This window comes from Primulina huaijiensis, chromosome 15 (genome assembly GCF_012295235.1).
Source record: "Primulina huaijiensis isolate GDHJ02 chromosome 15, ASM1229523v2, whole genome shotgun sequence".
Taxonomy (NCBI): Eukaryota; Viridiplantae; Streptophyta; class Magnoliopsida; order Lamiales; family Gesneriaceae; genus Primulina; species Primulina huaijiensis.
Genome location: NC_133320.1, coordinates 21,538,893 through 21,605,792, shown reverse-complemented (window position 1 = coordinate 21,605,792; position 66,900 = coordinate 21,538,893). Strand labels below are relative to the sequence as shown.

General features: G+C 34.3%; 7 protein-coding genes, 1 long non-coding RNA gene and 4 pseudogenes across 27 annotated transcripts; 8 read left to right on the top strand and 4 right to left on the bottom strand.

The window, feature by feature from the left end:
• Nucleotides 1-6,460: 6,460 nt before the first annotated feature.
• Nucleotides 6,461-8,247, top strand: LOC140959794 (cytochrome b561 and DOMON domain-containing protein At4g17280-like; annotated as a pseudogene).
• Nucleotides 8,248-8,280: 33 nt separating this feature from the next.
• On the bottom strand, nucleotides 8,281-11,577 carry LOC140959795 (inositol-phosphate phosphatase-like). 2 transcript variants are annotated; one of them, XM_073417808.1, is made up of 12 exons: nucleotides 11,409-11,577; nucleotides 11,218-11,273; nucleotides 11,013-11,063; nucleotides 10,126-10,206; nucleotides 9,920-10,023; nucleotides 9,760-9,844; nucleotides 9,371-9,425; nucleotides 9,248-9,291; nucleotides 9,032-9,100; nucleotides 8,842-8,942; nucleotides 8,716-8,772; nucleotides 8,281-8,627 (listed from the first exon to the last, which is right to left on the bottom strand). In XM_073417808.1, the coding sequence occupies exons 1-12, from the start codon at nucleotides 11,530-11,532 to the stop codon at nucleotides 8,531-8,533; spliced, it is 924 nt and encodes a 307-aa protein (XP_073273909.1). In that variant the 5' UTR covers nucleotides 11,533-11,577; the 3' UTR covers nucleotides 8,281-8,530. The 2 variants fall into 2 exon arrangements, with proteins under 2 accessions (XP_073273909.1, XP_073273910.1); XM_073417809.1 differs by lacking the exon at nucleotides 11,013-11,063.
• Nucleotides 11,578-17,177: 5,600 nt separating this feature from the next.
• On the top strand, nucleotides 17,178-17,713 carry LOC140959406 (disease resistance protein At4g27190-like). Its single transcript, XM_073417246.1, has 2 exons — nucleotides 17,178-17,298; nucleotides 17,382-17,713. The coding sequence occupies exons 1-2, from the start codon at nucleotides 17,178-17,180 to the stop codon at nucleotides 17,711-17,713; spliced, it is 453 nt and encodes a 150-aa protein (XP_073273347.1).
• A 1,837-nt stretch (nucleotides 17,714-19,550) lies between these two features.
• On the bottom strand, nucleotides 19,551-20,846 carry LOC140960514 (uncharacterized). Of its 2 annotated transcripts, XR_012172180.1 has the most exons (4): nucleotides 20,723-20,846; nucleotides 20,353-20,645; nucleotides 20,182-20,283; nucleotides 19,552-20,080 (listed from the first exon to the last, which is right to left on the bottom strand). It is a non-coding gene; the product is annotated as an uncharacterized lncRNA (long non-coding RNA). The 2 variants fall into 2 exon arrangements; XR_012172179.1 differs by having other exon boundaries at nucleotides 19,551-20,080; nucleotides 20,182-20,645.
• Nucleotides 20,847-28,301: 7,455 nt separating this feature from the next.
• Nucleotides 28,302-31,679, top strand: LOC140959042 (F-box protein CPR1-like). 11 transcript variants are annotated; one of them, XR_012171882.1, is made up of 4 exons: nucleotides 28,302-29,556; nucleotides 30,123-30,242; nucleotides 30,813-30,839; nucleotides 31,169-31,679. XR_012171882.1 is itself a non-coding variant. In XM_073416758.1 (2 exons), the coding sequence occupies exons 1-2, from the start codon at nucleotides 28,430-28,432 to the stop codon at nucleotides 30,160-30,162; spliced, it is 1,167 nt and encodes a 388-aa protein (XP_073272859.1). In that variant the 5' UTR covers nucleotides 28,302-28,429; the 3' UTR covers nucleotides 30,163-31,679. The 11 variants fall into 11 exon arrangements, 1 of the variants encoding a protein (XP_073272859.1); XR_012171876.1 differs by having other exon boundaries at nucleotides 30,123-30,300; XR_012171880.1 differs by having other exon boundaries at nucleotides 30,123-30,300; nucleotides 30,813-30,932.
• Nucleotides 31,680-32,539: 860 nt separating this feature from the next.
• LOC140960218 (floral homeotic protein APETALA 2-like) lies at nucleotides 32,540-34,395 on the top strand. 7 transcript variants are annotated; one of them, XR_012172125.1, is made up of 8 exons: nucleotides 32,540-32,965; nucleotides 33,064-33,151; nucleotides 33,246-33,391; nucleotides 33,507-33,551; nucleotides 33,647-33,750; nucleotides 33,876-33,986; nucleotides 34,091-34,150; nucleotides 34,225-34,391. XR_012172125.1 is itself a non-coding variant. In XM_073418391.1 (7 exons), the coding sequence occupies exons 3-6, from the start codon at nucleotides 33,246-33,248 to the stop codon at nucleotides 33,983-33,985; spliced, it is 405 nt and encodes a 134-aa protein (XP_073274492.1). In that variant the 5' UTR covers nucleotides 32,540-32,965; nucleotides 33,064-33,151; the 3' UTR covers nucleotide 33,986; nucleotides 34,091-34,395. The 7 variants fall into 7 exon arrangements, 3 of the variants coding, with proteins under 3 accessions (XP_073274492.1, XP_073274493.1, XP_073274491.1); XR_012172127.1 differs by lacking the exon at nucleotides 33,876-33,986; XR_012172126.1 differs by having other exon boundaries at nucleotides 33,876-34,150.
• A 2,983-nt stretch (nucleotides 34,396-37,378) lies between these two features.
• LOC140959814 (serine/threonine/tyrosine-protein kinase HT1-like) lies at nucleotides 37,379-39,291 on the bottom strand (annotated as a pseudogene).
• An 8,628-nt stretch (nucleotides 39,292-47,919) lies between these two features.
• Nucleotides 47,920-51,754, bottom strand: LOC140960097 (tropinone reductase-like 3). Of its 2 annotated transcripts, XM_073418228.1 has the most exons (6): nucleotides 51,445-51,751; nucleotides 50,339-50,455; nucleotides 49,069-49,203; nucleotides 48,572-48,697; nucleotides 48,393-48,494; nucleotides 47,920-48,299 (listed from the first exon to the last, which is right to left on the bottom strand). In XM_073418228.1, the coding sequence occupies exons 1-6, from the start codon at nucleotides 51,574-51,576 to the stop codon at nucleotides 48,150-48,152; spliced, it is 762 nt and encodes a 253-aa protein (XP_073274329.1). In that variant the 5' UTR covers nucleotides 51,577-51,751; the 3' UTR covers nucleotides 47,920-48,149. The 2 variants fall into 2 exon arrangements, with proteins under 2 accessions (XP_073274329.1, XP_073274330.1); XM_073418229.1 differs by lacking the exon at nucleotides 50,339-50,455 and having other exon boundaries at nucleotides 51,445-51,754.
• A 1,968-nt stretch (nucleotides 51,755-53,722) lies between these two features.
• LOC140960559 (light-induced protein, chloroplastic) lies at nucleotides 53,723-55,532 on the top strand. Its single transcript, XM_073418864.1, has 3 exons — nucleotides 53,723-54,236; nucleotides 54,600-54,798; nucleotides 54,960-55,532. Exons 1-3 carry the CDS (start codon nucleotides 53,797-53,799, stop codon nucleotides 55,272-55,274), a joined length of 954 nt encoding a protein of 317 aa, XP_073274965.1. The 5' UTR covers nucleotides 53,723-53,796; the 3' UTR covers nucleotides 55,275-55,532.
• A 368-nt stretch (nucleotides 55,533-55,900) lies between these two features.
• LOC140959472 (uncharacterized) lies at nucleotides 55,901-61,231 on the top strand. Its single transcript, XM_073417301.1, has 14 exons — nucleotides 55,901-56,136; nucleotides 56,584-56,723; nucleotides 56,812-56,979; nucleotides 57,096-57,223; nucleotides 57,332-57,482; nucleotides 57,624-57,877; nucleotides 58,211-58,335; nucleotides 58,702-58,745; nucleotides 58,982-59,113; nucleotides 59,209-59,286; nucleotides 60,237-60,319; nucleotides 60,399-60,521; nucleotides 60,774-60,834; nucleotides 60,924-61,231. The coding sequence occupies exons 1-14, from the start codon at nucleotides 56,022-56,024 to the stop codon at nucleotides 61,083-61,085; spliced, it is 1,764 nt and encodes a 587-aa protein (XP_073273402.1). The 5' UTR covers nucleotides 55,901-56,021; the 3' UTR covers nucleotides 61,086-61,231.
• Nucleotides 61,232-63,057: 1,826 nt separating this feature from the next.
• LOC140959405 (uncharacterized) lies at nucleotides 63,058-65,425 on the top strand (annotated as a pseudogene).
• A 1,291-nt stretch (nucleotides 65,426-66,716) lies between these two features.
• LOC140960549 (calcium permeable stress-gated cation channel 1-like) overlaps nucleotides 66,717-66,900 on the top strand; it is a 7,672-nt pseudogene continuing 7,488 nt past the window's right edge.

Here is a 66,900-nt window from a genome sequence, read left to right as displayed (position 1 = left end):
AAAAAAAAAAAAAAAAAAAAAAAAAAAAAAAAAAAAAAACTTTAATAATAGTTACTAATGTAATCAAAACAATATTAAAACACCAATTATTGATGAGACAAGCAAATTGACATCAAATAATAGATCGTGCTTAACCCCGTCTTGGTCCCCATTTCTACAATTTGATGGCAACAATGCTTTGGGTGAAAAATATAGAGCTATAAATATTAAGGTAAAAATTTGTGTGAGACGGTCTCACGAGTCGTATTTTGTGAGACGGATCTCTTATTTGGGTCATCCATGAAAAAATATTACTTTTTATGCTAAAAGTATTACTTTTTACTGTGAATATCGTTAAGGTTTACCCGTCTCACAGATAAAAATTCGTGAGATCGTCTCACAAACGACCTACTCAAATATTTAATGGTACACGACACCAAAACGGAAAAAAGGGGAGAAAAGAAAAGAAAAGAACAGAAAGAAAGAATAGACATCTCACAAACATAATTTTGTAATTTTCTTTGGATTTATTTTCCTTTTTGATGCATTGATAATGAAAGGATGAGAAAAAAGAGGCAAGGCCATGTATTTTTAAGGAAATTTGCATTTTTTTTTGTGTGTGTGAGTGTGTGTTTTTTTCTAAAAAAAAAAAATTTGGTATCACAAAATATGACCCGTGAGACCGTCTCACACAGATTTTGTCATCCATCATAACGCTACAACTAACAACTTTTATTTTGTTTTGTTTCATTTTATGAACTTTCATGTTATGTAATTATGCTAATTATTTAACCCATTTATTATTATTATTTAAAAAAAACTATCATTTGTATGATTTCTCATGCGAAAAAAACAATCTGATACGATCTTATGCTAAAAATATTATTTTTATTGTAAATATAGACAAAGTTATCATGTCTCACAAATAAAGATCCACGAGACCATATTACAAGTCACCTGTTAATTTTCAGATGAGTGATTTGATTTTAAAATGAGATTAAATCAAAATTATCTTATGTTACAGTAACTGGCATTCTTGGTTTTTGTGCCTTTTTAAAATTTAAAAAGAAAGATAAAGAGCATAATTAAAGTTATAAAGCAACTCCAAATAAGAAAAATTATCGTTCAAATATTCATTATTGATAAACATCTAAATCAAAACATAAATCATATAAAGTATATTTTACTACAATTGTTCAATCTCCAAATTTCACATTCAATATATTTTTCAAAAATCAAATTAAATATTTCAAGCAATAATTATAGCATTCCAACTAATTGTATGATATTTTTCGTAAAATAAGAAAAAAGAAAGAGGTGCAATTGTTAAATAAATAATTGGATACAATATTGGGCTTTAATATATGGGAATCTGTATTTTTTTACATATTCAAGTCCAATTAGTTTTTAATTGTTCTATACAGGCCCAATTGAATTTCAGTAGATATTTAGGGATCATCAAAAAGTTTCGGCGCGAATAAAAAATATTTTCATAATCAGATCGGTGATGGAACCAATTTATCTTATAAAAACGGTTTAATCGTGGACCATTCAGTTGGATGTTCAGACTGGAAAAACTATTATATTATAATATAATAAATAATGTATTTTAAATTCCAAAAATCTTAAATATATATATATATATATATAAATAATAAAAAAAATTTAAAATATAAATAATCATATATATAAGAGTAAAAAATGTAAAATATAAGAAATATGTTTTCTAAAGAAATAAAAGAAAGTAATTAAATTCCATAAATATTTTTAAAAAAGTTTGAAAAAATAAAAACAGTGATGAACCGTCGGTTCAGTTTTTAACTAGTTAATCGGTTCTTGACCGATTCTGGCTGTTTATAAAGTAGATCCAGGCTGAACCAGTGGCCGGTTCGCTGTCCAATTTTAAAAACACTAGTGAATAGGTTCCAGATAATGCTTGTAGACTTGAATACATAAAATGATTTTAAAAATCAAACGATAAGAAAGCCCAATAGATATCAGGCCCAATAAGTAAGTACACTAAAAAACCAAGCCCAAGCTCAAGACCAAGACCATCTACCAAAATTTATTTATTTGACAATTTTCCTTTTTTGTAAAAGAAAATTGGAAAGCTAAGAAACAAGCTTAGTTCTTAGGAAAATGAAAATAAAACCATTATATTGAACAACCAAGCAAACAATACCACTATGAGCTTAACAATTTCTGCCTATATCTTCAAAAAATTAATCCACATTTATTCATATCTGATACGATCCGGGTGAAATGGACGAGCCGGGTAAGGAGCTCCAACGGATCTGCTATCAATATAATGAAGGGAATAAGAGTAAGGAGATATATCTCCGCAATATGGCTTCAGTTGTAACCTGCACACAAGGAGATGAACTCGTGAATGGGCGCCAGAGGGGAGTCCGGCGTGGCCACTCCGATGCTTAAGTCAGTGAAAGACTCAACAAAAGACCAATGTAACCAAGTGATGGTTGTGATATTGGTGTAAGAGTGTAGACAATAAAATGAATCTAAATGTAAAGGGAGAACCTGGTATTTATAGTAGGAGAAGTAACGATGACATCGTTCTTCGTGCTACCTATTAATTATAGTAGGGCGGCTACATTCTGACATGTCAAATCATACACTAGTCACATCCCGTCTGTCTGACTTTGTCAACCACTTGGATTAGTGTCAGAGATAGGACGTTCGCCCACATCCAATTCTGCTAGTGTACTCGAGTGCGGTGCTCATATCGACGTGGCCCGGTTAGAATGCCTATCGGGGGCTTATATAAGAGCCCGGACGTCTGATTGCCCGGGGAGTAGAGCCCGGGCTTGCACCTGCTCGGTTTCAGAAGAATCCATCCTGCAGATTGACCCTGATTTGGGAATCCATATGATATCCTGGGTCATCCACGACCCGGGCTCTTACAGGGGTATCAATATCCAATACCCAAATATTTATATATTTTTTTAAAAAAAAAAACCCTCAAAGGAAATCATAACTTTTTACATTTTACACATGTATGTATACTTTATAAAACATACACTGCTCTAAGAATTTGAGGAAGAATCTTCCAATTTTGGTTCACTAAAGTACTACCGAATAAGCCTTTTAGCCTGCCAAAAATGAAGACAGACACGGTTAGAAAGACAGCACAATGCTGCAACTACGCACATCTTTTCCTAAGAAAATTTCATCATATTACGATTACCATGGACTAATAACATGCGAATCATTGGAGAGGTAATATCCGTAGGCTAGCATCTCAATAACCAGAGTACGAAGCACATCAAACGACGGTTGTAGTCTATCGATTTCGCCGTAAGTTGACTATATTTTCAGGGAAAAATTGAATCTTTATCTCGAAATTGAATTGTAACTATTGAATGTTTTAAAAAACTAACCTTATTCTTAGCTTTGGAGGTTCCGGTAAGAGACAGAGTCAGCAGAGGAGGGGGGATACCCCACTACCTTGAAACAAATCATATGTTTTCAACACTGTATCTGAAAAATTCGGTTGGTCCGTCCAACTTATCCAAAACAACGCAAGATTTATCAGGAATCGAATCAGTGGGATCACTCTGAAAAATCTTGGACCTAACAGTGCGCATGGAACGGCCCATAGAGCGGCTGATCCTGGCTGAGGTCGGCGGCGGCGTGTAGAAATAGGAAGAGCCCTGTCGGGAGCAGGAAGAAACAATCTTGCAGCCGGGGTATGAGCGTGAACCCTCGAAACCATGGTGATCGATCAGTGCAGAAAACACTTGTTCAGACAAGATAAACGATGAAAATTCAGGTTTCTTCAATGACGGGGCGGACAGAGGAGCGAGAGGTGAGTGGAGTTTGAGTTTTGTATGGGTTAGGATTTGGTTGGTTTGTAAGTGCGTTTGCGTGTGGGGGGATGGCCATGGAAAGTTGATTCTGTTGCTACTCACAGCTGGGATGCTTCTCAGTGGCGCTCGCGTTTTGAGCGTAGTATACACCATAATGTGCGTATGACGACGATATGCGTAGTATCATATATATCGTTGAACTTAGAGCATTTGACTTATTGGGTTTGTTCTTTTTGAATGAGAAATTGGACAAGCAAGACTTAGATAGGTGGATAGAAAGTGAGAAATGTACAAACATAAGAAAATAATCATAGCATTGATGAGCTTATATTGAGTTACATTTTGTAAAATTTCAAGAAAGATTAGTCTTTTGCTATTTTTTATTTTCGAAAATTCTATTATGGATTAAAAAAATTCTATCTTTCGTCATATCATCATTTTGTAAGTAATACATTATTTTTTAACGTCATATCAACATTTTGATCAAAAAATAAAATTGAAAAAAAAATTATAAATTCATTGACTAAAATTATAAATTGATCGATAATAAAAACACGTTGGTTACAGATTTTTCCAAAATAAATTGGGAATGCATACATATAAAATTTTATTTAAATGCCTTCCATTACAAAGTCATTGTCACGTGCTCTTTTTCTAAAATAAAATAATATTTATAATATTGTAAAAGTGACTTCTTTAAAATTGAATTGTGGCGATTTCTTTTATCTGGACAATGACTTGCATTCAATTTGAATTTGTTTTTAATGTTAGAATCACTTGTGAAAGTTTGTAAGAAGAGGGGTTGGATTTAATTTGACAAAAAAATAATATGAAACTTAATGTACACACATAATACGAAATAGTTATATAATATTCGATATGAATTGGAATATAATACAATTATTCGCTCCATCTATGTGCTAGTCGAATCTATGTTAAAACTTGAATAACATTTTTCATATGTTTTAATACAATATGTTCAATTGTTTTTTTCAAATACAACATATTCAATTGATCATTTAATAAATATCACATATTTTTATTTTGAATTATAAGAGGTACAAAAACTCTTGTGAGACGGTCTCACAGGTCGTATTTTGTGAGACGAGTCTCTTATTTGGGTCATCCATGAAAAATCATTATTTTTTATACCAAGAGTATTATTTTTTATTGTGAATATCGGTAGAATTGACCCGTCTCACAGATAAAAATTCGTGAAATCGTCTCACAAGAAACCTAATGTATAAGACGAATGTTACTCTAGTCATAAAACAGATTGACCCTTAGTAGACCCATCATATAATTGGAACATATGGTGAAATCGATTTCCTAAGTTTAGGTATTGAGTTTTATTTACTAAATCCATTTATCTCATGCCAACAAGCCCAATTTTTCAACTTTTGTTGAAGTTGGCATTGAAAGTGATAATTGTACTAACTCAATAAAGGTTACGGCTTTGTATTATTTTAAAAATAAATATTTTTTATGATAAATTTTTCAAAAACCAAAATCAAAGATTAGTTTTTCTGATGTAGTAGTTGGTTTGACCAATGTTGGATTTCGCCAAACATAACCACATCCAACTTATCTAATCCATCTTAAAAAAGGATTTGTTAATTTCCATGAATAGATGACTATGGATTGGAAATTTTTTTTTTAAAAAAAAAACAATAAAAAGTTCACATGTAATTTTAAAAGAGTTACATTTTTGTTCATTCGTGTCTCAAATTCTTTTTTTTTTTGTACTGAATTCCATTTAGGATATAATTTTTGGACCATGTCATTTGTTTATTGTTTAATATTGGAAAGTGATTGGCCATTCGGACACAATAGTATATTTATGAAACTTTCTTATTATAAATATACAACGATGATCTTACATGAGATATTATCAAATGATAGATGAAATATTTATGAAAAGCCTTTGAGCAGTCTGATAAAAAGTATGTCAAAGTTATGTTGGCAATATGCATTCCACATGGCGCCAAATGATTATTACAAATGCTAAAGTTTTAAGGTAAATCTTTGGTGAATCAAAGAATAGGCGTTTTAAGCTGCAATAATGATCAATTGCACATGAAGATGCACACATTGTAATGAGAGTTGAGAGCTAAACAAATCACACTTTTATGCTTTAGTATAATATGTGTATATACTAAAGAAAGCATGTACCTATATGCGATACATATATCTATATACTGGTCGGATTTCGGAGCAAAAATATACTCATAAACAAGCATCAAATATCATACTTTAATGAAAATATAAAAGAGATTTGTGTACTAGTATATCTGAATTCATGGCCTCATGGTTTCGATACCGTGTTAGATATCGCTTTTTTGGGAAGCTTGAACTCATTAATGGTGTACCAACAATAATTTTATATCTGAGTTCATGGCCTCCTGGTTCCATTACCGTGTTAGATATCGATTTTTTTGGGAAGCTTGAACTCATTACTGGTGTACCAACAAAGATTTTACATTGTTTTACTGGGGATCTATACTTTGACAAGGAGTTGACAGAATTTTACCACGTACTAAATCTCAGGTAAAGTTGAAATCTTTTTTTCCTTCACCAAACTTTAACTACTCGGTGTCCCACCTACAGTTCTCACTCTATAATATAAGCCTCCTCTCCATTCATTCCGTCCAAAAACAATGCCTTATTTTTTAATGTTTTCTATTTTTCACAACCTCAGTTCTCGATTTTCTTATATGAATCCAAGATTTCAGTTTCATAATATACTCAGAATGTTGAAACTTGTATTGATCTTTAGTGTTCTGCTTTCGCTGCATGGGTTATCCTATGCCCAATCATGTGCAACATACAACTTTGCTAGCAATCAAGTTTTCAGTTCCTGCAATGATCTCCCATATTTGAACTCTTTTCTACACTGGGATTATGACCAATCTGCTAAAACAGTTAGAATCGCCTATAGACACACAGGGGTTTCGTCCTCTGATTGGGTGGCGTGGGCCATTAATCCGAATTTTCGAGGCATGGTTGGGGCTCAAGCACTTGTGGCTTATCAGAAATCTGATGGAACGGTTAGAACTTACACAGCACCTGTCGATAGTTATCAGACTCAGTTACAGGAAGGAGATTTGAGTTTTCCAGTCTCAGATTTATCGGCAACTTACTTGGGAAATGAAATTGTGATATTTGCTACACTGAAGCTTGATAATCTTAGCTCTACTGTCAACCAGGTGTGGCAAGAAGGTCTTCTTTCGAACGATTCTCCGGCTGCCCATTCTACTTCTGGACCTAATGTCCAATCCATGGGAACTCTAGACCTTATTTCAGGAGAGACAGGTACAAGAACAGGGGTCAGAAACTCGAAAACAAAGAGAAGAAATGTGAGTTCTTAAATTCTTACTTCATAATATCAAGAAAGCAGTGCTAATTATTGTACTCCAACTTGTTTAAACTGCAAATCTGACAGTGCTCAGTGAATATTCAGATTCATGGTTTATTGAACTAAATAAGCTGGGGGATCATGATTCCCTTCGGTGCCATGTTAGCAAGGTACCTAAAGGTGTTTCCTACAGCAGATCCAGCATGGTTTTACCTTCACTCAACGTGCCAAACCTCAGGTTATATTATCGGAGTTGTAGGCTGGGCTACAGGTCTCCAACTCGGAAGCCAGTCTCATGGAATTCAATTCACATCTCACAGAATCATCGGCATAATCCTTTTTGCTATAGCAACCCTCCAGGTACCATACAATTCCATTTGAACTCGCACTCCACCCGATCAAACTCAACAATCTAAAGTCAAGAAAAGTCAAAATAGTTTCTTGAATCTTTTGAAAAGTGTTCCTAACGTCTCCTTTGAACACAGGTGTTGGCTTTGCTTCTAAGGCCAAAAAAGAATCACAAGTACAGATCTTACTGGAACATCTACCACCATGTCCTTGGATATTCCATCACAGTACTAGGCATCATCAACATTTTTAAGGGGTTCAACATTTTACAGCCAGATGAGAAATGGAAGACAACATATATAGGAATCTTGGTGGGTTTGGCCTTTGTTGCAGCAATCATGGAAGTATATACATGGTATGTAGTGTTGAACAGAAAGAAGTCTTCTAACCCGCGTAAATTGCAAAATGAGATAAATGGAACAAATGGATACCATGGGTATGGAACACGGGCACATGATAGAGCATGAAAAAGAGTGCTTTAAATAGAGGTCGCTCATTTTGTCCATATGTTCGTTTTCTGATCTTTTATGTTTCCAAGCTGGAGTGCCTATCCTTATTTTTCAGACTTGATATAAAGTGTCACATTATATGTTTTGCAGGAATGAGCAGTTGATACCAGTTTTTGTTGTCCTTCCAATAAGTATTCGTGTAGGTTTTGTGTTGAATCTATTACTTCTTTGTTGTATGAGAGTGTGTTTCTTTTTGTTATTTAAATTTTAAGAGTTCCTGTTTTCCATGTTATACACAAGATAAAGAATAGATAAAAAAATCGCAAGAACCCATCAACAAAATTGGATACTCAGTAGATCAAATTAAAACATCCCATGGATTTCTTTTTAAATAAGGTTGTGCGACACAAGGCCTCCAATCATCAGAAATAATGACAAGTACATAGAAATATGAGATCTCACTAACAGTTGTGGTTGTCTATCATTTCACAAAAGGGCATGAGGATAGGACAAGGCTTATAGAAACAAGAAACTCAACTCTTGTTCGAATTTTCAGAATTTTGGTTGGCACCCCCTCATTCTGATTGTTTCAATGTCTCAATAAATGCACCCTTCAGGAGAGGATTTGAGGCTGCTACTCGCTGAGAAGTGATGTCAAAATCTTTACCAGAACTGTACAAAACAATTTCAAAATTACAACATGATAAAGAAACCAAATTATTTTTGTGTACTTCTCACCGTTGGAGTATTTGTTACTTACGGGTCGAACACGAGTCCTCCAGCTTCAGTTACAATAACTGCACCAGCTGCTACATCCCTAAAACATCAACTAACTGTAAGTAATCCAAAAAATCAGGAGTCCGGTGAGATGTTGAAAGAATCTTACCAAGGGCCTCCAAAACCAAGTTCATAGAACAGATCAAGCCTTCCACAAGCAATCCCACAGAGATTTAATGCACAAGATCCACACATCCGAACTGACCTAACCTGATCAGTTGACAACCCATACCTTCAGGCATTTTACCAAACAAAGTTAATATTTTATACCCAAATCCGTATTATGAGACAGCTGTCACCTTGAAGAGTAAGCTATTGATCCTATTTGTTGTCTCATCCACAGTAGCCTTGTCACGCTTCGTTCCCACCTGTAATTTCCATTTCAATTAAACTTGATGGGCTTGTTATTGGCATAACAGGACGGCCATTTTTGAATTTTACGAAGAACACTGAGTGACACAATCAACAGCAATCTATCAACCAAGCATTATTAATCAATATGTTAAGTAGAAAACCTCTGTTGCAAGAAGTGCCTTCACAAGCTCGGTTTGAGAAGATACTGCATATACCAAATATAATGGCGGTCATTTCACCAACCATGAGAGGACAGGAAAGGATCTAGACAGAAATACACAAACCTTTTATGGCTTTTCCGTTGAGGAAAGCACCTTTACCACGGATGGCCGTAAAAAGCTGAATATTGAAAATCAAACATTATTATCTAACAAACTAGCAAACTATAGCAACAACAAAAAATGCATATGATGAATACCATATCAAAATACACAGGGAAAAAATATTGAAAGAAGAGAAAACCAAGATAGTGATAATTTTATTGGCTAGCCACACATTTGATTAACTGTGCATTTGAAATTTTTTGTAGACAATATACCAACAATAGAGGATGTAGAAAATATGAAACATTTAGCCGGTGAGGAGATAGGATAGGATGATTAATTTTAGGTGCTGTACCATCACCTAATAACTAACCTATCAAAGAGTTAATTCCAAGGTGAATAGTTTTTACCTCATCCATTATTGGATTGTAGACAACCCCGACCGTTGGAATCCGTCCAATGGTTAATCCAATAGAAACACATACAAATGGAAACCTAGGATTTATCGCATATAATGATTCATAAGCTCAGAACGTCTTATTACAAACATAATAGAATTAAGATACTTACCCGTGCACAAAATTAGTTGTTCCATCCAAAGGATCAACAATCCAAGTGGGTTCTTCAGTCAATTCTGTAGCACCACAAGCAGCTGTGGTTTCTTCCCCAACAAACTAAGGTAGAAAAGGATGAAAAAAACCAAATCCAAGTAACAGAAAAATAATATTCTTGAAAACTTTTACCAGAGAAAGAAAAGCCCAAAATAGAGAGGTAACCTTATGTTCAGGGAATTGTTGCTTGAGATGATAAAAAATCAGGTCTTCACATTTCTTATCAGTCTCCGTGACCAAATCCACCTATCCAGAGGAACAAAAGGACCATTGTTATATGTCAAAAAAATAATCAGAAACAAGAAAAATTAAGATTTATTGCTGCCAATATGTTCTCTTTTCCTTGCTTGACATCATTTTCTGCAATCTTCAAAAGCAGGAAATAACCCATCACACCTAATTAGAAAGTTTTATCTTGAACTTTATTATTCCTATTAAACAAAGTTTATCATACTTCACTTGTAATGCATCCAAACAACGGGCCACCAAATTTTCGACCTGGGGGGAATATTAGATGCGAAACCTATCAACTTTAATCAGGTGCAATGTTACTTCACCAGCATTTGGTTCAATCAGGAACGACATATAATATATACATTTACAATCGTCTTAAACAAGGGCCACACAGATGCAAATTCCTCTACCACAAAACATAATGTAGGTTTAGTAAGGCACCCTTCTCAAGGGGAATCGAGGTTGTCAAACTAGACCTGTGTCTGAATAATCCCCATTGATTTGTCAAGAGAAGAAGATACCCATTACATTGCTTATTAATATATAAAGATAACCATTAGGTTTCACAAGATTGCTAAAATTCATTTCTAATGATATTTCATGCTCAACATATTATTTGCAACTGAAATCATTTACCATAATCACCCCCACTCCCTAATTTTGCAGGTCTAACTAAAATAAAACTAGCATTGTTATAAAAGCACCGAAATTTTCTTCGAACATCTACAGTAATATAGCATATCACCTGAATTTTAATATTCTATACCAAACATCTCTAAGTAACAATTAATTAGATTAAAATTATGCGAAGATCATACCTCGCCCTTGTGCTCAATTTGCTTAGTCTGATAGAACCCATGCTTAATAACCTTACAAGCACAATTTAAATTAATTAGATGACGAAAATCAAGCAAAACAACGAATAGGGTGGCCAAATGCTAATCACGACGTTAACAAATCAAACAAACGAAAATAATATACAAGAAAATATATAAGATTGAGCCATTGCGAGTAAAATTCCACCTCTCCAGCAATCTTAGCGGCATCCACTGCCTTGGCCAAGAAATCCTCCATTGAATCTGAAAATCAATATCTGATTAAAACACAACTAAACTCCAATCCCACCATAGTACCATACACTTGCGTAAACACTAATAATTCAAGTGCTTATCCGTGAGTGCGTAAAAAAAAGTAGAATACGGAGCCGATAATACATTTGTCTGGCATTTTTTCTTGTTTCTTGTTTCTTGATTCTTGATTCTTGATTCTTGATTCTTGATTAGGCGATGGGATTGGGAGAAAAGCAGATTTCAGTGCACAAAATACATATTGGGACATAAATCCACATTTGTCCTCGTGAGATTGTTATTCATAACTTAAATTATTCCCGTTACTAATCGTTAATTCCACATAATGTATACGCATATTAATATATATGTTCTGAATATAAAAATAATTTTATGTATAATAAATTTTCATATAAAATATAAAAAAAATATTACCGTAGAACTAAACCTTTGTCGCTTTACTAAAAACTACATACGCGAGTAACAGTACAACTCAAATATTTTAAAACGTATAACAACTCAAGTAATGTTTTGATTGATCTAACAAACAAAAACGATTATTGCACATCAACAATCATCTTTCCAATAATTGCACTACTTACAATAAATGAGAATCAAACTCATTACTTTGTCTCTGATACTAATTGTAGGAATTAGCGTTTGTCAAAAATTATAGCTGATGGTAACGGTACAACTCAAATATTTTAAAGCATACAGAAGCTCAAGTATCACGTTTAATTACTCTAACAAGCAATTATGATTATTCCACCCAACAATTATTTTTCATTGAAAATATGAGTCAGGTTGACCCGTGTCACATATATTTCACTCCACAATAGACATATTCATAATTTTATTTTTTTATTTTTTTATTTTATTTTATAAAATAAAAACAGATTTGAGAATTTTAGGGGAGAAAATTTTATGTCCTGATATATCATCTCTAATTTTATGTTTCACTTGTCCAAAAATACATAAATCCGTTTAAAACAAATTCTTAATTCCTCTGAATACAATGCTTATCTCTAATAATGTGCAACCAATTATTGTATGAAATAAATTATTGTGATATTATATTTTAATAAAATATGTTAATTTTAATTAAAAAAAATTAGGAAATCAAGTTCATTATAAAAAATAATTAAATAAATATGAACTAGCAACATTAAGATCCAAGATACATTCTGAAAAAATAAAATAAATATAATTCATGTTCCATGACAAAATATCCAAAAAGTCATGAAAAAGTGTACATTATTATTAAAGGAGTTAATACTGCAAATATTTAAAGTTTTGTATATGATGTCTCATATGAGGTTCCTGAAATAAATATAATAAGACGTACAAAATCTAACATTATGATGACAATAATTTCGGGATCACAAAAACTCTTATGAGATCATCACACAAATCAATTTTGTGAGACAGATATCCAACTCAACCTGATTTATAAAAAATATTATTTTTTTGGTCAAAAGTATTACTTTTCTTTGTAAATATAGAGCGAGTCAACTTATGTTACAAATATAAATATGTGAGATCGTCTCACAAGAAACTTATTCTTAAACGATAAATAACCTTTAGCACCATGTGAAATATTTTAAAAGATCCCAAAAAAAGACTATGTTATGGATTTCAACTACTAAACACACAAGTTCTTACTTTACTAAAATGCTTGAGACAAGACACTAGAAGAATTACTTATAAATCTATTAACACACGATCCACATCCTATGTGGATGTTACCATTTGTCTCGAAAGTGAATCACATTCGTTAAGGTTGCACTTGGATTATGATTTGATTCGGTAAAGGCCGGTTAATTGAGAGATAAATTTCAAATGACACGTCTTTGATGTATTTGTAATCCACTACGATTAATATTGAAATTATGAAAATCATTTCAAGTTTGTTCATCAAAACAAGTCAAGAAATTTGAAACGTATAAGCTCAAATTCACCAATAAAGTACAATCTTTCAATGGATTTTTTTAAAAAAAGTTATTTAACTTTTTAAAAAATGTGTTTTGAAATAAATATATGATGAAATATCAAAAATTGTCGAAATAAAGTACATGAGTATTTCAAAATAAAAATATAAAATAATTCGAGATAAAAGGGGATTATATTCACTACTGTGAAAATGAATTGGTCCAACAATTGTAGAAAAAAGAGTGAATTATTTCCAAAAAAATAAAAGAAAAAAGAAAAAAAATGGAATTTAAAGGGCTGGATAAATTCAATTATATTAATATGGTGAAAAAAGAAAATCTAGGTTCTCTCAAGTCTCACTGCATACATCTTTATTAAAAAAAACATCCTTATTCAGCAGACACGAGCGTTGCACATCATCTCCCTTCAAACTTTGGTAAATGAGGTGAGTTGCTTGAAATGCGCCCAAGGCTTGTCCCACACAACAGCCTCGTAGTTTCCCGGCGCGTTTCCGGAGGCTCCATCATTCGCGGTGATGACGAATTTGTAATTAAAACCTTCCACAACTTGTCTTTCGCCCTTCACCACCTTCACAAACTGCAACTTCGCGCCGTCTTTTTTTGTTGTGCTCCGACATGGCGAATCTAACGAGCACCAACACAAGCGGTGAGTTCAGGTCCTCGATTGGCTTCCAAATGCCGACGAAGGAGGCGGAGACTTGGTAATGAAAAGAAGCCACCAGGACCAGGAGGACCGCGGAGAGAAGAGGGCAAGATTTGAGTTCCATCTTTTCTTATTCTTTGAAGATATATATGTATCCTCGTCGTAGTTTCTTTCTTGTTGGTGAGGAAATGGAGAGTAATGCTTTCTGTTTATATAGCAACACAACTGCTTTGCATGCGTCTCATTTGATATATTTTGGCTATTTTTTGGTTGGTTGACTTCAGATTTACCCCATATGCATGTAATATATTCGTAATTAATCTTTCAAAATCTAGAGATTTTAAAGGCTTTAAATGTAGAGATGCATGTAATATATTCGTAAGTTACGTGTATATATATNTATATACACACAAAAAATTTAGAGATTTTAAAGGCTTTATTTATTGTGCTTTTCATAATTAATCTTTCACATATATACGGAATTGATGATTTTGTTTAGTAGATAATTAAATTGATTTTGCTTTTTTTTTTTTGTATTGAATAAAAACTTCGGTTAAGAAATTATTGACTTAAAATACCTCCTTTTTTTTCAACCTTTCTTTTAAAATTTCTAATTTTAGACACCAAATCAACTTGCAATTTACACTCGATCAATATAACATATCCAGCAGTACTGCGCAAACGACTCATATTAGTTCTATATAGTTTAATCCATGTTTAAAATTATTGAATCTGAGACTAGTTCGAATATGTTCAAATACTTTTTCGAGCTATATTGACCATTAATTATTCTGTTACAATAGGTATCCAGCGAGCCAATTTGTGACTCGGACTTTATTGACTCATATGTAAAAACAATTTTTATTTTATGACATTTATGTTATCTATCGATCTATGCAAGCTACATAGATAAAGTTTTTGAATATACTATAGATACAATGAGGTCTGCCTCGCAACGTAAGATCGTGAAACTTATTAGGAAGTGTACCGTATTTTCTAAACAGGTGGATGATCATATAATGATCCACTGAACAACTCTCTCTCAAACTGTCCAAGTGGTTATAATCACTTATCGAGTGGAATAGTCAGCGGTTATGGTAGTGCACCATTAGTCCTTAGACCCAGGATAGCGTAGAAGCTCTACGTACTAGCATGCACTTTGATCCGTTTACCGACTCCATTGAGGTCATCACGTGGCGAGGTTGAATGTAGTTTCGAAATACGTAGGATTCAATACATTGTAGTCGGTGATTTACCGTTTGCATACGGGTGGAGATATCATACGTGATCTGATGAGTTAATAGTGCAAGGAGTCTCTAGCCAAAGCAAGACATGTTCTTTAAGGAAAAATATTTTCCTAGTTGCACATATTGTGTCATTGTTATTACTCAAAAATACATCACATCATTATCGAATTCATTTGCAACTCTCGATATACCAAATATTACATATTCAATAGGGATATATGAGTTGAAGGGACCGTATTGTACGCTAATCATAATTTAAGGTTCTTGTAGGCACTATTAGTGATACATAGGGGATCGTGGGGGCAATGCTACTAGACGTTCTTACCTTGAACCGATGAGTGCAATCAGACTTGAGTTGTGACATTCTTAATCAAGAGGTTGATGAAAAGAATGAGGCTAACTAGGGTAAGCTCAGATAAGAATAAATATTATTCTGAATCACATAAAGTTGTGAACTCATGGCTAGCTGTATCTCTGAACTATAAAGAGTCACATAAGTATTGGATTTGTGTTCTCGTTGAGATAGTCAAGTTCAATGAATTGAATTTGATGGCTGTAGTTTGATGAATATCAAACATATTATTTATAAAGAAGTTTATAAGTTGATTTCATTATTGTAAGTTGTGGAAATTAGCTTAATTGCTTATTTTGTAAGTATAGTGGAATTGCTTATTTTGGTGAATGAGTTCACAAAACTGTCACATGTCAAAAATGGATCAGTGTAAATTTTAATATTCACATTTTTCATTATATGAACGTGATTTGTACCCTCGACACATTGGCGTTGTCTAATTGTCGATCAAAGTTATAATGAGTTCACAATTATTTATTGAGTAAATTTAAAATATACTAATTAAATAATAATATTAATAGTGGTGACTACTAAGTGCAAAATTCCCATGAAATATTCTAGAAGAGTCTAGAATCTATTAATTAATTAATTGAGTGATTAAATAAAAGTTATTTAATTTAAAACATATATATATATATATATATGTGTGTGTATATATATGTGTGTGTGTGTATATATATATATGTGTGTGTGTGTGTGTGTGTGTGTGAGTGTATATTTGAATTATCATAAGTCGATAATAATTTAATCATGCATGATATTTTCAAGAGTAAAAATTTATACATGAAAATTTTTAAATAATGAAAACAAAATGTCATGATCCAAGTAGGATTGTTTATTTGATCGGGAATCAAATCTTATAAATATTTCATTAATGGCTATATAAAATAAGACAAGTTTTCACACAAATTTTAGCTACAAAATTTTCTTCCCTCTCCATCATAAAGAAAATTTCGGCCACCACCCGTTCCACCGCACGCCGCTTCGTCGCGGCTCTAACATCGTCAGATTTATGACATTCCAAAGATCCAGTTGTATTTGACATGTATTTTTCTTGATAAATTATAATTTTTGCTGGAGACGAGGTACGTATATAACGTCAAATGCATGAAACTTATGGAGGTGAACCTAAAATCATACCTGACGTGGATGAAGGAGTTGACGTTGGCGCTGAGAGACGACCTGAAGTCAAAGGCTTCTCCTATTATTATTTTTTTTGAGCTTCTGAAGATGATCGGATTCTGCAGAAGACAAGGATCCTCATCTGCGCTCTGCGCAGAGGTACCAATTTCTATTCAGCACCATTGTCTTCTGTAATTAGTTACTTCTGTGATCTTTCCAATCCAAATTTGCTGTGCTCCGTTCAATTTGCTGTGTACTCGCCGCAGTTTCTTTCACATTTTTTATCCCTTATTACTTCCGAGATTTTCATTTTTCTGGTACTAAACTCTTACATATAGTAAAGATAATGGCGGAAAGTGGGCTTGAATATGTGAAAGAAGTTGGCAAATGCATACTTACTGCTGTCCTCTGGCCTCCCATCAAGCGCCATATTAATTATTTGTGGTGATGCCACGACAATATTCAAGGCCTCGGGGATGCAATTCGTGGTTCGAAAAGAGCAAGGCTCGATATGGTGCAGAAGACTGAAGAAGCTGGATATCGTGAGGCATTTTAAAACTACAAAACGAAGGAACAATATCTTATCCAGCTCCTCCATGATCAATGGTCTCTCTCTCAAGAATGTCGACTATGAAGTTTGAATCAAAAAGACGCATCGAGGAAGACATTTTCGAGTCTTTGAAAGATAGCCATGTCCTTATCGTAGCCATTTGCGGTGCAGGAGGTGTTTGAAAGAGAACCATGGTGGAAATAATTGAGGATAGAGTGAGACGAGATTATTTGACGAGGTTGTGCATGTGGTTGTAGGTCAACACATTGACATGCTTAAACTTCAGAAAGAAATTGCTGAAATATCAGGTTTGAGATTGGTCGACGAAACCTTGGCTGGTAGAGCACATAATATATGCACCAGGCTACAGTATAGAAACAGAAAACTTGTAATATTTGACAACGTTTGGAAAAGCTTCAAGCTGAAGGATATAGGAGTTCCCGTTGGAAATTATTGCGAAGGCGGCAAGATTATTTCTCCGTACAGAGATGTATGTGAAGAAATGGAAGCTCATAAAGTTGTTCAAATAGAAGTCTTAGATGAAGAAGCATGGAGATTTTTTAGAGAGATCATCCTATGTTTCTGGTGATGATTCCATAGCGAAAGGTGTTGCAGCAGAATGCAACGGCTTGCCGATTGCACTTGTAACCGTCGGTATAGCACTAAAAAGTAAAAGCAAAAAAAGCCTGGGAAGATTCACTTCTACAGCTTAGAAGAGCTAATCCAACGACTTTACCGCAAGTTCTAAAACAAGTCTAAATGCTGTTGAAACTGAGTTATGATTTCTTGGAAACTGAAAGTGAAAAATCCCTTTTCCTACTCTGTTGCATGTTCCCAGACAATTGTAGCATTCCTATTGAGCTCTTGACTTTGTACAGCATTGGGTTAAACATGCTCGATCGAGGGAATCAGGAAAATTGAAGAGGAAAGAAACAGAACATGTAATTTGGCGGAGAGACTTAAAAGTCGTTTTCTATTACTGAAAGGTATTCAGGAACATGATGTAAAATGCATGTTATTGTTCGTGATTTGGCCATTAACATTGGTCTGAAAGAACGGCTTGTCTTTTTGAAAAGTCTGAAAGTGTCCTTCATGCCTTCGTCAGGCCAAGATTCATCTCTCTATTGCAATTGGCTGTCAAAGAAAATACCAAGCTTCCAACTTGGGAAGATTTTCCCAATCTTCGTCTCTTGATGATATTAAACTCCACAAATATCAAACTTCCTAAAAAATTGATTTCAACTTTGGAGCAATGGAGGAGCTGAATGTGCTTTGTTTTGATCACAAATAAATATTCCATCATTTCCGAAAAATCTGAAATTGCTAGCTAAAAACCCTTACAAAGTTGCACGTGGGAGGTTGTGCGGTGAAAGACATCTCTATTCTAGGTGAGTTAGCAAATCTGATAATTCATCGTGTGCAGAAGCCTAAAACTAGACAATTTCTTTCGTTGGTATAATTGTGTCCTATTCTGCATGTCATATGTATCATTTACCTTTTTTCGTTAATTAAAGGGTGGTAAGAATTTGTGTGCGCGGTTGGATCGTATATTTATTTATATATTTTTGGGCTGCAACTTCATAATTATTGAAGTTTTATTCAGTGTTTGATGAAAGTGGCAATGATGAATAAATGCGATCAGCTGATTTTTTTTTCTTCTTCTTCTTAAATTTGCTACTTGATCTTCTTTACAACTTATCAAACTATTTTTCGCAATAAACTAGATTTGAACGATTTTAGAAATACAAGTTTTGGATTTTATTTAGTTTGAAGAGATTGAAGTATTCAGATAATAATGGTTTATTGGGACTTTATGAAAATCGTGAAAATTATGTTAGATAAGTTATATAAACGAATATATTTATAAAACAATCTAACGGTAGCTTCGATGCTACATGTGAGACACTGCCTCCACATGGTTTGGATGGACAAGATTCACACACATATGTGATTTTAAAAAAATTAGTGGACCACATGTATGTGTGACTAAATTTGTGCCCTTGTTTCTATCATGGGGTAGTCCCCCTACATGTCGGATGGAATCAACCCTATCTAACATATCATCTTTGACATAATTTTTTAATTAATGCATAGAATTTATATTTGCATGCACCTGCAATTCACAACAAGAAAAACACGGATTAGAGACCGTCAAATTAAAAACAGTCTCTAATATAGAGACCGATTCATAATTCGGTCTCTATATGAGAGACCGATGTCGCCCAATCAGTCTCTAAGTTAGAGACCGAATTTATGAAATCAGTCTCTAAATCAGATTGTTTTTCTACCTTCAGCCTCTGTAATTTAAACCAATCCAAACACAACACAATATGCATAATCAATCAACATAACCATCCAAAAAGCACCCAGTACTAATATCAATACAACTATTCCAAGCCACAACTTATCAACACCAAAATCAATAAAAATATTTATACCAACTATTCAAGTGTCAAAAGATCCAAAACAAATGTCAATTCATTCTACAAAAAGTTCAACCACTTTCAAACATTTCCAAGTCAATCCAATCGAAACTCAAACTTTAATTACTGGGACGATGTCTAAGGAGCTTGAGTCTCATCAGAATCTATAATGGGTGAAGAAAAGTCTGGAAAAGCAGAAGGACGGTCTAGTGTTTGAGAAAACACCATACGAGCCATGAATTCACGCATCTTCTCTTCCAATTCAGTAACTCGAGTCTTCAAATCTGCATTCTCTGCCCTCAACTCTTGTATCTCAACACATGAGCTACTTGGACGACCCCTTCCTGTAGAAGCAGACGTCGCATGAGGAAAGACAACTTTTGCTTGGGAGCCAAGTCCATAAATGCATCTTTTCTTCATCCCTACAACAACCTCGTAATATATGTCGTTTATGGCATCTTGTGATGGAGTATGTGGCTCCTCCCCCTCTGTAGTAGCTTGAGATATCTCGGAAATTCTTGTGGTCATATTATCTTACGGCAAAGAAAAAAAATTCAGCAAATAAAATTAAATCTAACATAAAAAGATGAGTTTTTAGCACTATATTATTTACTAATAACTTTTTAATACTTACATCTATAGCCTGAGATCGAGCATCGACAAATGTTCCATCCTTGTGACGATGTATAATTCGAAACACCTCCCAACAATCAGTTTTTCGCTTTAAATCCGCTTCCTGCACAACCAAGTTCAAATATGGTAAGTTTGTAATATTAACAAATGAAATATATTTTTTGAAACTCACTAATTTCAAAGTATGCTCAATTATAGAGCGTGATCCAGCCGTGTGCTTAGTAACTCCAGTGCCTGTGCCAGCCACCTCACTATTTCTGTTATTTTTAGCTATCTCTGATTTCTTTTTCCATTTTACCCCGCTCCAAACCATCTGCCATGCAGCCCATACATTAATAGGAACTTGTGTTGGCGGGTGAATCTTTTTTCTCCATTTGTGCAACATTTTTTTGTATAGTTCTTGACAATACAAATCCATGTTGACTTAAATTGTTCCTCTTTCCCAGGTTGCCATGTATATTTCTTCTGCAATGTTTAAACCAAACGAAACAAAAAATAATAGTTATTGTTTTTACTATTATTATTAGTATTTAACTTCTTACCAAAAACTCTTTGTAGTAAAAATATTTTCCATCTTCATCTAAATGTCCCCATGTATGGCCAAATGCATACTGTCGTAGTTTGAACTTAGAAGTGATATATGCAGAAACCCTATGTCCATGAGGAACAAAACTGCAATGAAAAATTCATCAATAAATCATATATGATTTTGAGTTATGAGAGAAAAAATAACTTGATGTAAAAGTTGTATTATATAATCATACATGGAAACATGGAATTGCATAATTGAAGATGAACAACACCACTTTTACATATATACACACAGAGACACACACGTATATATCTGTATATGTGTGTGTGTGCCACCGATTGCTTCACTCATTTAATACTTTCAGAATTCCTACAGATTCTTCACATGGAATGTGACTTATGCCATTGTTTATCCTCTCAACATTCCCTAACAGAGAGAGATTTTTAATTTTTTTTTTTGAAAAATTCCATGTGAAATATAATTTCTTTTTTTCGGTGATCCCTTGCTCTGGCTTTGATATAGATCGTGGAAGCCGCAACGTGAACAAGGATTTTCAGTACAAGAACTCAACGTGAATAAGGATTTTCGATTTCTCCAAAAAGAACTCAAAATAGGAGGAAAAAAAACTTAAAATTTAGAAAAATACCTCTAAATCAGATAATGGAGGAGCTATGGAAGACACCCTTGTAGTCGGCGGCGACGGTCGACGGCTGAAAAGCACCGATGGTGTTGGAAGAATTGAAACTGCAAGGTTTTTAAGTTTGGAGGGACATCCTGGAGCGAGAGGAATAGCAGTGTGAATTTTAAAAATATTTAGGTTTTATTAGAGACCACTTTCATATTTCCGTCTCAACTTAGATACCACTTTCATATTTCGGTCTCAAATTAGAGACCACTTTTATTTTTCTGTCTCCACTTAGAGACCGACATAAAATATCGGTCTCAAAATAGAGACCTAATTGTAAATTCGGTCTCCAATTTGTGAGTAGAATAAAAAATCGAGCTAAAAAAATAATATTAAATCTGAAAATAAATTTAACGACCGATATTATTAATTCCGGTCTCCATTTAGAGACCATATTCATATTTCTGTCTCAAATTGGAGACCGAGATAATATATCAGTCTCACCTTAGGGATCCAAATGTTAATTCGGTCTCTAATTTGTGAGTCGAATAAAAAATCGAGCAATAAAAAAAATATTAAATCTGAAAATAAATGTAGCGACCGATATTACTAATATCGGTCTCAAATTAGAGACCGAAATTATGATCGGTCTCTAATTCGGTTACAAATGTCCGTTTCTTTAGTATTGCAACTTCTTTATAAATGTACGTATTTGACACTTATCTTGATTATCAAGTGTAAAAATTATAACATGCCAAGAACGATGGAGGACGAATAAATTAAGTGTAGAGAAGGTAAAAGTTAATCACGCGCATAGGCTTGAAAAACATTGCTAACAGGTTTATTCCCTGTATATATAAAGTATATATGGATACTGCCCACTGCCCAGTTTTGGAACACTGAGGAAGGGGAAAGGGGAGAATTTTACTTTAAACTCGCTGGCTTGTTTGGAATCTTTGGGTTTGTTGTCCTCAACTGTGAGAAAACATTTAAAAGGGAACGATATGGTTAGAGCGTAGGTGCAAATTAATTGAATTGATCAAAATATTAAGAAATTTTAATGTTCGAGCAATTATATATATTTTGCGCTTAAGCTCAATTCGAAACTCGAAAATTTTAACTTTATTCCTCGATTAATTGTAGCAGTTCAAGTTTAACTTGAAGCATGTCATGAATATGTTTTGTGAGATCTTTGAACTATCCGTCGAAAATAAATACTAAAAAATTTAGAAATATACAAACTATCAAACAAAATAATTTGAATTCAACTTCGACTAAAAACAAGTTAGAGCATGTTCGAATTTAGGCCGAATTCGATAATTTTGAATATAAATCAAATATTTTTCGAGTTCACTCGATTCTCTTGCAACCCTAAATTTGGTCCATTTGGATAAATGATAAGCTATTTGTTTTGAGAGATTAGATCCCCAAAAAAAATCAAAATTGAATTAAGATTTGATGCAATCAGGAATATATTTTGAGATTTTAATAAAATTATAGTTTTTAAGAGATGTAGAAATGATTATAAAATATATTCTAAGGAAAGAAAATCAACGATATCATATTTTTATAATTTTAGAGATTATACACACACAGACAACAAATTAATTAGTTCATAATTATTATTTGCACGAATTTTTAATAAAATAATCACACACATTAATATATAATCAGAAAAAAGAATTAATTAGACAATTAAAAAATATAAAATGCTCTAAATTAACAGAAACACATTTTATATAAATTACATTGTATAATTACTGCATAATTATTATTTGCACGAATTTTACATTAAAAAAAACTCATGCAAGGCTTCATGCATATTACATTATTCAATAATTTATACTACAGAAATGTCTTAAACTACTGACTCATTTTTCTTAACTAATACTTTTGGTAACATTCAATTTAATTTTTTAATGAAGGCAACGAGTTTTTTAGAATCTTGGTCGACCAACACGTACGCATAGTACTCGCCGGAGCCGGTACTGGCGTCCGATGCACCGATAACAAGAGCGTACATTTGCGCATCGCCATTTCTGCCGTACACAGCCTTGACAACACCACCAAAGTTCAACTTGGACTCGACTTTCTTGTTTTCTTCATCAATAGAAAATTTTCCAAGTTCTACTACCTTTGGATCCTTGGGGTCTAAAGCGACGTTGAAGTGAGAGTCCGGGACCTTAGAACTCGGGGATGGGGTATCGGTAGCTACGGGTTTTAGGCCTCGGAGCATGTTGGTGGAGTGACGTGCATAGGCGGAGACGAATACGAAGTAGAGAACCAAAATCAAAGTGAGTGACTTGTTAGCCATTTTTTGAGCTAATAAATCAACGTTTGTTATTTGTTGGGGATTGGTGGTATGTGCATGGTTTACTTCGCTATTTATAGGGAGCTTATTTATTGTGGGTGACTAAAGTTAGGCATCGAATTAGACTCATGGAATCAATAATGAGATTTAAATATTTTTTTAGAATATGATTTGGAGAGATTTGGGGAATGATTTGCTTCAAATAAATCTGATTTTCCCTTTATTGGTCAACCCATCATAATGTTTGGTATCCTATATTTGCTGGATTACAGAAACAAAATTTTAAAATAAATATAAAATTTAATTTTCCTATTTATGTGTCTTTAATATAAATATTTAAAAAATTTCTAATAAAATATATCCATTAGAATACTAAATGATGATGTAATAATGAGCATTCGTATATCATTCACTATACATATTTTTTATATGAGAAGAAATACTTATATAATCGGAATATTTCCTTTTTTTAATTTATAATCTAATAATAATAATAAATACTTATATTTATAATAATAAATATTGTCACTAATAATAATGATGATAATATATCACTATATGTAATCTCGAGCAAGTGTAAAGAATCGTAAAAGATCGCCTAATGTTTACTCTACAGTCCGTTGATCATCTTGTTGGCACGAAGAAGGCGAGGACCTCGAAGTCGGGGGTAAAGAATAACCTCATCCAACCAAGATGCGAGTCTAGATGTAGACCTAAATAAAGAAGACAATCGTCCAACTCGTCAAAGGCTCAAAACGAGGATTTCATGATTATTTTTGGACAAATTCTGAATTACGTGATAATCAAGTACATCACCAACTTAATATCGACTTCGTTGAGCAAATTTGGGCATAATACAACAATACTTGAAATAATATTTTACATGTTTCGGAAGGTTTATTTTTAATTTTATGCAAGTGTGATTTTTTTCTTATGTCGTGCTCCTACATTTCAAATTTATAATAATATTTTAATGTTACATAAATTACATTTGTAAAATAAGATAAATTAATGAGTTTTAATGTTACAATGAGGGAGATTGAATGTGTTAATATAATGAGTAGAGTAGGTCTTTTGTGAGACAGTCTCACGAATCTTTATCTGTGAGACAGGTCAACCCTACCGATATTCACAATACAAAGTAATACTCTTAATATAAAAAGTAATATTTTTCATGGATGACCCAAATAAGAGATCTGTCTCACAAAATACGACTCTTGAGACTTTCTCACACAAGTTTTTGCCTAATGAGTATGTAACATTTGGACCCCATGATTATTGATATAGTGGTGAGTGTTTCCCTAATAATGATAATAATAATATATGAAATTACAAGTTTATAATCAAATGATAATAATAAATAAATAGATGTATAATAATAATAATAATTAATTGTTTAATAATAATTATAATAATATTTTTAAAATCGATGTTACGGATTTTTCAATTACAAAATCAATATTCTAAAATATCATTTGAAATTCGACAATTCGAAAGTCATATGTTGTTTGTAAACCATATACAAGCTTTAGATAATTCCAAGGACTATTATGTTATTCAAAAATCGCATATTAGCAATGCACACTTACTTGTAATGTGATCGAGTAATTGGGACAATAAAGTCAATTGTAATTTGAATAATGTTAATTTATATATCTAATATTTTTCCTTAAAATTTTATTTTGTAATAGAAAAATTATGTCAAAAACCAAATAGAATATATGTCTCACAAAATTGATCTATACAACCGTTTCACACGATATTTTTTAGATTCAACACATATATGCACACCAATTTTCCTAAAAATCATTGGATTTTGAAATACGACAATCCAGACTTCGGTTACTGAAATTCGTTAACAATTTAGATAAACGTGTACATCAAATAATAGCAAACATAAGCTATATAAATAGAACATTGTAATTTTAAAAATGTATTATTATTATTTAGGATTAAAAGCATTATTGAGAATGCACGTATATAGGTGTAATAGTTATTCTTGTCAAAAAAGCGGACGACACGTAACTTGAGTTATTGTATAGTTAAAAAAAATCTATTTACACTGATATCATCAATTATAAAATTTGATAAATCGACGATTCGTTTGATACTACGATATGTTACTAGATGATGAGATGGACGATAACAAGAAATATTTGTTTTAACATAGTTGAAAAATTAAGTTACATAACTTAACAAGTGTGAGAGAACAATCTATTATGAAGTTTACAAAATCCATTTATTTTCAAGCTGGATGACCTTGCGTGCGGTATCCCATATCTGATGAATGGGAAATGTTCACAAATTTATACTAGAAATGAAATAAAATATTTATTTTTTCGACGGCAAACTCGTAAATTTTATCGGTTAATATAGTTTGTTATAAGTTTTACCAACCATGAAGAAACTCGTCATTTAATCACACAAAAAGTGAAGGAGAGGGAAAAAGAAAAAGAACGACATTATTTATCTATACTCATGAATACAACTTGAGACCACTGACTATACATACACCAATATATCGAATTTTAAAACGAAAACATGTGCATGAGATAAATCTTCGAACTTGAGTTATCGCATTGGACCGTAGATATGTCGATATTTTTATTAGATATTCTATGATAAGCTTAGGAAATCAATACTAGATTTTGGTCTAATAGATTTATCAGGACAAAATTTTTATATAATTGAACTTATTTTTAAAAATCTATTTCTTGTTTATTTGGGAAGTTCTCACAATCACACATATCCGAAGGTCCAATCCACAATGATATCCACAAATTTTAATAAAAAAAATATATAATATATGCAAGCTATATTTCTAAAAAGTAAAAAGGTTTCTCCTTCACGGGATATCAAATTTCACGTGTTTCGTACTTTAAATATTTTTAAATAAAAAATTTAAATTTCGATTTCGATAAATTGGACAATTTATTTGTCGTTTTTCACAAATTAAAATTGATTTAATTTTTACGTGAGTAAAATTCATTTACATTCATAAATAAAAAAATAATTGAAAATTGAAGAGGTTATCTGTGAGGCCTAGGGCTGAAGAGGGCAGGGGGTGATCGTCGATGCCATGATATTGCATGGTCAATGAGCGGCTCATGACAGATTTCTAGGCGGAGGGAACATGAATGAATTGATATTACTTCGGACGGAGAGGGATTCCGAAACTGTTCAGGTATGGAACTGTGCAGTTGAGGAGGACTTAAAAGATTTGATATGTACTACTCACATCAAGAAGGTGCATCTTCTTTTCGGTAGCTCATCACATAAGAACTCCAAAGTTAAGCGTGCTTGACTTGGGACAATTTTGATATGTGTGATCCACTGAGAAGTTTCTTAGGGTGCGTGTGAGTGAGGACATAAGCAAGTTGGAAAGATTCGTCTTGGTATAACAAGGACAGTCGTAGAATCTGGGGCATTACATTATCTGCGTCCAATAATTATTTAAAAGAAATTAATAAAAAATAAATCACAATTATAAATTACAAAATTATGTGAAAAAGTTTACAAAAGTCTATAATAATCTAGAAAAAAGTTTATAAGAGTCTATGAAATTTATTTTACAATTCTATGAGACTCCACAAAAGTCAATAAAAATTAATCAACTCCACAAAAGTCTATCATTTAAAAAAAATCATTAAAAATATAGAAGGAATACAAACCCTTAGCAAGGGGCACGGGGTTATTGCTCCTTTATTAATATTATTTTTTTGGGAAAAAATAAAGCATTGTTTTAATCGAACCAATCAAAATCAATTAAATAAACCGAGTATATACTAATATTTCTAAAAATCTATTTTTAAAAGATCATTGAGTAACTTAATGTCGGAAATGTAGACATGATTTCTGTCCAAAATATATTAAGAGAGAGGTCCTCCTAGTTTACAATTAAATTTGACTTCTAAAATTAATCTTAATCTAAATCTATTAAAAAATTAATATTAATATTAATATTTTTCCAAAAAAAGGATGAGGAATATTTTCTATCTCGGAAGAGATTGGCCTCGGTTCATTCAATCCCCAACGTAGTTCCAACTATGCATAAAAAAACTAATGTATGATTCATTATAAGCTGTTTGATGTATGGCGAGACGAAAATATTACATACGACATTGTTTATTTACCATGAGAGATATACGTAATCTCGTGAACTAAGTGTATGTAATCTCGTGAATTAAGTGATACATACACACATCATTTGATACTAGTACACCGACGTCTTGTACAATATTTTTTTATAATTCATTTTATTTATATTTAAATGAAGATCAAAATATAATTATAAGAAACAGTGAGGGACTACACTGCAATTATAATATATGAATTAAATAAATAAATAAATAAAAGAATAAAAAAAAGGCCCAAGTAGAAATTGAACCTACAACTAAAAAAAATACTATATCTGTTGAATTACATGTGATTTGCATTAAAGTTTTAACACTTTATTAATATATATATAATTATTAAAACAGACAATGATATCAAAAGTTAGTTATTCTAAATTACTCAGATTCAGATTTAATAATATAATATAATAATATAAATAAACGATCAATATTATTACATCTTTATATAATCGAATATATAAGATTCAATATTTTACATATCCATTGACGCGCTTGGAAAAGGATGCATACAAATGGGAGAAAAGTTGAATTACGCGTATAGTACGATGGAAGACTTCGCCACATGTCCATTTTGGTATGTGACGCGACCATCTCCACGAATCTATAGAAAACCCTTGATGAAGGGAAAGTGCCGAAGACAGAAAAATGGCGAATCTTCCCTTGGAAATCATCGTGGAAATACTCTGCCGCCTACCCGTCAAATCCCTCAAGCGATTTCGCGCTGTTGCAAGATGGTGGTGTTTCCAGATAGACAGTCAAGATTTCGTCAAATTGCACCTGCGTCGCTCTTTGGTTTCTAGTTCCAATCGTAATTTGATTCTGGGAGGCCTTGCTTTGTATTCGGTCGATTTGAATTCGCTCGACAAGGCCCATGTTATCAAGCCTCCTTTTTATTATCAAACTGTGGACAGTATCACCAATTCTTGCAATGGTTTGGTGGTCGTGACGAGTGAGCCTCCCGTTTTGTGGAACCCCTTTTCGAGATATTATAAGGTTTTACCCGTTAATGTTATTGAGCAGCCAAATTCTGGGGATTCTTACTGCAAGGTTGCGTATGGGTTTGGCTATGATTCAGTGAATGATGTTTATAAGGTTGTCAGAGTTGAGGAAGTGAGGAACTCGATAACCCATGTGTGGATCTATTCTAAGGCTAAGATTTACAGCACTAAATCGAATTCGTGGAAAGTAATTGAGAACTTCCCTTACCCGCTGCCCTTCTTGAGAGGGATCTGGCGCGTTCACGTCAATGGAGCATTGCATACGCTGGTGGAGAATCTTGAGCACTTGAGATCTGGTGAATTTGTGAAAATAATGGCTTTGGATATTGAGAGAGAGAAGCATTTTGAAGTGATGATGCCGCAGGGGATTCGGTTCAGGGGTGTTAATGCGAGTTTGGATGTGCTAGGAGGGTCTCTATGTATTGTTTCTGCCAATACCTATGGGGTTGTCATTTGGGTGATGGAAAAATATGGTGTGAAGGAATCATGGACTAAACTGCTATCAATTAGACCACCTTTAATTGAGCGGGATGATTTTGTGAAGCCTTTGGTCTTCTCAAATGATGGGGAACGGATTCTTTTGAATTGTGATGATAAAGATCTTGCTTGGTATGATTTAAAGAAGAAAACTGTTGAAAATGTCTCTGTCGAGGGTTTGCCTTTCATGTTTTATGCTGAGGTTTGTGTTGAGAGTCTTGTGGGGTTCGATGTCCCAGGACAAGCCAAGAAACTGGGAACAGAGAAAAAGAAAGGAAAAAAATGCCTGAATAAAAGGTAATGGGGCTGTGTTTATGAGCATTACACTGTTTATATACTGTTAAGGCATTCTCTCTTGTCTGTAGTTGACGAAGACTTGGTCATTTGTCCAATAATAATGATTTTGGGCCTTATTAAGAACTTGAATCAGCTGTCACTCATCTTTCCTTTTTTCTCTTTTAAAAATCAATGTTTCTTGCTATGACTTCAAGTTATCGACTTCAAGTTATCGAACCAACTAGGTATCAGGTTCCAGATCCAGTATAAACTCTTGCTCAACTCAAACAAAAAAAAAGTAGTTTCTTTGATCTGACCTCGTTAGGAAGCAATCAGTTTCTCTCCCAATTGATATTTTTGAAATGTTGTGAATATTTTTTTCCAGAAACATATATATCGATTTTTTTTCGATTTGGTTTATATAATTTATTCTACACAGTATATATGACGTGCCTATCATTAGTATGGAGAATTGTCCATTTTTTACCATAACGATTAACAACCATGTAAATTTGACTGATCAAACAAACTATGAGCCACAACCCGTTTGACTTTATTGAGTGGGAATGATACGGCTCTCTTTTCAGGGATGATTTCTTGTCAGAGGGATTCAAGCTGGTGCTATAAGAAAAATTGTGGAAATGAGAGGAAAAAATAAATACGAAGAACTAACGAAGAAAGCAAAGGAAGTGGATCAAGTGATAAAGGTACAAGTAACTCATTCTTACAGCTGTTGATGCGGATTGCCTGGATCAGGCACAAAAGGTAGAGAATTATTTTCTTACAATGGTCGACGCTTGACATGGATCACTTGCATTATGTGTTCTTGTATTGCTATGAAGGTAACTGTAGAGTTATGTGGATTTGATGTGTAAGAACTTCCTTGCCTTCTGCATTTCTTAAATCTTGACAAATTGATGTGTGCATTTTCCTAAGGGATTTTTCTATTGACAACCCCTATACTTCAAAAATATATATTTGGCACTAACCTCTCTCATATTTTATATTTTGGCACTTATAACCCTTTTGTCAATTACTATGTTAATTTTTCTAGCAAAAGATATTAAATGATCTACATGCCTCCAGTCAATTTGATAAAAATAAAATTTAGTGTCAAATATATGAATTGTGGGGGAGGTTAATGCAAAATCACATTTTCCCAAGGTCTTCACGGAACATTTTATCCTTTTTCTGTTTTCATAGGAAATTTAAGTGAATTATTTGGCAAGATACTGACCTGGATAAAGCTATTAACATTATCATTTCCAAATTTGCAGAGAATAAAGCCTTGGAAGCTATTGTAGGTATGTACACTGTTGGAAAGGAAAAACATTTCTGGGAATGTGCTTTTGTAAAACCAGATGTCATTAAATGTGAGATCGGGAATGAGGTGTTAGGTGCATTCTCTAGTTCCCTTCACGCAAACCAATATCAGCAATATAGTTGGTTACAGTACACGATGATAAATATAATTTGTTACCTGATTGTTAAATTTTGAGCCTGTTGCATGAGGATAAATATAATTTGATCAATGCTTGTATGAACGATCTAGTGGTGATATCTGCAGAAACTTTCGTTTCACCCATGCGTTCTGTATATTACTTCATTGAAATTTTTGTGGTTTCAAATGCAGGATAGGATAAGATTTAGATACTTGGATAAAACATGGAAAGCTCACTCAGTTCTGTCAAGTATTATGCCAGCAATCGTGGTCCTGTTTTTACTTTTATAGATAGACATGGGACAGGTGAATCCAGTTTGAGTGGTTAAAGAGAAAGTCAGCAATGATGAATTGTAGCCCCGGTTGATTTCACATAAATCAGATATCTCAACAAGGACGTTGACTTGCTATAGTCCGGCGGACACAAGCATTTGGCGATACTGAAACTCGGTGACATCCGTCGGGACGATCTTTGTCAACGTTTAGTTTTGTGTCCGATCGTTTCTTCTGTTAAAACATATACTCGTCGGATCAAATTGTGCATTCGATTACAGAAAAAACTGCTACTTGTTCATGTACAGTTTTATTGTTCAAAGGTCTAAGAGTTTGCTGTTTTATTGCAGTTTTATTCCTTGTGCTAATCAGTAATAACACCTTTGTATTCACTTTTGCCGCGCAATTTGTAAGGACCATGGTCACTACTCTTTTTGGGTCATGCTTTTGCCATGTCATCGCATCTCTCGTGGTAGACCATGATTACTTAATCACAGAACTCTCCATCCCTGGCAGTGGAGTTTTTGCTCTCAAGTCTCAAACTCAAGACCTACGAGATAAGTATTTGGATCAAAGAGACTTCAATTGGTAACATGTCTTTTTAATTCAAGTATTTATCCTGAAAGTCTTGGGTTTGAGGCTTGTGGGAAACGAAATGTACTGTCGGGGTTGGAGAGTTCTGTGAGTGAATGATCATAAGAGGGATGTGATGGCTTGGGCCAAAAGCATGACCCCAAAAGGGTAATGACCATGATCCTTACAATAATAGGTGCGTAATTCAAATGGTACCAAATCTCTTTAATCTAAATATTTGTCTCAGAAATCTTGGGTTCGAGACTTGGGGGCACGAACTTTACTGTCAATGGTGTATAGTTCCGTGAGTAAGTGATCATGGACTACTACGAGGGATGCGTTGGTCTGGCCCAAAACCCGTTGAATTTGATTGATTATGTTATTTCTTTTACCATGTTTAGGATGACAATTGTAATTATCAAGGTACTTGCGGTAATTGGTAGCATAAATTTCATGTGCTACAAAAATGTTCATATTTGGTAGGAAAATCAAATATGATATAACGTGATTTGATGATGCTTTAACTTATGATATACTGAATATTTCGGAATTAAAAATCAATATTATCTCCTCATTACTTCTCAATTGGAGAAGAGCGTACCGCATGGTTTTCAGGTTTCTCTTAGATACTTTTCATTTAACAAATCTATGTCTACTATACTTAAAGCGTGAATAAGTTAGAATCGGCCAGTTTCCTCCCCGGTTGCAAGTAACACACCGAACACGTGTCTCCACACCCACAACACAGCACAGGGCCACTACCACGTGGATGTGCTCTTCTCTCCACCGTACCCCTGCTTCCGGTTGCACCGTTGTTTCTTCGTCTCTTCGTATCCGTCTTCCTCCTTTGTTCTCATTTTTCTTCCTTTGATTTGGAACCTCCCCTTCGTCTTTCCTCTCATCGGACTCATTCAAGTCTTCCAGTCCACCATAACTATCGCCACTCCTCGATGCTGCATTTGCAGAAGTCTTCGTCGTATCGAAATTGTCGACAACAGCATTCCCATTATCCGAAAAAGCACAAACTCTAGGGTTCGCCTGTTTGCGGCAGAATCTTTTGACTTTTGTGGAATGAGGTCGGCTTCTAACTTTGCGCCTACCTCTTTCAAGATTTTGTTGTCAGACGTTTCTTGAAACGGCTAGGTAAAAGAGGTTTCAATTGTTGCAAGTTGAGGTTAAGTTTATGGATTGGCTGAGTTGTGTTTGATGAAATTGTGTGAATGTTGATACTTCTACTGTAGGGCGTATGATCGTGGTGCGATTAAATTTCGTGGGCTGGATGCATATATCAATTTCTTCGTCGGGGAATATGAAGAAGATCTTACTCAGGTTGTTTGAGGATGCGATTTTGTGGTTTGATCCTCTCTCTTCTCTTCATGAGCTGACTCTCGTATTGAAATTTTATACTTTCTTTGACCCACAGATGAAGAATTTAACCAAGGAAGAATTTGTGCACATACTGCGGCGTCAGAGCACGGGGTTCTGCAGAGGGAGCTCAAAGTATAGGGGAGTTACATTGCACAAATGTGGACGATGGGAAGCACGGATGGGGCAGTTTCTAGGCAAGAAGTAAGACGGCATCACAAAAACTGAGACTATGTATAAAAAGATTGATATGTTATTAATCATAATGATATACAAGAAATGGTGTGATATTCATCGTTTTTGGTATGTTGCATTGAAGGTATATCTATCTTGGGTTGTTTGACAGTGAGATAGAAGCTGCCAGGTGAATGTTCAAGAAACATCACTTAGTAAAGCCTTCTTCATGTCTAATTTTGTCTGAGGCGGCTGGTTTGATCTGCATCTGTTGATGTTGATTAGGGCATATGACAAGGCTGCTATCAAGTGTAATGGAAGGGAATCAGTCACCAATTTTGAGCCGAGCACATACAATGAGGAGATGAACTCCGAGACAAACAATGGAGGTAACCACGTTGAGTAACGTAAATCATTTTTAATCCTACACGCTCGAAATATTGTCCAAATCTTCGCTTTAGACCTTTGAAAAATTTCTTGTTTTGATTCACATTCTGTCCTTGATTTCTCTTAGCTGGAAAAGACTATGATCTAGATTTGAACTTGGGCATAGCTCCCCCTCATGTCACCAATAGACAAACTCGTAACCTCGAGACGGGCAGTTTTACGCTCCACCTTGGATGAGGCAATGGCAATTGTTTAGATTCAAATACAGAGTTTGCTTTCTCATGATTTTGTTCTGTAAGCTTGAATGTGATCTCTAATTCGGTTTCTCATTTATTGCTGCAGAACTCTGAACACCCTTTATTCTGGAGTGAAGCAGATTCCAATTTTCATCCCATATACAAAGTAGTCCATTCTTGCTGTACCTATCCTTCATTGTGTTATAACTTCACTTCATTCTCAACATCTGTTTTGTGCAGGGAACGGTTATAGGAATGAAGGGCATGGAAATGAATTCTTTATCCAATTGGACTGCTTGGACATCCCCCGATCATTTTCATGGCGTTCCTCCCATACCTTTCTTGTGTACCGCAGCATCATCAGGATTCGCTCGAAATGTTTCTGATGAGGTGAAATTGAATTACAATCAATTCCACCGCCTCAATTTTCAATTTTTCTTTTTTCTTTTAAATATTATATTATATTAATAAAATAATATAAAAATTATAGAAATTATATTTTAATATTGTTATGATATCGATGATGGCATGATAATTTAAAATTTCAAAAATATAGATAAAAAAATAAAAATATTAAAATATATTGTATCAAAAAATACTAAAATAATTTTTTATGATATTTTTATTAAATGGAAAAAAATGATACCAATGATACAATTAAATATGAGTAAATCAATGCTAGGGAGATTCTTTTAACTAACGAATTAGTCTATCATAATATTTATTTCTCTTTTGACAAATTGAATTTAAATTTGAAATGAAATAAATATAATTAGACTAACGAATTAGTCTATCCTCAATTAAAATTTGCAAGATTGTCATTTTCGTGAAAGTTATAAATGAAAGAAAAATTAAGAGATCGATCAAGTGATGTGTTTTTTCCCTTGGATACAAAGGAAAAAAAAAATACTTGCTATGTTATAGTTTCTCAATACCCATCATTTGCTATTTATATGTTCAATATGTCAATCAAATTCATTGGAAAACAATCTTTACTGTCCATGTATCGACTGTGGACATTTCAATACAACTATCTACTTCAAAAAGAAGTTGAAGAACTAATAAGAAGATTTTACTCCAACTCAGTATGTACAATCATCTTACGAAGAATGCTTAACATGGAATCAAAGTTCTTGCTCCTGCTAAACTGTGCAACAGACATTGAGACAAATCTAAATACCAACGAGCTCCATCAAAACAACCATGTACATTAAATGAATAATAAAACATTTATCTTATAGTATCGAAAATGCTTAGTAATAGTCCATGTGTGTAGACATATTATAAGTTTTTGATTACGCTTGATCGAATAAACGTATATGAAAACTGCTCTCCACTTCATTACTTTATGTATTTACTTTTTATTTTATTTATAATACATCAACCACCTCCATGTTAATTTCCTTTGCTTACATGTTACTGACCTGTGTTTTCTTCTTAATACAAGTTCCAAACAATTTCTATTCATATACTTTGATTTCTTTTATTAGTCTCTCGTTGTAATAATCTATTCAGCTGTCTTGTGATTGGGATTTTTTTTTTTTGAAATTGGATTTTTACTTTGTTAAGCACAATGTCAACTTTAAATACTAATCGTATGACTATGGATATAAAAAAATAAAAAATTACTATAATCAAAATACTTATGGCTTTTAAAATTAAATTATTAAATAAGACATACACAAATATAAACACATGATTAATTGGTCTAGAGACAAATATAAATGCTCATATGTTGGACTACAAACCTGGGTAAGACACCTCAAGAATTGAGATGCCGTTACCTAGTTTACATATAAATTAGGAACGGGACACATTTGAAAATATCTTTCAAATGTGAAAAGATACTACATTTCGTCTGTTCCTTTTGAGATCAAATCTTTTGTTCCTTTGTTCTTAGTTTTTATTGTTAAATTCATATAATAGACGAAATGTGTCTAAAATTCATAATTTGTACTACAAAATGGTTTTGGCCCTAAACAATGTGAATTGGAAAAGTAACTGCAATTGCCGGAAATACTAGGCCTACTAAATGCACAAAAATTAGGGATGTAAACGATCCAAACCAAACCAAACAGTATCAGGTTTGAGCTTGGTTTGTTTAAAATTGTTTGAGAGCTCGAGCTCGATTCGAGCTTGGTTTGTATTGAAATTACTGAGCTCGTTAAAAGCTCGAGCTCGGCTCGTTAAAAACTCGTTTAGCATGTTAATCAAGCCAGCCTCGAGCTTGATTCATTAATAGCTCGTTTAACATGTTTAACAAGCCTGGCTTGAGCTCGTCTCGTTTTCGAGCTCGATAAGCATAGAATTGAGCTCGAGTTTGAGTTTGAATCGAGCTTGTTAAAAATTAAATATATCTATAAACTAATTTTAAATCAGACATAAAAATATAAATTCATTCATAAATAACTAAAACGACACAAATAAGAGCAAAAAAAAACATAAATAAGTATATTATTGAACATTCCAAAATCATGTTTGCGAGCCATCTAAACGAGCCGAGCTCGAGCTCGAGTACGAGCCACCTAAACGAGCCGAGCTCGAGCTCGCGAGCCTATTATCGAACATGTTTGCGAGCTCATGAGCCGAATATCCTTAGGCTTGAGCTTGGTTTGATTAAATATTCGAGCTCAAAATCGAGTTTGGGCTTGGTTTGATATGATTAACAAACAAACTCAAACGAGCTTTTTATCGAGCCGAGCTTCGAATAGCTCGCAAACCGTTTGGTTCATTTACATCCCTAACAAAAATAGAGAGAAAAATTAAAATTGTCATAAAATCAAGTACCTCGATTTACTATTTGCATTATTATTTTTTTATATATATCATATTTTACAATAATTATAATTCAAAATTGTAATTATTATAAATTGGTCTTTATTATTTATTACTTCTATCAATCAGAATAATTTATGGTTGGCTTTGGTTGGACTAAAAAAATGAAAAATCCAGGCTTTGTCCCAATTGACAATATACATACAATTATTGCGCGTATGAAAAAGGATTTTTCTTCGTTATTTGTAAAGATATCCTATTTGTGAAGCGAGGGAATCTCAAACTAAACGAGTCCCATTTTTCATTCTCTTAATTACTTCAAAATCTCATCACTACTATCTATGTCAAAAACAAGGAAAAAATTAACCAATCATCCCCTGATAATGTTACGCGATCCATGTACTACTGTTTAATTTTCTACAATTGTATTAAATAGATTGGGTTTTAACTTTCCTCTACGTACGTTTAGACATCGGTATTCATCGAAATCTAATGCAATTATGTGCGCTAAAAAATGTGTTGTGTGTATCTTTCAAGGTAAAGTACTTATGTGGGGAGTTGAACATTATTATGAGCACTGGAGTTCGAGCCAAGATAGAAGTCCAAGTAGCTTCAATAACTAAAAGAAATTTCAAAGAGTGCGTATGAACATCAGTCGGATTATCAATCTAAACGAAATTTACCATTTTGAAATACGTCACACTTAAAGTTCCACAACAATGAAATTTGAATAACAAGTAGCTTAATAAATTTTTGCCTTGGAGTCAGGCGTGTATGGGTATGGATGAACTCATGGACACACAACCTTCCAATCGCTTGAGAATCGCATTCCGACTAACTATTGTAGAGTTGAGGTTAAGTGGTAGTCCCTCCTTGGCACGTTCGTCGTACTTTTCCAGAGTTGATACAATTTCACTGAAATCGGGACGTTTGGAGGGGTTTGCACCCCAACAACGCTTTATCAAGTGCGCTAGCGCGGGCTGACAGCTAGCTGGTAATGGTGGTCGCTCATCCTACAAATTTGTGAGATCACATCATGTTGCATGGAAATTTTAAGTCATTTAAACAGCACACAATTGCCTAATAATCTGGTCAGCATATTATACACTTGCTGTTTAGACTTGCCTTTCAGTTGTCAGTCAAGCTTAAATATGTCATTCACAACTATTTCTGGTACTGATATGAGAATGCAGTATTTATTAGAATTTGAGGTTTCACCTTATCAGCAACAGCAAAAGCAGCTTGCACGGGAGTCATTCCTTGGAAAGGGAGCAAGGCCGTCGTAAGTTCCCACAGCACAATCCCAAAACTATAGACATCGACTTTCCTAGTATAAGGCTTCTCCTTGATCATCTCAGGTGCCATCCAACGATACGTCCCCATGTTTCCTTTCATTTCCTTAGACTGTGTTTCCAAACAAGATGTGCCGAAGTCTGCAACCTTAACGCGCATATCATCGTTTAGAAGTAAGTTGTTCGATTTGAGGTCTCTGTGTATCACACCCTGGGAATGTAGATACTCCATTCCTCGAGATATATCGAGGGCTAACCTCAGGATCGTCTCGGNTATTGGGATGATATAAACGTGAAAGCAGGGCAACTTCACTCTTAAATTGCTGCTCCAGCAAAGCTCTAGTCTCCTCTTTGTGGGTCGGGATTCTCACCATTTTCACAGCAACAGCTCTCTGCTTATATATTCCTCTGTAAATTCTGCTGTGCGCACCAGAAGCAAACTTGTTGCCAATAAATAACTGAGAAAGATCAGCCGTCCATTCCTCTAGATCATCCTTCGACGTTTCCCAGTTCTCGATATTTTCCGAGTCCAAGATCATCGACCACGATTCCAAACTGTCGAATCTCTTCCTCTCCATGTCGACGCTCCCGTAATCCAGCTGTGTCCTTGAAGACGACGACGTGGATTTGCTCTTCGATTTCCGAAGGCGGAACGGGTTGAAACATGATGCAGCCATTGATATTCTGTGGTTTACGTGTCAAAACACACGATCACAAGGGATCCTCCTTCTGAATGTGTGAATCGACTTCAGAAAGTGCATCAACTGATTCAGAAACATCGGTGTCTGAGAAAATCAACCAAAAAAAATTATGGGTTTTCATGTTAACCACGTAAACAAGATAACACAACTACAGACGTCCAGTAAGAAACCGAGAGCAGAAGAAGAAAAGGGAGATCATGAAAACTTTAGAATGAAAATTTTAGAAAAGGGATTAAAAAATTGCAAGAAAGGCTCGAAGTTATATGCTTTAAACTTCATGGCTTTTCACCGTATCATCTGGCAAATAAGAAAAAGCAGTTGGTTTGGCAGAAGAATATGAACTCAAAGCCAAAAATTCAGGAGTGTCCCGTGAGTTCTTATGTGGACGGAGAATAGCTTTTCTCAAAGGAATCGGGCTCTCCAGTTTTCTTGTGCACCTCCTAGTTGATATAGTAGCCACATCTTCCAAAAGTAGACCACTTTATGCTCTCATCAAGCAAAGCCTAGTACTCCACTATCACCTCACACCAAATTGAGCTTAAGTTCTCGTCGTTGCGTGCTTGTATTATTTTTTTTTATAATTTTACTTAGGATCTTATTAGTAACCAATAAGAATATTTTAGATTATAATTGCGAGAAAGGCTCGAATTAATATTTTTGAAGTAGAAAAAAACTTAAAATCTAAAAATTACACAATTTTTTTATATTTTTCTAGTTAAAAGAATCAATATAATTACTTTCGTGTTTTGGATGAAGGCTTGTAAGAAAAAAAAAATTTCGTTTCTCCTATCTGTTGAATCGGTAACCAATTCGAGAAGTTCATTTGATCACAACGAGTCAAAACTATCTAGTTATTAACATGATTGGATCAATTGTGGATGCAAACTTCTAATATCAGCGGATATGTTCTTGGATCATTTCAGAACTTTTCATGAAAGTCCTGATGTTTGGACTATCGTATATTAGAGATTTCCAAACATAGTATATCACACATATGATGATGATAAGTTAAAAATGGAAAATAATAATTTAGTTCTCTAAGTTGTCCGTGTTTGTTTTTTTGGTATTATGACTTATCAAAGTTGTGTTTTGTTGGTTTTCAATCCTGTTTCGTCGGAATGTCGACGTGACACGGGACAAATCATCAATTTTTCTATCCAAATCCTAGTTATATATCTATACGAAATTGCATTCCATCTCTTTAGGTATTTATAAAGATCTATGATGGGCATAATGTTGGATCTCGGTTTTCTACGTGCCCAAACGCAGTGGAAGTTTTAAAATTTTTATTTTATTTTGAAAACAAAATAACTTTTGGACACTCATATGGTTTTCACGAATCAAACATACATAGGATGTTCAGAAAATTATACCTTTGTGAATTAAATCACTGGACTCCAACTAATCCGGTATAAACGGATTAGCTCTTGTTGATTCCCTTCGAACTTTCTTCAAGAAATCCTCCTATCAAGTCCACGACTAGATAGTGTGTTCCTCTTCCAATTTGCACTAGAAAATATGGAAGATATTTTACGTAGGATATTGAAATTTGAGAGGCGGCTCAAACTATGAAAAGAAATCAAGGAGGCCGAAATTTTGGAGGAGGAAGAAGCTGAATTTCGAAATTTTCTTATTGTGGTGGCTAGGGTTTTGACTCTCCATCCCTATTTATAATAATTCATGACCTAATTATTATAGTATAATAATTGGGCCCTTCAATTAACATTAATGGGCTTGATTAATTAATTGGATTAGTCCAACTAATTTAATCAATTAATCAAGGTCCATTAACAACTTTAATTATTTAATATGTTGGACTTGTACTCTTACAAGCCCATTAAACATATTACCCATCATATTTAATTTATTAATTAATAAGCTCAACCTTTGAGTTTAATAAATTAAATCATTTATAAATTCAACATTTGAATTTATTATTCTTAATATCGAATAAACCCAACATTTTGAGTTTAATAAATTAAATTCTCAAATTTTATAAATTCAACTCTTTGAATTTATTCTCTCAAAATTTAATTATCATAAATTCAACTTCTTGAATTTACTATATAATATAAATTCAACTTCTTGAATTTATTATCTCAACGGGAACAAACGATCCAGTACTTGTGTGACCCTCAATGGTTCAGGGATACAGCTAGCCGTGGGTTCACAACTTTTTGTGATTCAGGACATAATCCTTTATTCGGGCTTACCCTAGTTAGCCCCATTCTTTTCATCAACACCTTGATCAAGAATGTCAGAACTCATTTCTGATTGCACCCATCGGATCATGGTAAGAGCGTCTAGTAGCATCGCCCCATGATCCCCTAGGTATCACTGATAGTGCCTGCAAGAACCAGTCGATTATGATTAACGTACAGTACGGTCCCTTCATCTCATATATCCCGATCGAATCTGCAACCATTGGTTCATCGAGGGTTGCATATTAATTCGATAACTATGTGATAACTATAAATAGTGGCATCGCATGTACCGTTCGAGAACTCCTTCTCTAACGTACATCTCATACTCTGGCCAGAGATTCCATGCACTATAATTTCATCAGATCACATAGGATATCCACACCCGCAGGTGAGCGGTGAATCCCCGACTACAATGCACTGGCTCCTATATGTTTCGCAACTGTACCCAACCTCGCCACCTGATGACTCTCCTGGAGCCAGTAAACGAGTCAAAGCACAACCCTAGCATATAGAACCTCAGTGTTGTCCCGGGTTGTAAGGACTAATGGTGTACAATCATAACCACGGACTTATCCTCTCGATGAATGATAACCACTTGGAAAGTCCGACGGAGGGTTGTTCGGTATAATCATCATATGACTACCCATCTGCATGTTTGGACATCTCTATGCTCTTACCAAGAAACGCAGTACACAACATCACATATGCTAGTCTCGAGCTCAAGCGACCTTTATCCCTGTTTTAGGCGGCTGAATCGACTAGGAACGAATTTAGATCATACAGTATTTACAAACGAGTTTCAACATCGAATTACGATTCATTTGTATTAAAGTATAATCAAGGTATTTATCTATGTTTGATAACATGAGTATACAGATAAAGAAATAACAAACCATGAAATAATGAATTATATTAAAATAAAGATTGTTAATTACAACTGAGTCAATAAAATCTCTAGCCAACAGTTGGCTTGCAGGGCATCTACTCTAACAATCTCCCACTTACCCTAGAGCCAACTACCCATAAACTTTAATCTCATTGCTTCGCGATGCTTCTCAAACAATGGTCCTGGCAAGGGCTTTGTAAGTGGATCAGCAACGTTATCTGTAGAGAGGACTCTTTCGACTGATATATCTCCTCTTCCCACAATCTCCCGGATGATGTGGAACTTCCTCAGTACATGTTTTGATCGCTGATGAGACCTTGGTTCTTTTGCTTGCGCAACGGCACCAGTGTTGTCGCAGTACACCGGGACTGGATCAACTCCATTAGGAATAACGCCCAACTCTTGGTCAAAATTCCTCATCCAAACTGCCTCTTTGGCTGCAGCAGACGCAGCAATGTACTCAGCTTCAGTGGTGGAATCCGCAACGGTGTCTTGTTTGGAACTTTTCCAAGAGACAGCCGCACCATTAAGCATGAATACAAAATCAGAGGTCGATTTGGAATCATCTACATCACATTGGAAGCTAGAATCAGTGTAGCCTTCCAATTTTAATTCTCCACCCCCATAGATTTGTGTTTCATCAAATAAACGTACACATACCTCGAATGGTCATCAGTAAAGGTAATGAAGTAGTAATGCCCAAATTTTGTGCTAACACTTAGCGGGCCACAAACGTCCGTGTGGATCAAATCCAGTAGACCATGTGCACGTTCCACGTTTCCACTGAATGGAGTTTTAGTCATTTTTCCTTATAGACAGGACTCAGAAGTTGGTAGAGAATTTATGTCTAACAGGTCAAACATGCCTTCTCCCACTAGCTTGTGCATCCTTCTTTGGGAAATATGACCTAGTCTAGCGTGCCATATTTGTGCGGGATTTGGATCTTCTATTTTTCTTTTGTTTGTTGTTGTTTTCGTACGCGCTTGGATATTGTTCAACGGAATATCTTTTAATTTTAAGTTATAGAGATCGTTTGTTAATTCTCCAGTTCCAATCAAACATTCATTCTTGTATAAATTGCAAACACCTTTAGCAAAAACACAAGAATAACCATCCCTATCAAGCATAGAAATAGAAATAATGTTTTTAACCAATTCAGGAACAAATAAAACATCTCTCAAAAGCAACTTAAAATTATTGTCCAAAATTAAAGTAACGTCTCCAATGGCAGTGGCAGCAACTCTTGCTCCATTTCCCAGTCTTAGAAAGGTCTCACCATCTCTAAGCCTCTTGCTTCTTCCCATCACCTGCAAATCATTGCATAGATGAGAACCACATCCGGTATCCAATACCCAAGAAGAGGAATTAATAGAAACATTAACTTCAATATAAAACATACCATGGCCAGAACGCTTCTGGGCAAGATACTCCGCGCAATTACGCCTCCAATGTCCAGGCTTGTTGCAGTGGAAACAGATTTGTTCTGACTTGTCAGGCTTTGTAGGCCCCGGATTTGGTTTCTTGTATGGCTTCTTGTTGTGCTTGTTCTTCTTTGGAGGGGCAGAACGTTTCTTGCCTTTATTTGGGGCTCCCTTTTTCGTACTATACGAAGAACCCACCAGAAGAACAGGCTTTTCCTTTTTAATTGTGGCCTCATAATTAGTGAGCATATTGACCAACTCTTCAAGGGTGGCCTCAAGCTTATTCATATTAAAATTAACCACAAATCCATCGAACGAGGCAGGTAAAGACAGCAATAGAATATCAGTCGAGAGCTCACTAGGCATAACCAAGTCGAGTCCCACCAACTTCTCGATGAGCCCAATCATCCTAACACCATGCTCATGGACCGAAGCCCCCTCTCGCAAGCGTGTAGTCATGAGTTCTTTAACAGTAGCATGTCTCTCTGAACGAGTTTGTACAGCATACAATTCTTTCAGATGAAGGTGAATGTCAGCAGCATTCACCGCCTCCTCGAACCTCCTCTGAAGTTCATTCGACATAGAAGCCAACATGTAGCTCTTAGCTTGGAGATCATGATCCCAATGTTTCTCAAGCTTAGCTAATTCAGTCCTACTGATATCAGGAGCCGCCTCCTTAGGTGGCTTCTTATCAAGCACATACGCAATCTTTTCGGAGTTCAGAACAATCTTTAAGTTTCGAAACCAGTCATGATAGTTAGGGCCAGTCAATTTGTTTTGATCGAGAATGATTGAAAGCGGGTTACGAGTAGTCATCGTAAATATACTGAAAATGAAACCAGATAATAGTTACTGATAATTTTAAAATAATTCTAAGATATAAAATATGGATTTTCATTTTATAAATTTCCCTCACACTATTTTGACATTTCCACCACCCTCTGATGGAAAAGGGAAATCGTATTTCCTTAGTAGGCACGTAGAGTCCAATTAGCCAGTTATAATCCCGAATAATATCAGCTAATTATAATTTCTAAAAGGTAGAATCCAATTGCATCCCTATGTAACCTCTGCGTGTTTTGCCTCACGTTTAATAAGGACCCAATAATATGACGCCGTTTATTTTAACGTGTCAAACCAACCCATCAATATTGAATTATAGTGGACGGTCGCCATGAGTTCCCCAATAATATGAGCCGAAGTCATGGGAGTTCCACCCAATTCACATCATATGTCAAGTGGAAGTCACAGCTTTCCGGCGTACAGGTCTCCCCAATAATATGAGCCAGACACTGTCCGCGGGTAGCGATCAACATGCAACCACGGTTGATGGAAGGCAAGGAAAAATTAAACTCTTTTAATTTTTACTTTTTCGGTTTGATATAAATTTTGAATCTTATTCAAAATGAGGGATTTTAATTTTAAAATTGTCTCATCATTTTAATTTTTAAAAAAAACGCGTGCCATGAGTTTGTATGTTTGCCGGATTCATGCAACTATTTTATTTAATAATATACATACATGCATACTACTATATATCACATATATCATAATATGACATTCAAAAATAAATAAGGATGATCGATCGTCAACACTATTAGATCCATGTGAGCCATACATGGATCCAGGTCCAAACCTAGGTGAATGCATGGATGCAAATGCAACTTATTACAAAAGCTTCAAATATTTTACATGTCTTCATCTTGTGCATCGGGTCCACCATCTTCCAGTCTTGATCTCCCACTATTTCTAATGATTACATTTAAATAGCCATGGCTCATAAGGGATACATCTCATGGGGGTGGGAACGGGCCATAAACCAGACCCACTTTAATAATATCAAATATTAACAAAATGAATAAAAACAGTAAAATATCCTAACATACACCTAACACATTGGTCAAGGCTCTCGATCATCCTTCATGCATTTAATATCAAACATTAACATCAATTAATTAAACAAATTTAATTAACTGATAAATCATATCTAATAATTTTATCACTAACCACCACAATTATTAAAGAATTTAATAAATTAAATAAACACCTTTATTTAATTTCCAATTAAATAAATAATAATTGATTTCTTGTAAAAACTCATTTTTTTACCATAAATAATTAAAATCATATTCTAATTATTTATTTTTCAAGAAAATTATTAATTTTAAAAATTAATTTTCAAAATAAAAATTGAATCACTTTTCAAAAATATCAATTTTGCCCAAAAATTTGAAAAATCAGAAAATTGCACCCTAGGCCCAAACAGTTCAAACCCATCATCCAACAAGCTTCCCGAGACGATCCCGGGCAGCCGCCCTCGCTGCCTGCCCGCTGCCCGAACGTTTCGGGCAGTGGCGGCACCCCTGTGCGCGCAGGCGAGCGCGGCGCCCCTACGCCGCGCGCGCGCGCGCTACAGTGCTGCGCGCGGGCGTCCGACGCCGCGAGCGCAAGCTGCGCGCTGCCGTGCCCGTCCCTGCGCGCACGGACTGCCCGGAACAGTTCCGGTCAGATTAAAATTTTTTTTTTTGTTTTCTGAAAAAAAATAATTTTGATGGTGCATCTATTTTCTGATAATTTTCTTGTGTGGTTAGAAACAAATTATTCAATATAAAACCATACGTTTTAGAAAAAACCTGGCTCTGATACCACTGTTGGATCTCGGTTTTCTACGTGACCAAATGCAGCGGAAGTTTTAAAATTTTTATTTTATTTTGAAAACAAAATAACTTTTGGACACTCGTATGGTTTTCACGAATCAAACATACATAGGATGTTCAGAAAATTATACCTTTGTGAATTAAATCACTGGACTCCAACTAATCCTGTATAAACGGATTAGCTCTTGTTGATTCCCTTCGAACTCTCTTCAAGAAATCCTCCTATCAAGTCCACGACTAGATAGTGTGTTCCTCTTCCAATTTGCACTAGAAAATATCGAAGATATTTTACGTAGGAGATTGAAATTTGAGAGGCGGCTCAAACTATGAAAAGAAATCAAGGAGGCCGAAATTTTGGAGGAGGAAGAAGCTGAATTTCGAAATTTTCTTATTGTGGTGGCTAGGGTTTTGACTCTCCATCCCTATTTATAATAATTCATGACCTAATTATTATAGTATAATAATTGGGCCCTTCAATTAACATTAATGGGCTTGATTAATTAATTGGATTAGTCCAACTAATTTAATCAATTAATCAAGGTCCATTAACAACTTTCATTATTTAATATTTTGGACTTGTACTCTTACAAGCCCATTAAACATATTACCCACCATATTTAATTTATTAATTAATAAGCTCAACCTTTGAGTTTAATAAATTAAATCATTTATAAATTCAACATTTGAATTTATTATTCAAATTATAAATTCAACTCCTTGAATTTATATCACCTCCAAAATTTAATATCTAATAAACCCAACATTTTGAGTTTAATAAATTAAATTCTCAAATTTTATAAATTCAACTCTTTGAATTTATTTTCTCAAAATTTAATTATCATAAATTCAACTTCTTGAATTTACTATATAATATAAATTCAACTTCTTGAATTTATTATCTCAACGGGAACAAACGATCCAGTACTTGTGTGACCCTCAATGGTTCAGGGATACAGCTAGCCGTGGGTTCACAACTCTTTGTGATTCAGGACATAATCCTTTATTCGGGCTTACCCTAGTTAGCCCCATTCTTTTCATCAACATCTTGATCAAGAATGTCAGAACTCATTTCTGATTGCACCCATCGGATCATGGTAAGAGCGTCTAGTAGCATCGCCCCATGATCCCCTAAGTATCACTGATAGTGCCTGCAAGAACCAGTCGATTATGATTAACGTACATTACGATCCCTTCATCTCATATATCCCGATCGAATCTGCAACCATTGATTCATCGAGGGTTGCATATTAATTCGATAACTATGTGATAACTATAAATAGTGGCATCGCATGTACCGTTCGAGAACTCCTTCTCTAACGTACATCTCATACTCTGGCCAGGGATTCCATGCACTATAATTTCATCAGATCACATAAGATATCCACACCCGCAGGTGAGCGGTGAATCCCCGACTACAATGCACTGGCTCCTATATGTTTCGCAACTGTACCCAACCTCGCCACCTGATGACTCTCCTGGAACCAGTAAACGAGTCAAAGCACAACCCTAGCATATAGAACCTCAGTGTTGTCCCGGGTTGTAAGGACTAATGGTGTACAATCATAACCACTGACTTATCCTCTCGATGAATGATAACCACTTGGAAAGTCCGAGGGAGGGTTGTTCGGTATAATCATCATATGACTACCCATCTGCATGTTTGGACATCTCTATGCCCTTACCAAGAAACGCAGTACACAACATCACATATGCTAGTCTCGAACTCAAGCGACCTTTATCCCTGTTTTAGGCGGCTGAATCGACTAGGAACGAATTTAGATCATACAGTATTTACAAACGAGTTTCAACATCGAATTACGATTCATTTGTATTAAAGTATAATCAAGGTCTTTATCTATGTTTGATAACATGGGTATACAGATAAAGAAATAGCAAACCATGAAATAATGAATTATATTAAAATAAAGATTATTGATTACAACTGAGTCAATAAAATCCCTAGCCAACAGTTGGCTTGCAGGACATCTACTCTAACACATAAAACAAAACAGAACACAAACTAATCGAATATAATTTTCATCAGGCTCCTCAAAGGTACACTAGTTTCTCCATATGCACCACAGGAAAAAAGACGGCCAAAAAGAGAAATGAGATTGTCCCCAAAGCACTTTATTGAATGTATGAAAGGTTATCAATTCTTGAAGAGATTATGGGGGGAAATGGAAAAACAAACGAAAAAAAGGGAAGACAAACTACAAGAAGGAGAAATCAGAGCCTAGAAGGCATTCCTCCAGCAACAACCAACGTTTCGCCAGTGATATACGAAGCATCGTCAGAAGCCAAATAAGCCGCTGCTGCAGCCATATCTTGTGTAGTCCCGAGCCTACCGAGTAACGTTCTCTCCTCGAGGGCCTTTCTCTAAATAAAAACCAGAATTCAATACAAAAAAGTAATGGAATTGTCAAAGGGACATTTAATAAAATGTTAAGTATTAAATATTATTCAGGCTACCCTGCTCTTATCCGTTGTAAGAAAATCTGCAAATCGAGTTTGTACAAAACCAGGTGCCACACAGTTTACACGAGTATTTGGGGCCATTTCAGCTGCAAGTGCCTGAAAAGAAGAGTCAGTAGGAATAAGATCTCAAGTAAAGGAAGTACTAGAAGGACACAAAACCAAATTATGAGTACCTTCGTAAGCCCAAGAAGAGCTGTTTTGGTCACACCATACATGGACAATCCTCGAGGTGGTTGAAAAGCGGCTATGGAAGAAATGAATACGACTGAAGAGCCTTCCTTCAAGTGAGGAGCTCCATCCTGTTAACGATGATCACAAACATAAAGTTGCAATAATAACAGGACCACGAGGAGAAATTTTGAAAAACAAAATTAAGCCTTATTCATGAGGAGAAATAATGAAAATCAAAATTATGCCTTACATATGATCATCTAGGCCATTATTCAAACTGTCTTGGCCAATGAGCCACGAGTCCGTTGGATGCTTAGATTTGCCTTGAACTCATCTAAGCACATTTTTTAAAATTCTTTGAATATTTTAACTTTCATCGAAAATTGGATATCCAATTGCGGGGCACATTTTTCCTAGGCCGGCATATAATTTGCTCAAACTATTGTTTTATTCAATAGAAGATGTGGTGTTACATATGCCATAATTCAAATTGACGTACTTGCAGAAGAAGTATAGTTGCTTTCACATTGATTTCCCATAATTTATCAAGAACTGACTCTTTGGTTTCCAAGATTCCATCGACAGAAGGATTGGCAGCAGCATTGGATACAATTACATCTATTTTACCATATTTCTGCAAGCAAAGCAATTAAAAAAAAATCATAGGGATAAAAATTGAGAGTTTTAACATAAGGTTTCAAGAGAAAATTAAAGACTAGGATATCATAGGAAAGAAAAGTGGAAAAAGACAATCTGTTCGCAGCACCCTATTCAATTTTTATGACACCATAATTTCCATCCTTAACCTACTCGTCAGCATATGATAAAGGAATAATGAAAGATAATGAACAAATCTGTTATCAAGCCAACTGTTGGTCTGGTTAAAATTCTCTCATGGAAGGCCCTTTCTTCGATTAATGATTATTTTATTTATTCTGATTTTGACATGATTAATCTGTATACCCAAGCATTATACAATGATAAAGACACTAATAATGTTACATTCCATGAGAACGTAGTTAACATGTTTCATGGTCGACGAGTATTCTAGTATGGGGAACAAAGATATCAACTAAGGCTCACCGAAAATTGCATACATAATGAGATTGAGAACTTGCAATTCACCCAAAAAAGTACAATCTCAACCACTAAGAAATTAATGGTTACAGCCACACTGCCTGGAAATCGAAACATCACCGGCGGCACTGAATTCACATACCTTCTAATTTTTTATGGCATCTCATCTACATCTTGTAATGTATGCTTAGAAAAAGCTTATTATGTAAAGGTTATCAGTCGGGTTCATCTATTTCTGTGAAAACGGACTTCAGATTTAAAATGTGACGAATTTAGATCTTGTTAAATGTATGAAAAATATTATTGGCTTTATCTTTTACTCCATTAGTATTGAACAAGCATACTATTTTCATTTTCAATTGGATATGCTTTATATCTTATAAACTTAAGCACTGGAACCAGGAGCAGAAGTGCATATTGCAGTTTTTCATTGTATTTTCTCTCTTTTCTGGGCATCACAACGCATCCTTTCACAACACAATGATATGATTTCTGAAAAATTGGGTTCGTGTCACAGGATTTTTTATCAAAATATTCATCATTTATTTTATCCAACCAATAGAAACCAGTGACCAAATAGCCAACCCAATAGTTTGAAGGATGTAGACCAGCAACAATCGATCACTATAAAAAGTACACAGAATATGAATAAATAAATGGTAGTTAAAAAACAAATTGTCCAATGAAATTACCTGAATGGTCTTCTCTATCAGATCTTTTCTTTGTTGTGCATTTGAGACATGGCACGCTAGCCCCAGAGTTTCAATCCCTTCACCCTTTAGCTTTTCTACTGCTTCATCCACATTTTTCTACAAAATCACTTTTGCATAACTCATCAAAGCACACGACACGGTAAAAAGGAACAGTAAAAAACAAGATCCTAGAAACCCGTTGATACCCTAGGAGAGAGGTTCAGCCCACTCGACAGCCAGGGAGAAGTCGGACCCAATATCCAGGTAACCCCGGGAGGTGACCCTAATGGCCAAAGTACACTGGGAGGTCATCTCATTCAGCCAAATCCATCAGGTCATCTAGGACACCTTGTGCTAGGTCATCCGGGAGCTCATCCCAGCTGACCTCTTATATCATGATTTTATCGATTTAACAAGACGTTTCCGACCTCCCAGGTGAGGTTTTATTCGTACTCCCAGTACATATTATCACATTGATTGAGAAAGTCTTTGCCAAGCTCCCGATTCGAGCTCCCCTAAAAAGCTTGAACTGGTTCACTTCACGACAGACGAGCTCATGCCTCAATATGTAATCCTTATCTAATATTTTAAGAATCTAGAGTCTGACAAGAGAAGGAATCCAACAGATTTAGGATTCTACAAAAATTAGAGTTTTAGCCGTCAAATAACTCTATTCCAATACTAACTTTTTCCTAAAAATACTAAGTTTCTGTGATTGTTTATTCATTCGTATATATTCACTCATATTGAGCACACATAATACTCTCTCTATTTTCCTATTATCAGACTTGAACGTCGGAAGGTTACAATGGAAAAACCTTTCGGCTCCTATTTAACGTTCATGTTCGTGTTTTCAGATCCGACAGTCCAACCCGAGCCCCCAAAAAGAGATTCAATCTCTCGACGGGTCATTCACCGACTCAGATCTGATCTCCCATCAGGTATAGCGATTTTCATCAACATCACCCATGAAAGATTAAACTTTTAGAACTTAAATATTGATCTCGAATGAGTCCAACAAACCAAAATTCAAGACAAGACAGAGACACGAACAAAGAAAATGGATAATTGAGGGGGCGGCGTGCATCAGTGTCAAAGATGCATACTTGTCGGCGGGAAGAGATAACAACGGCGGCGCCCTCCAAGCCGAGGCGCTCAGCTATGCTGAAGCCGATGCCTTGAGTAGAAGCAGTGACTATGGCCACCTTCCCTTCAAATCTTTTCCCCTTCACCTCCATCTATTTCAGTCCTTTATCCGCTTCTAGCACGCTGCCAATTAGACCAATACGAATATTTTTCAACTCAGAAGTTTCTTTGAATAAATCATTCGTATTATGCAATCACGCTGAGGAGAAAAAGACTATTGATATGTCATCGTCTGCTTGTTTCTTGAAATAATCGAGGATTGTCCGCACGACTACATAAATAAATATAATGTAAAAAAAAAAATTTTACACGTATATAAATATTAAAAAGACGATTTTATTAATCAATTTTATTAGATGAATTTTCAATTTCATTTGATTCATAAAAAATATTTATTTTTATGTAAAATGTATTAGCTTTTATTTAAGTGGATTATGTTAACACGTATCATAAAAATAAATTCATGAGACTATCTCACAAATCTATCTTTACATCCAACTATCTTTTTCCTTCAACACAAAAACTCTTATGATACGGCTTTTTTGGTTTATTTTGCGAGGTGAATCTCTGATCTGATTGAACTCATAAAAAAATTATTTTTTTATGTTAAAAACATGATTAGATCAACTCGTTCCACATATATAAATTCGTAAAATCGTACTAAACTTCACTCAAGTAGTTAAAATCTCTTCCCCTCATTATGTCCAACCAGGCCTTTTCATGCCATTTTCAAATCGAAAACTAATCTCTAATATAATATTAATTATAATATAATTATAAGTTATTTTGGGGATATATTAAGTAAACTAGATAAGAAGATAAGAACATTTTAACAATAGAATAGGTGGTCATGGGATGGTGATTTAGACTAGTTAAATTTAAAGAATTGAATTCAACATAAAAGAAGGTGATATGTCCAGTATTTAGTAGTAGTTTTAATTAATTTTTTAAACGATAGATTTTTGTGAAGTTGACAGATGTTTGTGATTTTTATAGAATTTTATAGAGTTATAAATAATTCCATGAACTCAAGTCTAAAAAATTTTTGCAAGATTTTTACTGAAATTTTTTAAAAAATTCATGTAATTCTATGGATTTATAATTAATCTACGACATGACATAATGAATGATGGATTGGTATGAAGTATGACGTTTATGGCTGGCTATGATGTTTCCAGATTTGTACTAAATTTTTTCAAAAATTATTGATATTTTGGGTACTCTAAACTTTTATACAGTTTCAATTTCAAAAATACACGGTTGAATACCATATTATTTTTAAAAATCGACAAAATCTATTTTAAATATTAGTAGATGATCCCATTGAAACTCGGTTTTTATCAAGAATCCATTGCAAGTTATATTGCAAGCTTCGTTAACAAAAAAAGATCTTGAATTAAGTTGACTATAAATATTTGACGAATCTTAGAGGTGTGTAGGTCTCATATGAGACAGTTTATGAATCTATATTCGTGATACGAGTCGATCCGATCTATATCTGAAGTGAAAAATATACTTTTGACATAAAAATAATATTTTTTTTATGAGTAAAATCATATACGAGTCTCACATCAAAGTTTTTGTGGTAGGTTTTTCGTACCAAACTAAAGACAAAATAAACTAAGGAATGCGCCACTTCAAAGCTGCGAGGTACATATCTCATGATTCGCATAATCCATGGAGCAATTTCAGAAACAGACTTCGCGTGCGTTCCGAATAAATATTGGACGGATGTAAGTTGTATATTTGTTAAAATATATTTGCAATTAATTTAGTTAGTTTTTAAACTAAATTCAGAATACTTATTTTTCTTTTTTTATTATATTAAAGCAAAAACTTGTGCGAGACGGTCTCACGGATCGTATTTTGTGATACGCATCTCTCATTTGGTTCATACATAAAAAAATATTACTTTTTATGCTAAGAGTATTACTTTTTATTGTGAATATCAGTAAGATTGACACGTTTCACAGATAAAAATTCGTTAGACCGTCTCACGATAAATCTATTCTATTTTGTGTGATTATTAAGTTGTAAGAGCAACGAAAAGTGAAAAAAAAATGGTGTAATATACATATACAAACGTCCACCAGTGTAACACATATCATTAATGTATAAAACCCAAAAGACCCATGCCTGAGAAAATATGAAATAAGAACAGAAGGATAAATATGTCTTTTCGATATACAGAATCATGCCAACCAATTAACAATGTATAAATATTAAAGTAGTCCACGTGAAAATTCCATTCTCGATTTCGCACTGGTTTGTCTTCTCCTATTCGATTTCATTCTGAAATCTCATCAAGAAACATGGCGTCGATTACTTCAACCAACCATTTCCCCTGTAAACCGCCGCAGAAATCCCACCAGAACTCGCAGTTTATTCTCATGACCGCTACCTTTCTTGCTAATCGCGTGAATTTGCCGTCGCTTTCAGTGAACAAGTCGACCAAGGTGAAGCTGGATTTAAGCGTACGGGCTGTGGTGAGCGATGATGAGTGGGGACCGGAAAGGGAACCGTTAGCGCCAGGAGTGGCGGTGTTGAAGGAGGCTTCTTCGAAGGAACCGGCTGAGATTGAGGTGTTGAAGAAACAATTGGTGGACTCTTTCTACGGAACAAACAGGGGACTGAGTGCGAGTAGTGAAACAAGGGCCGAGATTGTCGAGCTTATCACGCAGCTCGAGTCCAAAAATCCGACCCCCGCACCCACCGAAGCCTTGAATAAGCTCAACGGGAAGTGGATCCTCGCGTAAGTTTTCGTTTCTTTATGAATAACTTGCTTGTAAAAGAAAATTTCACAGCCCTTTGGCTTTGTGTACTTGTTAGAGAGAATGAATATATGTTCTTCTTGTGTGTCATTTACATGAAATGGGCACCAAATTCTAGGTATTTTTTCATCTTTTGGGGGTTGGAATTTTGCCTGTCGATGATGTTTCTTGGCTTATTCTGGTTGATGAATACTATATTGATTTGTCAAGAAATTCAAGCATTGTTAATCTTGGAAGGAGTGGCCTAACACTGCCAATTACCTTTAAATTCTGCAATTGGTAGAGAGTTGTTTTCCGAGGTCAAGTATTGAGTAATTCTTCGATCCCTGTCTGCGAGACTGCAGGTACACCTCATACCGAGGCTTGTTTCCTTTGTTATCGACGGGTGTGCCGCTACCCTTGGCGAAGGTTGAAGAGATATCACAAACCATCGACTCGGTTAATTTCACGGTCCAGAATTCAGTTATCTTTTCCGGTCCATTGGCAACCACTTCAATCACCACCAACGCCAAGTTCGAAGTTCGAAGTCCTAAGCGTGTGCAGGTTCACTTCGTTCTTCTAAAGCTTGTCGAGAATTCTTCTTGTGAAAATGTTATAAATTGTTTCTTTGTGGAAAAGAATACATTTTAGGCTAACCCATTTGATCAATCCCTTTATGAAAGATTTCAGTACGTGTTCATCATTTTTCTATACGACTGTTGCAGATTAAGTTTGAAGAAGGCATTATTGGCACGCCACAGCTGACCGATTCAATCGAATTGCCCGAAAATGTGGAATTTTTGGGACAAAAGATCGATCTTTCGCCCTTAAGAGGATTGATTACTTCTGTGCAGGACACTGCTTCCACTGTTGCCAGGACGATTTCTAGCCGACCACCGCTCAAGTTTCCCATCCCACGTACCAATAGCGAGTCATGGCTGTTAACAACATATCTTGATTCCGAGCTTCGAATTTCAAGAGGAGATGGAGGCGATATATTCGTGCTCGTCAAGGAAGGCTCCCTTCTGTTGTCCACTTAAAACTTTCGACAGATTTCGCAAATGTATTTTGTACCTTGCAATGTGCTTGTACGAATGAATGAATGAATGCATGCATGTTAATACATAAATAATTCGATGTGATCGAACGATGAGTTTTAGAATGTAAACCAAGTTTGTGTATGTAAGTTTAATGTTTTGTTTGAAGAGTAAGATATCTTATGAGACGGTTTCACGAATCTTTATCTGTGAAACGGGTCAATTTTATTAATATTCACAATAAAAAGTAATATTTTTTCATGAATGATCAAAATAATAGATCTCTCTCACAAAATACTAACCGTGAGACGGTCTCATACAAGTTTTTGTTTTGTTCAAAATGCAAAGGTTGGACTTGGTTCTCCAGGAAATAATAATAGTATATCGACAGTTTTGATTTTATGTTACATAGAGAGAACATATGTTTTGTGTTCCAAGAAGAATCGGTTTCGATTTCGATATAAAACCTCACCCACCGTATCAGAAAAAGTATCTTAATTTTTTTATTAAAATAAAATTAATTTACAGTTCAAAATATTATAATTTCTGTTTTAATCTTGTGATTACTGATTAGTTTGCGTTCATATAAACTAATTTGGTATTTTTAATCCTATTGTTTCTATTTCCAAAAATAACCCATCTTTTATTGTACGCGTATTTATTTATTTTTTATTATATTATAAAATCGTGTGATTTTCTTAGGCGAGAGGCGGAGAGGGGGTGTGATTACGTTTAATCTCCATTGTGTCGATGAAGCGACTGGGGCTGGCGCTCCGTACTTGGCGCATGATCGCCTCCGGCAAAACCCTAAACCCTGCGCCTTCCCTCTCCCAGTCCCCTCGATTCACGCCCCTTCTCTACAATGGTACGCCCACCCCATTTTTCATCTATTTTATGTTAACCTACGCTAGTTTTCTTATTACTCCTTCTAAGTACACACTTAATTTGGGGGGTTTATATGAGGATTGTGGATTATCGTTATTTTTTTCCATCACTCTGTGTTCAACGGATTGAAAACTGTGACTATGCTAGTAAATTTTACTGTTTATTTTTTTCCGGGTTTTGGAAATTCTTGTGTATTTGACATGTTGCGAATTCTACTACCTGCTCGTTATTGTTTTACTGGATACAGGGGAAATGGAAAATATTTGTTAAAATTCCGGTAGCCTCATTTCTTCATATTTGGAACATTAAGTGAATTACTGCAACTTTTCGGTTTTGTTAACCAATTATTGTACTTGTTCTTTTTGTGTCTATCCTGTGATATTTTTCTCCGCCTTTCTGTGAGTAGACTTTTTATGTTGTATGATAGGTGCCTATGATGAGTATAAGCAGGCAAACGGATCAGAAGGTTCAAGACCAAAAATGATGCGCGAGCTGGTTCTGCACACAATTTTTGCTGGCCTTTTTGGATTTAAGTTTCTGGAAACAACCTACGCAGACAGCGATGAGGTTGGAATATTGAGCATTCCTTCTACATTTATTTATTTTTTTCTCCTTTATTGATTATTGATTTGTTATGAACTTGTTTGATTTGCAGGGAGCTTCTACTGCTCCTCCCCCACCTGAATCTCCTCCTATGTCAAGCCATCATCACCTGGAGGAAATTGCCAAGAGAGAAAAACTTCGTCTGGTGGAACTGCTCAAGAGCAAAGGAGGTCAATATGGTTCTTATCCTCGTTTTACTGTTGCTGTTAAGGGAGAAAAGGTTAGTAGGCTGTTCTCTGCATATATATGTTGCCTGCAAAAAACCAAATTATACTTTTACGGACTAGCTATTTAACATTTTAAGGCTGGAAGGGCCTAATAGATGAATTTTGTCAGGTGACTTTCAAGTTCCAAGTTCCTCCTTCCTGTGATATTCCACTTCTAATCTCAATTCTCGTTACTCGTCTTGGAGTCAAGGCCAATGGTGGTGTTGGATCAGATATGATATTGCAATCTTGGGACAGGTTTTGAAGTATTAACTTTTCAGCTACCATAATTGCTAATAATTTTGATTTCTGTTTGCAGTGATGCAGTCTCTTTGCATGCTAATAGTTATAACCAATTTTTGACAGCGGTGTTGCTTGGCAATTAACTCTCAGTCGCCCGAACTATAAAAAGGGAACTGTTGGTGACGAAGTTCAGGCTAATGATACAAATGCAAGTGATAATGATGGAGAGCTACGCATTCTTATTTTTCGTCCACACACGAACTCCGACAAAGCTGTCAGTTTTAAGTAGTCAAATAGCTATTACAAGATTTGTGTAGCAGTTTAACTTCGATTTTGGTTTGCTAGCCAAATAGTTTTTTTTTGTGTGCATTAGTTGATACTAAGTTTATAATGTTTGGTACCTTCCATTATGCAGGAATTTGAGTTCTTGAAGCAGGGAAGTTTTACACTTGAGGAACTTGATGCTTTGGCATCTGCTTTACAGTTAGCAGGACAACAAAAAAGCTTGGAAGTAAGGCCGAGGGGAAATGTTGTTCCGACATCTGACAAAACAATCTCTAGTCTTGAAGCCATGGGGGTCAAAATATATGGACTTGCACAGCCAAATATAGAGCACACCAATGTTGATATATCATGGGACAATATTGCCGGTTATGATAACCAAAAGCGGTATATATAAGTGCCCCTAGCTTTTAGTAATCTTCTTTGGTGCTTAAATGGATTCTATATATGTAACTCTATATGGAGATGTATAGATGCATGAAAAGGCGATGTTAATTTCATTTATATTGTAATTCTTTGCTTGAAGTTTTAAGTACAAAATTTACCTCTGCTGAGCTAGCAATGCGAGGACGTATATTAGCTGGCATGTTTTAGTTCAATTTTTTTTCCTTCTAACTTCACACTTGATCTTCTTTGTTGACTTCAAATATTATGAATATGAGATGAAATGATGTGGTTTTTATATCTCTCCTACATTACCATTTACTTTTGATGTTGAAGGGAGATAGAAGATACAATCTTACTGGCTCTCAAGAGGCCAGAAGTATACGATGATATTGCTCGAGGCACTCGCTGTAAGTTCGAGACCAACAGACCTCGTGCAGTTCTTTTTGAAGGCCCACCAGGTTTTATATCTTGATATCTTAATTGGATTCAGTTTAGATATTTTCTTGCCCTAAAATATCATTGTTAGCGTGCATACTTTTGCATCATCGATGTCGTAGTGGTTGAAGGTTTACCAGTGCCTTGGGTCCTAGGTGTAAGGGGCAAGATGAGTAGTACATTGAGTTGAAGGCTGTGTTCACTGATGTATGATATTATTATAAACTCTAGATATATGAAAAAGAAATGTCATATAGCATCAAATATCTTACTTCAATGTGTTTTCCAGAAGCTAAAAGGTTCGAAATGTTGGGAAGGCATGCATCTTACTTGAAAAATCTACACTGGATGTAAGTTAGAAGTTGCTTACCTATTGCTTTTGGTTTCAGGTACAGGGAAAACATCTTGTGCTCGTGTAATTGCTAATCAAGCAGTACGACATTTTATTCATTTTAAAGCTTATGCCGAATTCTTTTATCATGTATTCTTTTCACCACGACTGTGTATTTGCTTTCGATTATATCGCGTCTCTGTGTTTGATGGATTGAGTGATTTATACCTGATATTTGTGATGTTCTAAGTTAATTTTCCCTACTATCTGAAAATGATGCAGTCTTGGATTAAGTTTTTTTTTAATCTTAATGATGAGTATGCTTTGTCCCTTTCAAGGGTGTCCCATTGTTATACGTTCCACTGGAGGTTATAATGTCCAAGTATTACGGCGAAAGCGAACGCTTAATGGGAAAAGTATTTTCACTTGCTAAGGAAATCCCAAACGGTGCCATCATTTTTCTAGATGAAGTAAGTTATACGATAAAAAGATTGTGGAGTTTACCTTTTATTTCTCTGGCTGTGATTTGCCATCATTATTTTTTTTGCCGTTGGCTAAATTGCAGGTTGACTCCGTGGCTACTGCCCGTGATAGTGAAACACATGAAGCCACACGTAGACTTTTATCTGTATTGCTGCGGCAGGTAGTTACAAGTTGGAACTATGGTATTTGTCAGAAAAGTATGTTTGGAACTGCAATACTTACCTGTCACGATTTCATGCGCTGGTTGAATTATTTCACATAAATCCTTATGGGGCTGTTAGAATGCTGGTTAATGGCCACAGATGAAGAAATATATCAGAAATAATGATCGATCAAACACAACAATAATGCTATAATATATTCCCATAGATATTCTCTGTACAAGCAATGAAATTACTCCCTCTAGCCACTGCTAGTATTCACCAAACGAGACGGATAAAATAACTGAATGACCTCCTAATCTCACTCCTCCCTCTCATTTTATTTACCACTCCCCCATTTCTAGATTCTTCTAAGACTCAAATAAACCCCAACACTTCAGAGCCCATAATAATATTAAGTCTGTAACAGGGGCACTGTTTCTTACTGTTAACTGCTGCACCAAAATCATCTCATTAGCGCGCGATTGAATAAATTTTATTTTAGTTTCTATGTATTTGGCTGCCTAGTATTGGTTGAGCCAAATTTTCTTCTCCATTTGGAATTATTTCCCGATCAACAATCACACAAACTTCATCACTCATGTACAAGGTGGATAACTAAAAATCTATTTACAATCAAATACAATTGGCATGAACTTCCAGGCTTGCTTCGAAACTGCAAAGGAGTATAAGAGCTACACACAAATGGTGATATATAAACTTAGATTCTACGTGTACTATCTACTGTCTTCCTGTACAGAACTGTGGGCTTGTGGCCCATGTCAATTGATTTGGCGTGGTCCGAGGCCATACAGATATTATAAGAGACCATACAGATCTTATCACTCAACCCTGTCTCTGGTTTTGTTGAAATGGAAAAGAAACATGAAACAAAAGCTCAACATATTTCTCATACATTTTCGTGTTATCCAAATTATCCCTTTTGGCATAATTACACAAATTTTTGTAGATTGATGGATTTGAGCAGGACAAGGAAGTCGTCGTTGTTGCTGCAACTAATAGAAAGCAAGACCTTGATCCTGCTTTGTTGAGGTGATGAAATATTTCACGCTCTTTTGTCTTCTGATATCAGACACTTTAATCGTTACATGGTTCTGTTTGTCTCTTGCAGTCGATTTGATTCAATGATTGCTTTTGGCTTACCTGATCACCAGACTCGTCAAGAAATAGCATCTCAGTACGCAAAGCACCTGACAAAATCTGATTTAGCTGAACTTGCTTCAGCTACTGCTGAGTGAGTCAAATTGATTCCCTACACTCCAGAGTGTTCAGTTTGAAAATTTTGGAGTGGAGAATGTTAGATCAATAAAAACAAATTCCTAATACCTGTTTGGAAGGTTTTGATCTGTTTTACTGATGTCAAACTGTGACAAATGTTTGGGATAACAATTACCAGCACCACAGATTTGAAATCCTCCTGATGTTGAACTCATTCATATGTCCAAAATATATGATTTGTTAAACTAATCCCTATTAACAAATGCAGAATGTCTGGCCGGGATATAAGGGACGTGTGCCAACAAGCAGAGAGGCATTGGGCGTCGAAGGTACTGTGAAATCCATGAGTTTTTATTTAGTCTTTGTTTTCTGCTCCTTGAATCAAACACTAATCCATCAAAAATCTAAAATCAAATAGATTATTCGAGCTCAAAAAGATGAACACGACAGTTCGCTTCCTCCACTCGAAGAATACATCGAAAGTGCACTGAAACGGCAAGCTGCGATATCTGGTACTGCTGCTCAGAGTCGAAAACAACATTCCCCTCTTTCAAAGAAGCCCCAGTTTGATTTTCTATGAAGTCTTTACTCAACAACAGACTCGAAATTGTTGATATATATGTATATATTTAATCACCCGTATAATTTATTAAAGATTTTGAAAATTTATACGAGTAGTTTATATAAAATGATACAAGTAATATAGCATGTCGGCTTTTTTTTTTTTTTTTTTTTTTTTTTTTTTTTTTTTTTTTTTTTTTTTTTTTTTTTTTTTTTTTTTTTTTTTTTTTTTTTTTTTTTTTTTTTTTTTTTTTTTTTTTTTTTTTTTTTTTTTTTTTTTTTTTTTTTTTTTTTTTTTTTTTTTTTTTTTTTTTTTTTTTTTTTTTTTTTTTTTTTTTTTTTTTTTTTTTTTTTTTTTTTTTTTTTTTTTTTTTTTTTTTTTTTTTTTTTTTTTTTTTTTTTTTTTTTTTTTTTTTTTTTTTTTTTTTTTTTTTTTTTTTTTTTTTTTTTTTTTTTTTTTTTTTTTTTTTTTTTTTTTTTTTTTTTTTTTTTTTTTTTTTTTTTTTTTTTTTTTTTTTTTTTTTTTTTTTTTTTTTTTTTTTTTTTTTTTTTTTTTTTTTTTTTTTTTTTTTTTTTTTTTTTTTTTTTTTTTTTTTTTTTTTTTTTTTTTTTTTTTTTTTTTTTTTTTTTTTTTTTTTTTTTTTTTTTTTTTTTTTTTTTTTTTTTTTTTTTTTTTTTTTTTTTTTTTTTTTTTTTTTTTTTTTTTTTTTTTTTTTTTTTTTTTTTTTTTTTTTTTTTTTTTTTTTTTTTTTTTTTTTTTTTTTTTTTTTTTTTTTTTTTTTTTTTTTTTTTTTTTTTTTTTTTTTTTTTTTTTTTTTTTTTTTTTTTTTTTTTTTTTTTTTTTTTTTTTTTTTTTTTTTTTTTTTTTTTTTTTTTTTTTTTTTTTTTTTTTTTTTTTTTTTTTTTTTTTTTTTTTTTTTTTTTTTTTTTTTTTTTTTTTTTTTTTTTTTTTTTTTTTTTTTTTTTTTTTTTTTTTTTTTTTTTTTTTTTTTTTTTTTTTTTTTTTTTTTTTACATAGCACATAGATATGGTTAAGTTCGGATTTTGTGGAAGGTAAAGCAATTTGTCTGGATGCCTCTATGTTAATCTTATTGCACAAAATTGCCGAAATGGTATTTAAAATCTGCTTTGCATTTCTTTAAATTTTACTTTTGAAAACATTACAAATCTCGCTGAGAACATTCAAGTGAACTTTTAAATACCATTTTTAGAGTTGAATCGTACGATTAAATTAGTTTATGATTTAAATCTTATTATAGCGAATGACAATTCAACTTGGCCGTAATTCCAAATATTTGCCAAAAATCTATTAATAAGGGCATCTTTCAAGCTATTTTCAAATCCTGTGCTCTCCAACCGGGGCGTTATTTTGGATTCTGCGTCAAATTTGACGCAGGAGGCACCTTGCGTCAAAATTTTGACGCAGGGTGTTTTTTTTGTTTTNACACGATTAAAATAAAAAAAACGAAATCAAATACATTTAATTTAAGTGCAACGATAATAAAAGAGAATCAAACTAAATTATCAATAATCTGGAAAATCAGGTCCAGATCCAGATCCTCCAAATACACCAAAATATTTTCCAAATGTGTTGCCTTCACGTTGACGACGTTCTTCCTCTCTTTTCTGCATAATTCTTGCTCTTTCATTTTGAACCATTTGACGCATTTCTGGATCACCAATTGTGGTCAGATCCATGTACAAAATTTTATTTTCCTCTTGAAATGCAGCCAATGCTATTTGTTGTTGACAAATTTCTAGCTTTTTTTGTTCATTTTGCAACATTAACAGCTTAATATCATAATTTTGTTGCATATCGGTAGCTCCCTTTTGTAGTACATTGATAAGATCGCGATGACTTTCCTTCATCGTAGAAATTAAATCTGATACATTTTATTCTCTTTTTTTCTTTAATTTGGATTTTTTCATTCCAAGTGGTCGCTGAGATGGAGTTCCACATGCATTTTCATCACTACTTAAATTAATTGAAAATGAATTTATTCCTTGAGAACTTGACATTGGAGATTCCGGTTCTTGATTATCTGATTGTGACGAATCCAAATTTGTGACATGTTGTTTTGATAGTGGTATCGGTGCACTGTCGTTGGCCGAAAAATTCTCCAAATCTTTCATGATAGGTCACACATGATCAAATTTGAATCATCGACTGAAATTTTTATCTTGCATCATTAAGTCTTTTGCTCGGTTCAACTGCACAAAAATATCCAACCCGTATAAAAATAAAGTTAGCGTATCTAGAATATTTTAAAACTAAAGACTTACAATATCTTCTTCGGATGCGCCACTCGGCTTCAGTTTTTCAATTATGCTTACACAGCCACATAATTTTCTAACAGCACGGAGGATAACTTGCATGCGACATTGCATTGATCTTCTATTGCGTTCTTGCATGTTATTCGATCTGCTGCCATTGAAAGCTTCTTCAATACGACTCCAAAATCGATATTTGGATTGGTTTATATCGATGATAGGATTTTGCGAGACGTCAAGATAAACATGACATAATAGCTTATCTTCTTCGATAGAGTAGTTAGATGTTCGACTACTGGAGTCCATTGATTTTCTTTGAAGAAATATATTATTTGGAGTATGATTTGTAATGTTTGATAATTCATTCAAACAATCAGGAGTATATTTATAGTAGAAATTCCACCTACGGGTCCAAATGCACCTACCGATCCAAATGCACCTAACCTTCCAAATTCACCTACCGTTCCAAATGCACCTAACAATTTCAAATTCATCTACCGTTCAAAATGCACATAACCTTCCAGATTCACATACCATTCCAAATTCACCTACCGTTCCAAATTCACCTACCCTTCCAAATCCAATTACCGTTCCAAATTGACCTACCATTCTAAATTCATCTACCGTTCCAAATGCACCTAACCTTCCAAATAACCTGCCATTCCAAATCCATCTACCGTTCCAAATCCATCTACAATTCCAAATCTACCATTATATAATGTGGATTGTATTATCCTACTAACACATAAATCTTGCATTCTTCATATCACAAAAATAAATCCAACTTTTCAATTTGATGCAATATCGTCTAGCTCATATTCATTGTCAGATAATGAATATGATATTCAATTCTTCGAAAATCTCCAAAACAAAAGCAATGCAATACTGACAACTATATCTCGAGAACAAAATTTGGTTGCTTCCTACATCATCCAACAAGAAAAAGAAGTCACACATGGAGGTTCAATTCCGGGTCACATATTCATTCGACGCGACCGTGAAATTGCTGATCGTAAGTTGTTTAACGACTATTTTGCTGAAAATCCAGTATATAATGAAGCAATGTTCCGTAGACGATTTGGAATGTCTCGGAATCTTTTCATTCGGATAGTAGATGGTATACAGAATCACGATGTTTATTTCATACAACGAAGTGATAGTTTGGGACGGCTCGGGCTGTCGACTAATCAAAAAGCAACTGCTACATTGAGAATGCTAGCATATGCCTTACCTGCAGATGCTACTGATGAATACATCCAAATAGGAGAATCGACTGCAATTCAGTGTATGCAACGCTTTTGTCGAGCTATAGTGGAAGTTTTTGCTGAGCAGTACTTGAGATCACCTACGGCCAATGATGTTGCTAGACTACTCTATATTGGCAAACAACGAGGTTTTCCTGGAATGTTGGGAAGTCTCGACTGTATGCATTGGAGGTGGAAAAATTGCCCCACGGCTTGGGCGGGACAATATGCAGGTCGTAGTGGTTCTCCAACAATCATTGTAGAAGCGGTGGCTGATTATGATCTTTGGATATGGCATGCATATTTTGGTATGCCCGGAACCAATAATGATATAAATGTTTTAGAGTCGTCCAGTCTATTTTCCAATCTTGCACAAGGAATTGCTCATCCAGCTCATTACAATATTGGAAGCAAAGAATATGATACTGGATATTATCTAGCTGATAGTATTTATTCGAAATGGTCAACTATTGTGCAGACTATCCATGATCCGCGTGGTCCAAAGAAGCAGTAATTTGCGATGAAACAAGAGTCATGCAGGAAAGATGTGGAGCGTGCATTCGGCGTTCTTCAATCACGATTTGCAATTGTGGCATCTCCCGCCCGTGGTTGGAAGAAAAATCATTTGCATGATATAATGAAAGCATGCATTATAATGCACAATATGATAATCGAAGATGAACATGATCTTACTGCACCAATTCAAGATGCGAGGGAAGCACCGACTCAAGTGGTAGAAATTGTTGTCAATGAACTTATCAGATTTCAAGAATTTCTCGCTCGATATAAAAAAAAATAAAAGACAAAGACACCCACTTTGCATTACGAAATGCTTTGATTGATCATTTATGGGATGAATATGGTCATTCAAATATTTGAAATTGTATTTGTAATGTATTTTTTAATTTAATGTCATGTATTTGTACGTACTATGTTTTTTTAATTCAAAGTCATGTATTATTATATTTTATCCATTTAAATAATTTATGTTTCAATTCGTATAATATTAAACAATTAAATAAATTTTTAATAATTATTAAACAATTTAAATAAATATTAAACGATAATTATTAAACAATTTTTATAATCATTAAACAATTTAAATTAAATAATTTAAATAAATATTAAACGATACTTATAATTATATTAATAAAATTAGAAATATATATTTAATAATTAATAAGAAATAATTTAAATATATTTTTAAAAAAGAATATTCTGAGAATATTCTTTTTACNTTTAAATATATTTTTAAAAAAGAATATTCTGATAATATTCTTTTTACAGTAAGATTTGAAGTAGATGGGTTGGAGATGAATATAATATTTGGGGCAAAAATTGCACTATTTTAAAGTAGAGTTGCTTTAAAATAGAATTTTGGGTTGGAGATGGCCTAAGGAGGTAAGTCAATGCCTAACAAAGTATCAAGCTTGAATTTTGTGAATAGAAAAGATGGATGTTGGGGTAGCTTCATGATCATGCAGCACCACAATGTAAAATTAAATTCTAATTTATTTGTAATATCATCCATTAATAGAAACAATAAATGTTTGTGAACCTCAGAGCTTCAAGTAATCCCACTTGAAATCGTTCTTGCAATGTTTGGATCCAACCTTTTATTGGAAGGCAAAAACTTGTGTGAGACGGTCTCACGGGTCGTATTTTGTGAGACGGATTTCTTATTTGGGTCATCAATAAAAAAATATTACTTTTTATGTTAAGAGTATTAATTTTTATTGTGAATATCGATAGGGTTGATCCTTCTCACAGATAAAGATTCGTGAGACCGTCTCACAAGATTTCTATTCTCATTGGAATTATAACATCGTTCCTAAAAGGATCACTCAATGTAACCCGATACCTGGCCATGGATGTAACCGATACCTGGCGATGTATCGGACGATAGTGTTCTTCCAAATAATTAATTATTAATTGATAGTATATATAATATAATGTAAATGGATTCTCTCCTTTCGGTTTCTTTTCCTTACATATTCAAATTCCCAAACTACCACGCACACATTGGCGCGTGACGTCGACAAAAGATGGAGACCGACCATATGCGGAAACTAGCCGTTAGGAGGAACACGTGGCGCTTTGCAGCATCATACCCAGCCGAAGCGCGCTTTACAGATCATCATTGTGAATAATATCGATTATTTAGTGACAAATTTACTGTAATTCTTTAATCGGTCTTTCCCATTTCAGAGTAGATTCTTGACAAGATCTGTCACAAAATCGAAACTTTACCCCTTTACTTCTCATTATCATTAAATTCACCAAATAAAATATCGCAAGAAAATCGCGACTGTTTATCAA

Coding starts and splice junctions, on each gene's coding strand:
- LOC140959795 (XM_073417808.1), bottom strand. CDS start 11,532: ATGTCCCAATATGTATTTTGTGCACTGAAATCTGCTTTTCTCCCAATC. Junction 9,845..9,919: donor ACAACTAATTTTGTGCACGG/GTAAGTATCTTA, acceptor GATAAATCCTAG/GTTTCCATTTGTATGTGTTT. Junction 8,773..8,841: donor CTTGGTTTTGGAGGCCCTTG/GTAAGATTCTTT, acceptor TTGATGTTTTAG/GGATGTAGCAGCTGGTGCAG.
- LOC140959406 (XM_073417246.1), top strand. CDS start 17,178: ATGGTCTCTCTCTCAAGAATGTCGACTATGAAGTTTGAATCAAAAAGA. Junction 17,299..17,381: donor AGCCATTTGCGGTGCAGGAG/GTGTTTGAAAGA, acceptor ATGTGGTTGTAG/GTCAACACATTGACATGCTT.
- LOC140959042 (XM_073416758.1), top strand. CDS start 28,430: ATGGCGAATCTTCCCTTGGAAATCATCGTGGAAATACTCTGCCGCCTA. Junction 29,557..30,122: donor AAAAAATGCCTGAATAAAAG/GTAATGGGGCTG, acceptor CTCTCTTTTCAG/GGATGATTTCTTGTCAGAGG.
- LOC140960218 (XM_073418391.1), top strand. CDS start 33,246: ATGAAGAATTTAACCAAGGAAGAATTTGTGCACATACTGCGGCGTCAG. Junction 33,392..33,506: donor GGGCAGTTTCTAGGCAAGAA/GTAAGACGGCAT, acceptor GTTGCATTGAAG/GTATATCTATCTTGGGTTGT. Junction 33,552..33,646: donor AGTGAGATAGAAGCTGCCAG/GTGAATGTTCAA, acceptor GATGTTGATTAG/GGCATATGACAAGGCTGCTA.
- LOC140960097 (XM_073418228.1), bottom strand. CDS start 51,576: ATGGAGGTGAAGGGGAAAAGATTTGAAGGGAAGGTGGCCATAGTCACT. Junction 49,204..50,338: donor TGATAGAGAAGACCATTCAG/GTAATTTCATTG, acceptor CTTTGCTTGCAG/AAATATGGTAAAATAGATGT. Junction 48,698..49,068: donor CAACTATACTTCTTCTGCAA/GTACGTCAATTT, acceptor CATCGTTAACAG/GATGGAGCTCCTCACTTGAA.
- LOC140960559 (XM_073418864.1), top strand. CDS start 53,797: ATGGCGTCGATTACTTCAACCAACCATTTCCCCTGTAAACCGCCGCAG. Junction 54,237..54,599: donor AACGGGAAGTGGATCCTCGC/GTAAGTTTTCGT, acceptor GCGAGACTGCAG/GTACACCTCATACCGAGGCT. Junction 54,799..54,959: donor GAAGTCCTAAGCGTGTGCAG/GTTCACTTCGTT, acceptor CGACTGTTGCAG/ATTAAGTTTGAAGAAGGCAT.
- LOC140959472 (XM_073417301.1), top strand. CDS start 56,022: ATGAAGCGACTGGGGCTGGCGCTCCGTACTTGGCGCATGATCGCCTCC. Junction 60,320..60,398: donor CTTGATCCTGCTTTGTTGAG/GTGATGAAATAT, acceptor TGTCTCTTGCAG/TCGATTTGATTCAATGATTG. Junction 60,835..60,923: donor AGAGGCATTGGGCGTCGAAG/GTACTGTGAAAT, acceptor AAAATCAAATAG/ATTATTCGAGCTCAAAAAGA.